Source organism: Arachis hypogaea, chromosome 20, assembly GCF_003086295.3.
Source record: "Arachis hypogaea cultivar Tifrunner chromosome 20, arahy.Tifrunner.gnm2.J5K5, whole genome shotgun sequence".
NCBI classification, from domain to species: domain Eukaryota; kingdom Viridiplantae; phylum Streptophyta; class Magnoliopsida; order Fabales; family Fabaceae; genus Arachis; species Arachis hypogaea.
Window position 1 is genome coordinate 96,882,786 of NC_092055.1, and position 70,585 is coordinate 96,953,370.

The 70,585-nt window shown below is 38.5% G+C and overlaps 2 protein-coding genes and 1 non-coding gene across 3 annotated transcripts; 1 reads left to right on the plus strand and 2 right to left on the minus strand.

Moving 5' to 3' along the window:
• Nucleotides 1-16,286: 16,286 nt before the first annotated feature.
• On the minus strand, nucleotides 16,287-17,853 carry LOC112786033 (vacuolar protein sorting-associated protein 41 homolog). Its single transcript, XM_025829457.1, has 6 exons — nucleotides 17,692-17,853; nucleotides 17,431-17,586; nucleotides 17,290-17,352; nucleotides 17,060-17,125; nucleotides 16,515-16,717; nucleotides 16,287-16,290 (listed from the first exon to the last, which is right to left on the minus strand). Exons 1-6 carry the CDS (start codon nucleotides 17,851-17,853, stop codon nucleotides 16,287-16,289), a joined length of 654 nt encoding a protein of 217 aa, XP_025685242.1.
• A 16,031-nt stretch (nucleotides 17,854-33,884) lies between these two features.
• LOC140183119 (uncharacterized) lies at nucleotides 33,885-36,047 on the plus strand. Its single transcript, XM_072231136.1, has 2 exons — nucleotides 33,885-35,061; nucleotides 35,728-36,047. The coding sequence occupies exons 1-2, from the start codon at nucleotides 33,885-33,887 to the stop codon at nucleotides 36,045-36,047; spliced, it is 1,497 nt and encodes a 498-aa protein (XP_072087237.1).
• Nucleotides 36,048-60,278: 24,231 nt separating this feature from the next.
• LOC112786967 (small nucleolar RNA R71) lies at nucleotides 60,279-60,386 on the minus strand. The gene has a single exon (XR_003194407.1). It is a non-coding gene; the product is annotated as a small nucleolar RNA R71 (small nucleolar RNA).
• Between the last annotated feature and the right edge of the window lie 10,199 nt (nucleotides 60,387-70,585).

The following is a 70,585-nucleotide window of genomic DNA, read 5'->3' on the forward strand; positions in this document are numbered from 1 at the left end:
TTTAATTTCCTGCAATTCTCAAATCAAATTCTGCTTAGCTCGACTAGAACATTCCTCCAATTAAAGTTGCTTGACCAATCAATCCCTGTGGGATTCGACCTCACTCTATTGTGAGTTTTTACTTGACGACAATTCGGTATACTTGCCGAGGGAAATCTGTTGAGAGACAAGTTTCCGTGCATCAACAAACCTTAATAGAACGTTGATGTGGACAACTGGATACCATGCTGGACTCTATAAAACAACACCATTTTGATTTTGGCATTCAAATAGCCTAAAACAACATTAAATGGTGTTTATTGAAATGTTTTCTCCCAAACCAAGTGATACAGCGTCATTTTTTGGCTATTTGAGTGTCAAAATTAAAACAATGTTGCTTTACAAGTTCCAACGTGGCTTTTGTTGTCCATGTCAGTGTTCCACTAATATTTATATGCTGAAAATTGTCACAAAGACTAGTGTGAGTCATATTTGTAAATTTGAGAACTAAATAAAAGCAATTGAAACTTCAAAAGCTAAATATTTTTGTGCTTCACTCCTTTCAATTTGTTAATTATTATTTGAAAAATTTAATTTTTAACCATTTTCTAATAAAACACAGTGGTACTTTAAGGCATTATTTGGTTGATGTTTGTATATGCCAAAACAGAGATACGGTAGAACATGTTCTTTGTTTGGTATGTGAGACATAAAAATAAGAGAGACAGAGTTACACAGAGATACCCATAAAAAACACGTGCTGTGTGTCTCTCTAATTAGCTGAGACAATAATTTTTAATTTGAGACACTGAAATTTTTACAATTTTATCCTTTTAATATTTTTATAATTCCATTCATACTCTTAGCATCTTTAACCTAATTTCCTTTTCTTCAACCATTATTCATTTCCTCTGTCTATAACCTCCATAGTCCACACTATTGTTGCCCGACTTTGGACTTTGACGGCATCGCCTCCATCCTCTCTCTAAAAATGTTGTTTGTCTTCTCCTTGGGGCTATCATAGTAAATAAGAAGTTCTCTCTGCCTCACCCTTCGGTCAGTATCAACATAGCAGCGACTGTCATAACGATGGAGATGCTATCTTCTTTCATTGTCCTCTCTCACTCTCCTATTCGCAATTTGTTCTTCCTCTTTCTGGCGATGAGAGTGATGAATCCATATTTGATGATAAATTTTGTATTAATTTGAGCAGATTCCATCATATAAACCCACATTTATTCATCTAAATAGCATGCTTTTATGTTTTCTCTCTAGATTTTGTCTAATTGTGAAACCATGCTATTTTGTGCTTAATTTAATCAATTTTATTCCACTTTCATTCCATTCGATGACTTGATGGTTTTGATGAGTGATTTCAGGTATAATAGGTTGAAATGGCTTGATAAGAGTGGAAGAAAAGTATGGAATAGGGAGAAAATATGAAGAAATCAAAGGAGAGAAGCATTTCAGAGTGTGCCCACGCACACTTTCTGTGCCTACGCACAAGGGTCAAAATCAGCACCTATGCCCATGCACAACTCTGTGTGTACGCACAGAATGGAAATAAGCAAGTGTGCCCATGCACAACTTCTGTGCGTACACACAGGAGGAAATTCAGCAATTGTGCGTACGCACACACCTGAGCGGACGCACAAGTGCCTGCGCGTGACTTCATTAAAAAATCACGTGGCTCGCGATTTGAGGGGCTTTTTGGCCCATTTTTGAAGGATTTGGAGCATATATGAAGGGGGGAAGCAACACCAATTGGGACTATACACTTCCATACTTCATACAATACACTTAGTTAGTTTTTAGGGTAGTTTTTAGGTTAGTTTTCCTTTGGTTTTCTCTCAATTTTAATTAGGGTTTTGTAGAATTTTATAGCTTCAAGTTTTGATTTTGGATCCTAGCAATTTCATTATAATTATTTCTTTAATTTCTCTTTTATTACACTACTTGTTCTACACTTTCTTATATTTTAATTTCTCTTGTCAACATATACATAGTTTTGCAATTTTGAGTTTTGGTTAACGAATTTGAGGTTTGATGGTTCTTATATGTTTATTGGATTGCCATTGTTGATTTTGTTCTTTTGTGGTTCATAGTTTTCATCATTTTCCCAATTTTTCCATGTTTTGTGATTATGCCCTTTATGTGTTTGATGAAATGCCAATTTTAATTATGGGGTAAATTTCCATCCCTTGGCTTGGGGAAATGAAATTATGGAATACTAGATTCAAAATGTCTGACATTTAGTGATAATTCTTGGGTTGTTAATTGTTATTGTTTCCACTAACGCTAGCTTCTTACTAAGGTAATTAGTAAGTTATCTAGAATTTGTGGATTAATGACAATTATACTAACTTGACCTATCCTTCGATGTTAAGGGTTGACTTAGTGAGATTAATCCATCATAATTATCATAGTTGTGGTTATGGCAAGGAAGGAATTCCATAACTTATCCCAAGTCAAGGTTCCATTTACGTTTTGAACCACATTTCCATCAATTTTGAGCCTTACTTGTTCTTATTACATGCAATTTTGATCGTTCTTTTATTTCTTCATTGCTTGCTTTAATCATTGAAAACCCCTTTTGATTCTCACAACCAATTTTATGCACTCTTAGGCATTAGTTCCTATGGAAGATGACCCAAGGTTTGATTACTCTCGGTTAATTTGAATTAAAAAATTTAAACTTTGATGGTGGGAGTTGGTTGCCAGTTTGGTCTATACTTGCAACAGAAGTTATTTTAAGTGGAAAAATCCAAACCAGTGTAAAATCCCTATCTATCAAGTCGAGAGTACATGCCTTTTTATAATTTTTGTTTGATTATGCCCTACTTTCATTATGTGAATTAATATGATCCTTTAATTTATGCTATTATGTTGTTAATATTTGTTTGATTAGGGAGTACATGCCTATCTTGTACCATTGTAATTATTATGGTGTTATTACTTTATATGTTCTTTTATCATTATATCTTCTTGAATGATCCTTTTCTTATGTATGTCTAAATAACATTGTCTGTAAATTAAACTGAGGAAATGATTCTTTGGTAACGGAAGGTGACCCCCAAAGACAAGATAATCGAGATGATTCTTCGGTAAGGGAAGGTGATCGAATCGAGATGATCCTTCAGTAACGGAATGTGATCCACAAACTTTTGGAAAACTTCGGTAAGGGAAGGGCACTCCCATCAATTTTATATAATAATATATCTTTGTTGACATAACTATGAAGGAATGATCTTTCTATAAGGGAAGGTGATAAACCCCAATTTTATAGTTTATCATATGCTAATTTAGGGTAGTTTTATCAACTATTCACACACTTATTCCTTCAAATTGTCATTTTTTTTATTCCTTTGTAATTGAGCTTGAATAATAAAAGCATAATTTCTTATGCTTAAATAGGTAGATTTTATTTCACTATTTTAATCCATTGGTGCCTTGATGTGTGCGTTCAAGTATTTCAGGTTATACTGGTCAAAAAAGGTATGGAAAGAGAAAAGGGAGCATGCTAGGATGAGGAATCATGAAGAAAATTAGAGCTTCGGACTTCTGCTATCTCGCGTACACAAGCATTCTGGCTACATACGTGACCAAGTCATGCACCTTCACGTACGCAACCATTCTGGCTGCCTACGCGACCTTGTTCGAGCATTCTCGCGTACGCGAGCATTCTAGCCGCGTAATCGAGCTGATAAAAATGTGCCTCATTAATGGGAGCACGTGACTCACGATTTTAGGGGGTTTTGGACCCCTTTCCAAGTCCAATCTAGTGCCAACTAAAGAGAAGAGGATGGGGGATCAACTAATATAGGAGACACAACATTCACAATAGGGTGGGAGAGTTTTGACATAGTTTTATGTTTATGTTTTTCTAGAGGAAGAATCTCTCATTTCGCTCTAGGGTTTAGTTTATTTTGATCATCTTTTGTTTAAAATTCTGAATTGGAACTTGTTAATTCTACTCCTACTGTCGTAATTTTAATTTATTTAGTTATAATTCTCCTTAGTTCTTTTGCTAGAGTTATGTTCTTCTCTTCTCCTTAGTCTCTTTTATTCCTCGTTTTTGTGAACCTTGTCAAATTTGAATTCACTTTAATGCATTGATGTTTTATATGTTTTATGGTTGTAGTTGAGTTGATATTATTGAATGTTGTTAGTTGGTAGCATTAATTTCTAGTTGATTTTGTAATTTCCCTATGTTTCCAACTAGTGCCCACCAAGTGTTTGACAAAATATTTTCACTAGTTATGAAGTAGTTTTCTTTAATCTTGGCCTAGATGAATGTGATTGAGTGATCTTGAGTCGTTGGGTCTAACTGAATTGATGAATTGGGGACCCTTAAAGTTGGTTATGTTAATATGTGGATAGTGTGAATAGTTTATTTGCTCTAGTTAGTTTTTATTTTAGATCTTTTTGATGCATGAGCTTATGGTTTCTGTTCATACACTGGGTCGAGCTATGTGACCCGGGTTGACTGAAGACAAGAGCAACTGAACTCTTAAGGTTGGACTGCCACTGATCTCTCCTTAAAGAGTTCGGTCAAATCGCCATGGAGGCCCAAGTAAGCCCAAACGAAGGAACGCAGCCCATTCTAAAGGCGGCTAAGCCCTAAAAGATAAGATGACTTCACTCAAAAATAAGATAAGATAAGATAACTTATCTTATCTAGAAAGGTTAGCTCACACCACTATAAATACACTAGAGCACCCAAGTATAACTCATACTCTGATTCTACACAAAAAACTTGCCTAAAGCACGTGCTAACTTAAGCATTGGAGTCTCTTGCAGGTACCACCACCCACCGGTGATCAAGGATCAGCGGCACCACCAGATCCAACAAGTCGGACACGACAGCTCCAGCCACAACAACATATCTCATCCGAGATTGACATTCAGTTTCAGGTAACCCTCGGAACATTGGCGCCGTTGTCAGGGAACCTGGAAGTCATCCCATTGTCATGGTGGATAACCTTGACAACGATCACAACTCCAGTTTGGAAGAAAGAACCACGCTTAAAAATATGGATGCCACATCAAAAGATATGCCTCAGACTAAGGGAGACAAGCAATCTCCAAACACCAAAATCTTAGATGCCCTCCGTGAATAGCAGAATCGCCTCAAACAGCTCGAATAGGAGTCCGAACATCAGCGGGAAGCTGAGAGAGACCTCCGGAGGGAAACGAGACGTCACCGAGAGCTAGAGGACAAACTCACAAAGCTCGAGGCAAATCTGAAAACCAAAACTACTCATTCCAGTCATGAAGATAACTCCCACAAGGATCAAGATCCATTCACTCAAGAGATCATGAAAACTAAAGTCCCAAAGGACTTTAAAGCTCCTGACATGACCCCATATGTTGGTACATCTGATCCAAGTCATCATCTCAGCAATTTCAGAAGTAGGATGTATCTCACAGACGCCTCAGATGCAATTTGATGCAAAGCTTTCCTAACTACCCTATCAAAAACAGTAATAAAGTGGTTCGACAGTTTACCTCCGAGATCAATCACAAGTTTCGACGACCTAGCCAAAAAGTTCCTCGCCAGGTTCTCCATCCAGAAGGACAAGACCAAACATGCCCTAAGCTTATTAGGAATTAAACAAGGAGATCAGGAAAGCCTCCGCAGCTACATGGAAAGGTTCAACAAAGCATGTCTCGATATACCAAGCCCCCCAACAGAAGCAGCCATCATGGGGCTCATTAACGGCCTGAGAGAGGGACCTTTTAGCCACTCAATATCCAAAAAACATCCAACGTCCCCGAACGAGATACAAGAATGGGCAGAAAAGTATATCAATATGGAGGAGAATTCTTGATTAGGAGAAACATCAAAATCCGGATTCTCCTACCCACCTCGAGATTAGGATAAAGAGTCTAGAAAAAAGGAGGATCAGCCTGCTGAGAAACCCCGAAAGTACCACAACTACACTCCGCTCAAAGTGTCACTTGTGGATGTGTACAGAGAGATATACAACACTGAAAAGATCCCGCCCCCTCGAATGATTAAACGTAAAAGAGGAGGAGGAGGAAATCAGACAGAGTATTGTGAATATCACCGAATCTATGGATATTCTACCAACGACTGCTTTGATCTAAAGAATGTCATTGAAAAACTTGCAAGAGAAGGGAGACTAGATCGGTTTTTAGATAATAAAATAGATGAGCCAAGAAAAAAAAGAAGGGATGAAGAGGTCGGACGAGTCGAACACCCACCTCACACTCCTGAAAGACATGTTCATATGATAAATGGGGATTCGCTGGAGGTGGGATCTCTAAGTCGTCACGCAAGAGACACCTCAAAGAGGTGTACCATGTTGGAGGAGGAGACAGGTCGGTAGACCTCCCCAATATCACCTTCACCCTAGAAGACTCCGTCGGCATCATCCTAGGGCATGATGACCCCATGGTCATTACCATAATACTGGCCAACGCCAACCTCCACAGGACACTAATTGACCAGGGAAGTTCCGTGGACATCTTGTTCAAATCCGCCTTCGACAAGCTCGGCCTACAAGAAAAAGAGCTCAGAGTGTATCCGAAAAGCTTGTTCGGATTGGGAGACACCCCAATTCAACCACTAGGATATATCTCCCTGCATACAACCTGTGGGAAAGGAAATTGGTCTAGGACGTTGAGTATAGACTATATTGTAGCCGACGTGAGCTCGGCCTACAACGCACTAATAGGTCAGACAACGTTAAACCAGCTCGCTGCCGTGGTCTCCACTCCACACCTATGCATGAAGTTCCCCACTGCGGAAGGGATTGCTACCATAAAAAGAGACCAGAAACTTGCATGACGTTGTTACAACGAAAGTCTGAACCTTAAAGGAGACCCCAGAGGGAAAGAAACCAACACTATAGAACTCAGGGGAATCCGAGCCCGCAAAGAACTCCGTCTTTAGCCAGAAGGTGAGACTCAAGACGTTCAAACTGGAGACGATCCAAGCAAAACAACAAATATAGGAGCAAATCTGAGAGAAGACTTAAAGGAACTGCTAATAAAGCTCCTAATTGACAATTCTGACCTCTTTGAATGGAAGGTCGCTGACATGCCTGGTATCGATCCCGGACTAATGTGCCACAAGTTAACCGTATACCCAGGGTCTCGACCAGTACAGCAAAAGCGTAGGAAGCTCGGTCCGGAAAGGTCGCAGGCTATAGAGGAGCAGGTACAGGCCTTGTTGGAGGTAGGGTTCATAAGGGAAGTAAAATACCCAGTATGGCTAGTCAATTTGGTGTTGGTCAAAAAGTCAAATGGGAAGTGGCGGATGTGCACTGATTACACCGACCTCAACAAAGCCTGCCCAAAGGATCCCTACCCACTCCCGAACATCGACACACTAGTCGACGATTCGTCAGGCTATCAATACCTCTCCTTCATGGACGCTTACTCAGGATACAACCAAATTCTAATGTATCAACACGACCAAGAGAAGACATCGTTCCTAACCCCAAAGGCAAACTATTGCTATATAGTTATGCCCTTCGGACTCAAGAACGCAGGGGCTACCTACCAAAGACTGATGAACAAAGTCTTCGCCGATCACATTGGAAAGCCAATGGAAGTTTATGTAGACGACATGCTGGTAAAAACGCAAAGTGAGGAATCGTTGTTACCCGACCTCGCTAAAGTGTTCGACACCATAAGAGAGCATGGCATGCGACTTAACCCCACAAAGTGCACCTTTGCAGCAGAAGCTGGTAAATTCCTAGGCTTCATGCTCACTCAAAGAGGAATCGAAGCAAATCCAGATAAGTGCCAGGCTATACTTCACATGAAAAGTCCGACCTGTGTCAAAGAGGTCCAGCAGCTTAATGGAAGACTAGTAGCTCTGTCTAGATTCCTAGCTGGATCAGCCTTAAGATCTCTCCCCTTCTATGCAAAATTAAGGAAGGGAAAGAGGTTCGAGTGGGCTCCAGAATGCGAACAAGCCTTCCAAGATTTCAAAAAATTTCTGGGGCAACCACCTGTCCTTACTCGACCTCGGGAAGGTGAAGAGCTCATACTATACCTCGCCGTAGGGAGACGGGCAATAGCCTCAGCGTTGCCCAGAGAGGACAAAAATGGGCAACAACCCATCTACTTGATCAGTAAGGCTCTACAAGGGGCTGAACTAAACTATCAAAAGATAGAAAAGTTTGCCTACGCTCTCATATTCACTTCTCGATGACTCTGACCATACTTTCAAGCTCACACCATCAGAGTACGGACCAACCAACCCAAAAGGTGATCTTACAGAAAACAGACTTAGCTGGAAGAATCCTACAATAGGCAGTGGAGTTGTTCGAATTCGACATCAAGTATGAAGCCCGGACAGCTATTAAACCCCAATACCTGGCCGACTTCATCGCAGAGTATACTGACACCATGGGCACCCCCCACAAAGCGGAGCCTTTATGTAGATGGCTCCTCAAACAAAGCCGGGAGTGGCGCAGGCGTTATTTTAGAGAGCGATCAGGGAACCCAAATCGAGCTATCCTTAAAGTTCGAATTTCCGGCCTCAAATAATCAAGCTGAATATGAAGCGGTACTAGTCGGTTTGAGGCTGGCTAGGGAAGTTGGAGCTCAAAGACTTACCATCTTTAGTGACTCCCAAGTAGTCACTTCGCAGATAGAAGGGAGCTATCAAGCTAAGTATCTGATGATCGAGTTTTGCTCGATGGTTTAGAATGTCTTTTCTAGAAATAAGAACTTCGTTGTAAGCATAGTTCTAAACCAACAAACAATTCCCACAACAAAAAATTGAGTTGTCACAAGTAACAAACCTCAAATGAAAATTAACCGGAGTATTTGGACTCTGGGTCGTCTCACAAGGAATTGCAATGAAGTGTATTCTTATTGGCTAAAAAGGGGTAAGGGTATGGAGATGGTGTATAGTGAGGTGGTTCTTGAGAGTAATTGTGTTTGAATAGTGGTGGTTCCATGTATGGTTCATATGGTTCACAAGATGGTTAGTATGGTGGATATGGGTTACGATCATATGGAGGTGTTTGGTGGTATGGGGCTTGTTTGTTGACAATCACAATAAGGGTCACCACATCCATTAGATTGATATGCATTAGGATGAGAGTTATACCCATAAGAATCCGGAGGTTGTTGTTGCCAAGAAGGTTGATCAATCCCTTGAGGCTCCTCCCATCTTTGATTGTTCCATCCTTGATGCACATCCTCATTGTAGCTCCCATTTCCTACAACATAATTGTAACCAAACTCATAGCCAAAGGGATGAGAATTCATAGTAACAAATAAAAACAAAAACTAACAAAAATAAGCAACAAAGTCCTAAAGCTAACAAAAACTAACAAATAAGCAAAAGGCAAACATATTCACAATATTCACAATAGCCAATAATGTAACACCATTGCAACTCCCCGGCAACGGCACCATTAATTTGATAGCAAAAATTTGTTGTCGGTCTAGAATTTCTATTATAAAAATAAGGACTTCGTTGTAAGCATAGCTCCAAACCAACAAACAATTCTCACATCAAATTAAATTGTGGTTTTGTCACATGTACAAACCCCAAATAAGAATTAACCGAAGTATTTAGACTCCGGGTCGTCTCAGAAGGAATTGCAATGAAGTGTTTAATTATTGGCTATGAAGATACAAGGGGGTTTTTGGTTGATAAGAGGGGGCAACAAAATAAATGACAAGAAAAGTAAATCAAACAAGTAACTAAAGAAAGCAAGTAATAAAGAGAGACATTCACGGCAAGTGTTGAGATCATAGGCTTTCTATCCTAGTCATGCAATGATTAATTCATCTTATTTAGTCAACTCCAACAAATACGGAGAAAGTCAAACAAGACTAATCAATCATACCACAATAATAACAAGAATTTATCTTATTACGTCATCTCCAACATTGGAAGAAGGTATCATATTATCTTCCATGAGAGAAAGTCTAATAAGACTAGCTAATCTCAATCCAAAAGTCCTAATCAATTTACTAATTAAATTAGCAAAAGATTAGCGTCAATGGAAACAATATTAGCTAACAACTCTAGATCACCAACATAAGTTGGGTTTTCATGACTCAAGATTGCCCAATTACTCTTTCCAAGCCAAGAATGCTCAAAATCTACTCTAAAGCCCAACCAAGCATTTTGTCAAACACTTGGTGGGTACAAAGGGAAAGCATGGTAAATGTGCAAGAATAATAAAATCTACCAACTACCAATTGCAAGAAAAGTAAATCAACAACTCAAATCATCAATAAAAGAACATCAAACATTAAATTTCATTAATGAAAGGATCCAAATCCAACAAAGGGATCATGAACATAAAAAAAGAGACATAAAAGTAAAATTGACAAGAGAACTAAGAAGAATAGATTAGTAGTAAAAGGAGAAACTAAATTAAAACAAGAATTAAAAGTTGGATTTAAGAAAATTAAACCTAAACTACCCTAAAATCTAGAGAGAGGAGAGAGCCTCTCTCTTTAGAATTCTATCCTAAAACATGATGAAAAACTAAACTATGACTACTTGGTTCATTCCCCCCTTCAATCCTTAGATTCAATAGCATCAGAAATGGGTTGGATTGGGCCCAAAATGAGCTATAAAATTGCTGGGGGCGATTTCTCTTTAGTGGGCCACGGACAGCATCGGCACACACGAGTACATGGCGCGTGCGCGCCCCTGAACGCAAAGTAACATATGGAAAATTTTATATCATTTTGAAGCCCGGGATGTTAGCTTTCCAACGCAACCGAAACCGCCTCATTTGGACCTCTGTAGCTCAAGTTATGGTCAATTGAGTGCGAAGAGGTCGGGCTTGATAGCGTTACGGTTCCTTCATTTCTTCATGAGTTCTCCCACTTTGTATGCTTTTCTCCTCACTTCTTCCATCCAATACTTGCCTTATGAACCTGAAATCACTCAACAAACATGTCAAGGCATCGAATGGAATTAAAGTGGATTAAATTTAGCTATTTTAAGGCTTAAAAAGCATGTTTTCACATTTAAGCACAAATCAAGGGAGAATTACAAAACCATGCTATTTCATTGAATAAATGTGAGAAAAGGTGATAAAATCTCCCAAATTAAGCACAAGATAAACCACAAAATCGGGGTTTATCAGTATCCCACTATGAAAAAGTACCTTGACAAAACCAAAGAACAGCTCGGACAATTTAAGGGATATGATGTCCGGCATATACCCCGAAAGCAGAATGCCCGGGCTGATGCACTCTCAAAACTAGCCAGCACCAAACCAGGGGGCAACAATAGAAACCTCATCCAAGAAACTCTCTGAAATCCATAAACCTTGGAGGAAGAGAAGATCCTAGCCATCTCAGGACAGGATCAAGGATGGATGACTCCCATAATTAACTACCTCAAGACAGAAACACTCCAAGCTGACAAAAAGGAGGCAAAGAGGCTAGTACGAGAAGCTCAATACTCCACCATAATACAAGATGTCCTGTATAAGAGAGGAATCTCCACACCCCTCCTAAAATCCTTCCCGACCTCCTCTACAAAGGAAGTTCTCGAAGAAGTCCATAGTGGCGCGTGTGGCAATCACCTTGGAGCACGAGCCCTTGCTAAAAAGGTACTCCGAGCTTGTTTCTACTGTCCGACCTTACAAAGGAAAGCAACAGAGTTTGTCAAGACATGTCCACCCTACCAGAAGCACGCGAACTTCTATATAGCTCCACCCGAGGAGCTCATCTGCGTTACTTCACCCTGGCCATTCACAAAATGGGGGCTTGACCTCCTTGGACCCTTCTCCTAGGGGTCCGGACAAGTCAAGTTCCTCATCGTAGGCATAGACTACTTCACAAAGTGGATTGAGGCAGATCCATTAGCTAGTGCCACAGCCCAAAGAAGTCAAAAATTTTTATACAGAAATATTATCACAAGATTTGGGGTCCCATGCTCCATCACCATAGATAATGGTACTCAATTCACTGACACAGGCTTTAGGAATCTGGTAGTTGATCTAAAAATCAAGCACCAGTTCACCTCTGTAGAGCACCCACAAGCCAATGGACAAGCAGAAGCCGCCAACAAAGTCATACTGGCCGGGTTGAAATGGAGGTTACAGGATGCCAAGGGAGCTTGGGCTGAAGAGCTCCCGCAAGTCCTATGGGAATATCGGACAACACCACACTCAACTACTGGGGAATCGCCATTCCGACTTGCTTACGGAATGGAGGCAATGATCCCTGTAGAGATAGAATAAGGATCTCCTAGAATGATCCTCTATAATGAATATACTAACTCCAAGGCTCAAAGGGAAGAGCTCGACCTACTTCCAGAAGTTCGAAAAAGAGTCTGGATTAAAGAGGAATCCCTAAAGCGTCAAATGGCTTTGAGATATAATCAGAAGGTAGTCCAGCGAAGCCTTACCACCAATGTTCTCATCTTAATCTGAAATGATATCAGAGCAGGTCAGTCAGGAGAAGGGAAGCTAGCAGCTAACTGGAAAGGACCATACCGAGTAACAGAAGTACTGGGAAAAGGTTACTACAAGGTGTCCGACCTCGAGGGACGAGAGCTACCCAGGTCATGGCACGCCTGTAATCTAAGAAGGTACTATAGTTAGAAAACAACAAAAGATCTTGGGTCAAGGTGCACTCTTTTTCCTGAAAAGGTTTGTTAATGAGGCGCCAGGCCAAGATCTAGATGGGTAAGCACTCATATGTATACACTCTTATTCATATTTCTATCTTTTATTATCATTTGGATAAATTTTTCAGATTCCCTAAAAAGTTTCTTACCAAGACGCATTAATCTAAGCTCATAAAATGTAAAAATTCATTGTCCGATTATGAAGAGGTCGGCAAGGTGAAAACCAAATTCATCATCCGATTACGAAGAGGTCGGCAAGGTGAAAACCAAATTCATCGTCCGATTACAAAGAAGTCGGTAAGGTGAAAGCGATAGAAGCAGATTAATGCAAGAAGTTATAAAAAGTTACCCATAAAAAGCGACCTGACGAGGTCTGACTAAAAACGGATTACTAAAAATAACTTAAGAAGGCCCGACAGAGAAGTCGGACCAAAGAAAGGATCACTAAAAAGGGACAAAGACACCTCCAAAAGGTCCGAGCTGCTTTGCTATAAAGGTACAAGTCTTGCAAAAAAGACACTACCTAGAAAGCAAAAGCACAAGTCGAAGACGGCGCTAAAAAGTCATCCAAACAAACTATAAAGAAAAGGTTCCTAATCGGAACACTACCTAAAATGTTGTTGGAATGTGACTAAAAAGCCCGGATAACGAAGTCCTACAGGTCAACGTCAGCCAAGAAAATGCGCAAACCACGATCTCAAAGAACAAGCCAGAAGGTTGAGAAACAACTTAAGGCTCAAAAGGGGAACAGCTCCGCTCAAACAAAGGAACAGGGGCTACAAGGAAGTCGATGACTAAAAAGGTTCTATAAGAACACTAAAACGTCATCGGACAAGTCAGCCCGAACACCGAAGGATTACCTCGCCCAAACAGAAAGCAAGGCATGATCCAAAAAGGCCAAAAATCCACACTGCAAAAGAGGTCAGACAGGAAAAATACCAAACTTCTATAAAAATCCACAAGAGTTGCAAAGTGATGATGAACATATCAGCAAAAGCATATCTATAATAAAGCATTTAAAGACTCAAAAAGCCACTACTGAAAAGCAGCCTCAGAGTTTAAAGTATTCTGTTTTGCAAAATAAGGTTGCTAAGAAAAGCAACCAAAAGTGTCAGAGAAAGTCAACCAAAGACTTACACAAAAAGTTCAAAAGTCCAAAAATCGGTCTATAATACAAGCACAAAAAAGTTACAAAGGATCTAAATTCTCTCCAATAGTAGCATCCTTGGCTGAAGGAGGAGGAGCGGTCGCGAGCGGGACGGCATCAACAGTTCTATCAGGTCGATTTAGGATCTGTACATCGGGATCCGAATCTGGCTGGTCGGCTTCAGAAGGGGCGGAAGAGGCTGAGGTAGCTGCGACCTTTCCTGGTGGCACAAAAGGAGGGCCTTCATCCTCATCATCAGGGGCAGGCACTATCTTTCCGTCCTCCACCACATTGTCCAAGCTAAAAAGAGTCAGGTTGAGCTCGAGAGCAAGAACTCGGACTTGGGCTTTCAAGTTCTCATATGCATCAGTCACACCACCCACCAGATGATCTTGGAGCTCAGCATAGTCAGCCTGGGTAGACTCAAGCCTCTCCTTAAACTCCAGCAGCTCGGTAGTCCGGGACTTCTCCTTCTCCAAATCCAGCTCCAGCTTAGCCACCCTAGCATCAAGTTCATCTTTCAAGCCCTTAATCCTGTCAAACTCAGCCTTGGCTTCTTCCATAAAAGCTTTAGTGGCACGAACAGGGGATTCCTTGATAACCCGGGAAAGGGCCGCCCCAACATTCGCCACTCGGATACTACTACTCACAACAAAATCAAGATGATGAAGAATTTACACATCATCCAGAGGAATACTATCGTATAGAGCAATTAGTTCAGTAGCAAAACCCACACCATCAAAGTCCTTGGCATTCATATCATAAGAAATAGCAGTTTTTTGGCGTTTTGGGGGAGAACCAGCTATAGTGGCAGCACCAGAAGATGGCCGAACTGGGTTAGAAGGAATCGTCCAGACTTGAGGATTCGAAATGATCTTCCTTGGCCCGGAAGCATCAGAAGTCGGCTGCTGCACCTGAGAAGACCCTTCCCCTGAAGCCTTTACCGACACGTTCTGTACAGCTGTCGCCTTTTTAGCCCTATGAAAGGCCTTCATGGAATTAGTGGACTTCACCATTTCTGAAAAAGGGAACCAGTGAAACAACATCACAAATCTATAAGAGATAAATCAGCAAATAAACAGAAGAAAGCTATTACAAAATGAAGTCGAACACTACCCAGTTCGGCACGAAGGAGGAAAAGATCTCCTAGAAACCTCTTCGTGTCTAGATGAGGAGGCTCTCCCCAGTTCTCATCTAAAACACCAACAACAGCTTGTTCTAACTCACTCAAGCTCTCCCAAGAGCTGGATCCTTTTGCCATGATAAAGGAAAGGTAGGTTCATAATTTTCATCTAAAAAGAAGGGCCGAGCTCCCTCAACAGCTCGGACCTTAAAGTAATAGTTCTTGAAGTCGCGAAAGGACTCATCACACATAGAAAAAACTTTCTTCCCTTGAGTTGCTCGGAAAGAAATCCAAGAGGCTTTCTTCTTAGCTACCCCAGGCTTTGTCAATACAAAAATAAAAAGAAAGAGAGTTTGGGTAGGTCGGACACCCAATTCCTGACACAACAGTTAGAAAATTTTTATGAAACCCCATGAGTTTGGATGGAGTTGAGAAGGGGCTACATTGCAAAACCACAACAGGTCGGTCTCGAAAGTGGTAAAAGGGATGGCGATATTCAACTGACTAAAAAAGTAGTCATTATGCATATGAAAATGGTCGTTCCCCCTGAGTCAAGGGAGGAAAACTAACCCTCTCCTCAGGGTCAGGTGAACGAATAAACACTACAAGAAAAACACCCATTCAGGTACACTTGAAAAGTGTAGCCAAAAGTGAAAAAAAATGAAAAGTGTAGCCAAAAGTGAAAAAAAATGATGCCTTAGGCTACGGCTACGCTTTTTGGGCTACGGCTATGCTTTTTGGGGTGATTCCTATTCGGCCGTTGCCTATTCTCAAAGGCTACGCTTTTCTGCACCAAGGGCTACGCTTTTGCCGTTTGGGAATAGGCTACGCTTTTCAAGTGATGCTGTCCAGGACCAAAGGCTACGTTTTTCAGCTTTCATTCTTCCAGAATAGGCTACGCTTTTCAAAGCTACTGCATCACTTGTAAAGCATAGCCACGTTGTATACCATAACTACTTTTTATAAGCGTAGCCTTAGGTCCCTCTTTTTTTTTATATACTATAGCTACTGTATATAAGTGTAGCCTTAGGTCTCGTTTTTTTTTTTTTCGCATACTATAGCTACTGTATATAAGTGTAGCCTTAGGCCTCGTTTTTTTTTTTTTTTTGTATACTATAGCTATTGTACATATAAATGTAGCCTTAGATCTTTTTTTCTGTATATATATATATATATATCTAATAATTATTAATACAACATAATAGTTAATATGATTACATGTATAAATGAGTTGAATATTACAAAATAAAAATAAATACATAATTATACTAAATAATTTCTTTATATAATAAAAATTGTCTCTAACCAAAATATATTTATAACATTGATCCAAAAGTACTAGAATGAAGTTAACTGTAAAAATTTATACAACTCAAGAGTATAATGCTGACTGCTATGTAGAAAAGGTAGCAGCATCTTTGGATCATAATCTGCATAGAGTTCTACCTATGCACATAAGACCAAAAAAACCAGATTATTGAATGTCATAAACAGTAACTTTTAATTGCATTCAGCAAATACAAACCATTATTCATGTTAAGCAGCACAATTGAAGCACATAATGAAGTAGCTGGATTATCACAAAGAAATGCATTACAAAAGCAGGGCATGGCTAGAGTCTGTTAAAACCTAAAAGGTTGCAAACACAAACTTTCAGCAATAAGGTTCACCTTAGCTCCCAAACAAAAGGAAGCCTGCAATGCGGATTTACTTCAAATAGTGAATGGAGATACAAATGTAAAAAGTATCTGCAGTCACACTTAACATCAGCATTTAGAAGTTGCTTCACAACTTCTTGTGGACTTATTAAGTCCCTATGCTGGATCAATAAAGGAACTGCACGCTTGCAATCCAACATCATCAATTGGACAACCTGAACAAGAAGCAAATGTAAACAAGTAACAGTCCATTTATCAGTTAATGAGAACAAAAACAAGATATAACATGAAAATATGTCCATCTTCAAGAAGAAGATCAATCTACTTTTTTAACCCTATAAATGTCTGAGAAATGTTCAATCTCAATCCACAACTATTGAAAACATGTTTGCTCAAGATTCTAATATATTACACTGAAGCTTGTAAATGAAACTCATCGGATGCTGCAATAGAATGCCAACAAAGATGAGAAATATGATTTTGAACATCAGAAAATACCACAAAATCATATAAAAACATGAAATTTGAAGATCAATTGCTACAAAGTATAATTTTACCTTTTCATGGATTGAATCTTGTAGGTTATATTTATCAATGAAATCAAAGAGTTCTGGTTTCATAAGCTGAAAATTTCAAATAAAAGAAAAAGAAAAAAGAAAAGGGAAGTGAATTAACAGTCAAAACAAAATAGATTAAAGACTATTTATCCTACTATCAAAGCATTTGAATGATATTTAATTAATTTAATAGCTACCTGAATACTGGAAAAATTAATCAAAAAATGTACATCAGCATAAAATGAAAATGCTTTATCATATTGCCCAGCAATAACATACAACTCTGCCAATGCCTAACAAAGAACAAGTACAAGTTAATGTCCAAAATGGTAAAAAAATTCAAAGAATAAAAATATAATAATCAGGCTAACCTCCTTGAGCGAATCGGTCATGGATGAAGTATTGAGCTGAGGTTTGATGGCTGAAATTACAGGTAATGCAGAATAAATTACAGATGGCCATGATTTCACAGTGGACAAGAGATCCTTATGATAAGATGAATTTGTAGCCAATGCCACAAGGGCAACCTGTAGAACCAAAATCAAAATCAAAGTTTTTGGTCCCACATCAGTTCAAAATACATACCACGTAAGCACATCAGTTTTGAAAGCGACTGCTTTGTTTTAGCCTACCTCATAAGCAGTATCACGTAGTCTAGGGTTTTCTGTTGGCATGTAAGGAACCAAATCAGGGAGTTGACGGAGGTGGGCAAAATGAAATACCCATCTGTCGAATACATTCCATCGGTAACTTAATAACAAATCACAAACTGCAAAAAAAACTACTAATGCCATGCAGTACCTCTCCCATGCTGAAGCTGATCCTCACAGCAACTTGGGACATAGAGAAGCTGCTTCACCATATTTTTGTTCCACAATCAAATGATCTAGGTACCTCGATCCTACCTGCAAAGATAGTAGTAAAAATGAAAATATAAGTCTTAATTAGCTAAAAATGAGCAAATTCTGTAGAAGGTAACAATTCATTGACCAAGACATGTAATACATGACATATGGTATGGCTTTTCTATAGAAACAAATATTAAAATGAGATGAAAAATAGAACACCAATCAAGCTTCAATATTAAAGAAATCAATTTTATACATGCAATGTTAATTAACTAAATGGGCAGATATAGAGATTGCATTTCATTTTCTTTTGAGCTTTCATCTTGAGTGTATAATATTATGTAGTGTTATTGGGAGCAAAATAAATTATGTAAAGTAAAAGATTTACTGAGAAACAGAACATTTGAAGAACCTTTAGATACATGCAATCAACATAAACAAGTGCCTTCAGCAGCATATATATGTATGTCCTTATTCCAGTTATGTTCTATGTTATTCTACATTTTTACACATCCAACTTTAATTATTATAAAAAGACTTGAAAAATCTCTACCTCATCAAGTAGTTCACTGCGTCCCTGACCAGATTCAACTGCAGCCAAAGCTTTTTCATGCCACCCATGCTGAAGAAGCCAATCAATATGATCTTCCATATCCCTGATTATTAAAATGTATCAACTTCTATCCAAATTTTAATTTACTATTTTTTACTCTGTATAGAATCTTATAGCACAAACTTCACATTTTAAACATAATATAAAGTATTTCAGAGAAGTTTGACCCAGGACAAACTTAGTTTGCTTTGACTTGAATGTTCAACAGTTCAAGTCCTTTGAGGGTAGTGATGAATGAAGTAATTTGCTCACAGTGCTAATGCCAATAACAGCTTACATTGAGTGAGGTGACAGAATCATCTAATCATTTTAATTTCTATGCAGAAGAACTATTCAATGCTTTTTTCTATACAGAAGCAATCTTGATTCATAGAATTATTCGTGACAGAAATATATTAAGGAATCTCGATTTTCTTGTCTTACCGGAGGTAATTAAGGAAGCAATAAAGAATCATAACCAATTAGTTCCATGTGATGGCAGCGACTGCATTTCATTTTTCTATTACCCAAACAAATATGGTTTAAAACAACAAGCAACCTCTACTCAATTTAGATTTTAGTAAACAATAATTGAATCACTTGAACTAAACCAAACTTTAGATTTCACTGATAACAGGAAATTAGTGTACCAAACCCCCAAATTAAAAACCCTAAATCGGAACCCTAAACCTCCAATTTCAGAACCAAATGAAAATCAATGCATACCTTCTAGACGATGGTGAGCACAGAGAGAACGATGATGCTAAGCACGCAGCGACGGTCGGCACAGAGACAACAAGGGTGAGATGCAACGGTGAGAGCAGAGACAACTAGGTTGAGCGGCGACAGTGAGGGCAGAAACGACGATGGTGACCAATGATGGTGAGAGCAGAGACTACGAAGGGATGGGGACTTGGAGTACAGTAGTAGATGAACGGTCTGGGCAGCGCGCTACGATCAGTGCAAGAGGGCGACTTGGAGCGACAGTCAGTGGTTAGTGGTGAGTGGTGTGTGGTGGTGAGTGGTGAGTGGGGGTCAGTGGTGACTGGGGTTTTCGATTTGCGATGCAGGAAGGTTTTCTTCGCGCGGTGAGTGGTAACGACGAGCTGAGGGTGATGACGAGCTGAGGGTTTTCTTTCTTCTAAAAGGGTGATCCACAAGCTGAGTGTGAGCTGAGGGTTTTCTTTGTGAAAGGTGAAATGGTTTTCTTCTCTTGGAGGGAAAATTTTCACTAAGTGTGAGCTGAGTGTGCGTCCTTATTACGCCAGAAAAAAGTTAAGAGGGAAAAAATTTAAAGTGTTAAGTTTTTATTTCTAGATACATTAGGCATCACTTTTAAAATGTACCCAAAACTTAATAAATAGGCTACCCTTTAAAAGCATTTCCTTTGATACGAAAAGTGAATCTATAGGTATCAATCTACGGCTACGCTTTATAAGTGATTTCTATAATACCTAAGGCTACACCTTTTAAATGATGCCACAATTGTGTATTCTTTTCTCTTATAAAAAGGCAACACGGAGAAAAGCGTATATTCATAAAATAGGCTACACTTTTCAAATGTAGTTTAAAAAAAGTGTGGCTGAATGGGTATTTTTCTTGTAGTGAAAATTCCTGCTAATTTAGAATTTTTATAAAAATATAATCGCGTTGGTAGTATAGTTTCTAAACCAACAGAGAATTCTTTCGTACAAAAATTTGGTTGTCACAAGTAACAAAACCCAATAAAAATAATAAACCAAAGTATTTAAACCTCGGGTCGTTTCTCAGGGAATTGCAGGGCAGTATGATTTATTATTGATTATGGAAAATGCGTATTTTTGGGTTTTTGAAATGTGGAACAAATAATTTAAATGGCAAGAAAAATAAATAAATTAATAATTAGAAAATCTCTTGGCAAGGTATAAGAACTCGAAATCATATCCGAGTTATCCTTATCAGGTGTGATGAAAATTGGATTCTGCTCCCACTTAGTTAACCCTTACTAAATAAAAGTAAGTCAAATGGACAAATTAACTTGATTCCTCAGTTCTAGTCAACTCCTAAAGAAAAACTAGCTTTAGAAGGGTCCAAATTAATCCGCAATTCACAAATCTCAATCAAACGCTGAGTCTGATAACTCAAGTGTTACCAATTACTTAACCAAAGCCAAAAAAGGAAAATAAATCTAAATTAAATTGAAAGCATCATAAATAGAATAAAATAATCATTAATCTAAAATACCTCAAATTGCATTAAATTGAAATTTAAATCTAACATGAAGAGTTCATAAACCAAATTGGCAACATAAAGTAATCAACAAAGGGAAAGAAATAAATCAAAATACTAGAATAAATCAAAGTAGAAGAGAAACTAAATTAAAGGAACATTGAACCTGGCATTGAAGTAATAACCATAAAATAAAAGGAATCCTAATCCTAAAACCTAAGAGAGAGGAGAGAGCCTCTCTCTCTAAAAGCTACATCTAAAACCTAAAATTGAATAATGAATGTTGTATATTGTTGGCTTCTGCGACTTGTTGTTCGATTCCCCCATTCTCTGGCTTATATTTTGTGTTTCTGGACTTGGAATTGGGCCGAAAAAGGGTCCTGAAATCGCTGGGGTAGTTTTCTGCAGATTTCTGTACGTGGCGTCTGTCACGCGAGCGCGTGGGTCACGCGTTCGCGTGGTCTGGAGTTTTTCCTTGTCACGCGTACGCGTTGGTCACGCGTACGCGTTATTTGTGTTCTGCTCAAGGAACGCGTCTGCATCAGTCACGCGTTCGCGTTGATGCCATTTCGCGCTAGGCACGCGTCCGCGTCATCCATGTGTACGCGTCGCTGCCTTTTCTTCAAAACTCCATTTTTGAGCTTTCCTTCTATTTTTGTATATTTTCTTTCTGTCCTCTAAGCCATTCCTGCCCTATGAGGCCTAAAAATACTTAACACACAAATCACGGCATCGAATGGTAATAAAGGCTAATTAAAATTAATACTTTTAAAGCATAGGAAACATGTTTTCACACTTATCACATAATAAGGAAGGAAAAGTAAAACCATGCAATTCATATGAATAAGTGATTGAAGAATTGATAAAAACATTCAATTGGAGCATAAGATGAATTATAAAATAGGGGTTTATCAACCTCCCCACCCTTAAACAATAGCATGTCCTCATGCTAAATCTAAGAGAAAGGGTAAAGTTAGAATGGTGGAATCTTATGCAATGTAATTTATTCTAAATGCAAGCTACCTAAATAAATCATGCAATTCTAATTACTATCCACTTGTATATATAGAGCTTTCATGTGGTTAGTTTGATTCATAATTATTCAAGAAATCATATATGCATAGCCAAACCTAAATCATGTTAAAGCACTTTCACAGTACAATTGAGTTGGGTTAAGATATTTCACAAACTTGCAAGACAATTAAATAATTAAATCCGGATATATGGAGATGAGCTATTGAACCCTCACTAGATTTGTGTTTACTCTCTATTCACTCAGCGTTTGAGGTTAATCACTCTATTCTTTTCTATTCATGCTTTCTAAAACTTTGTTCTTCATCTAACCAATCAACAAATATACAATGTATACATACAAACATCATGAGGTCTTTTCAAGGTTGTAATGGGGCCAAGGTAAAGGTAAGGATATATATATAAGGCTAAGTGAGCTATAAGTTGAATCCTTAATTAGTCTAAGATCTCACCTAATATATACATTCTCTATAAAAATTTAAAATTATCCTGGTTTGCCCAATTTTTTTCCACTTTTGTGTCACATACTCATGTACCAAGTTTATTTTGTTTGTACCTCCATGTGCATTGATTCTTTTATTAAACTTATCATTGGGGCAAATCTGTCCCCTTAAAAAAAATTTTTTTTGAAACATAAACATAACATTTTCAATGCACATAGTATTTTCATTTATTTTGGTTTCATTTGAGTATGCTCCCAAAATTCTGATTATTTTATTAATTTAATCCTTTCCTATCAACCCATGTTCCCATGTTTCCCCACACTTAGTGTGTATCCAAATTTCTATCTTAAGCTAACCAAGGATTCAACTTGGGATTTTTAATTTGTTTTTCTGCTTAAGGCTAGTAATGTGGTTATAGAACAAAGGGGATTAAAAGGTTCAAGGGGGCTAACAAAGGTGATGTAGGAAGTTGGCTTATTAGGGATAAGTGAGGAAAAATTCAAATTATGGCCTCAATCATATGCGGGTATGTATTTACATTCTATATTGGACATATAGATTGAAACAAGGTAAAGATTACAAGCATAGAAAAGAAGTGCGAAACACACAGGAATGAAATTTATGGTTGAATATGACCATACAGTTAAGCTAAAAAACTCACGAGTTATGTTTCTTTGGCTCAAAAATCATATATCAGTTATGTATGTCATGCAAGTAGAAATTAAGAGTTCCTATTATTCTTAATGTGAATCTTAGGATGGCTCTAAAAAAATTTAGTGATCTTCCTTGAAGAAATGTTGTTAACTAACTCACATTTGTTGCTATATATATACAGTGTGTGAATTATTGTGATTATGTTACACTAAAGTCTCTAGTTTACTCTTTTTTTTCTTTCCAATTAATCCAAATTATCGTATGCTAAAAAGGGTAAACTAAACTAATTAATCCATGTATTCTATATCACAACTTAATAAGCTAAAAGTGCAACTAAACTAGATATCTAAGATAAATATATAAACCCAACTACCCAAGGTGCAAAATGCAGAAATACAGTAAAAATACAGAAATATGTGCAAGTACTGGAAGATAAATAAGATAAGATGAAATAAAAATAAAAATAAAAATAAAAATATAGAAAAATAAGCAAAATAGGATAAAAAGAGAGTCTGAAAAGTGGTTCACCAAAATAAAGTTCGCCAGAGATGGCGACCTCCCCACACTTAAATAATAGCATCGTCCTCGATGCTCACTCAAGTTGGGTGTGCAGAAGTGTTATCTATGGAAGGATGTGCAGTAGGTGTCTCTGTGGTGGTTTGAGGCTTGCAGTCTGTATGAATGTCGGAGGGTCTGCCTGCTGAAGTGGAGGCTCTGTCTGCAGAGGGATCTCTGGATCAGCCGGCTGTATATGATGGGGCTCCTCATGGTGTGGCGCAGCCTGCTCAGGTCCTGCCTGCTCAGCCTCTGCATATGCCTCCTCCTCATGATCGTCCGCCTCCTCCTCAGATGGCTCAGAAGGGGTGTCAGGCTCGGAGGGGATGTCGTGGTGGCCAGATCGGATCATTAACTTTAAGTGCTCATAGCGTCGCTTGCTGCGACGCTCAGATCTCTCATATCGCCGCTGGTTGCGGCACTCCATCTGGTCCAACCGGTCAAATAAGTGATGCACGAGGTGGTAGATGGGCTCTGAAGCAGGTGAGGGTGCAATAGTGGTGGCTGGTGCAGTAGGGCCTGAAGGGACAGCAGAAGATGTGGCTGCCTCAGCAGAGTCAGTGAGAAAAGGAGGTCGGTAACCCAAAGCCTGAAACTTCCTGCTGTGAGGGATGATCTTCTTGCAGTCTGCTGCGGTTGGCTTTTTATCAGCAATATCCCAGGGCACCTCAGCTCGGCGGCCCAGCTGAGTAATCAAGTATGGTAAAGGGAGGGTACCTCTGATATGGACCCTGACCATGTAATATCGGATAAAGCGGGGAAGATATAAGTCTTTTCCCTCGATCACACACCATATGAGGGTAATCATAGCAGCTGGCACCTCTGTCTCATGAGTGCTCGGCATCACATAGTTACTCAGAATCTGCTGCCAAAGCCGAGCCTCATTATTCAGGTAGATAATCTTTATTCCTTTTGGGGCCACTGTGGATTTGCTCATGACCCATGGGATAGTAGGATCAATAGCTATGGTCCTCTTGACTGCGTCCCAGTCAAATCTCATGAATCGCATATCCTTCTCAGCTTTTTGGTAACCATCTGGCTGATCTGACTTAAACTGAAGTTGGAGGATTTCTTCAATGGCTTCCTCAATAACCAGTATCTGCTTACCTCTGAGTTGGACTGCATCCAGGGATGTTTTGAAGTAGTTGAAATAGAATTCTCTGACCCAGGATGAGTTGACTTCAGTCAATTTTCTTTCCAAGAAGAACCAGCCTCTCTGTTTAATTTGATCTGAAGTGTATTGTTTGAGTTCTTCTAGAATTTTGAGGGTCCTTTCCAGGTATAGGTTCCAAGAAGTAGCAAAAACTAGATACTTTAGCTCACAGTATCTGTTGCTAAACTTGACAGGGTCTGTGGCAGGCAGTAGCTGATCGGCCTTTTCCTGCGGGATAAAGTTATTTTCCCGCCAGGAATCATCATGAAGGATATCCAATATAGAGGTAGAGGATTCTCCTCTTTTCCTTTTGCTAGTGGTTGCTTTACCCTTTCCTTTACTTTTAGGGTTAGATATCCTGAAAAGCATAAATTTCAGGATACAGTTTAAGAACTAAAGCAGGAAAATAGGTAAACAAATAGGAATATATCAATAGAAGCATAGATTGGCAAAAGAGGAATAAAGTGGAAATGTAAGCATGAATTGAGTTAATTTGATGTAAAATTTTCGATTGTATTCAAGTTAAAAGTTGTAGAAGAGAAATCACAATCCAAAATCTTTGATGTGCGGAATTGTTTTTTAATTAGGAATAACACTAAACATGCCTTGAAGTGGTTTTAAAGTGGTTAGTTGAAAACTAAAAGTTAGAAAGTTAAAAATGGTTAAGAGTTAAAAGTAAAATTAAAGTCAGTGGCATGGTGTTGTGGTTCCCAATAACTAAAATTGCACAAATTTGAAAACAAGTAACTCAAATTCAAGTAAAAATTGCAGATTATTGATGATTAATCATTGAAAAGAATGGAAAAATTAAAGTGAATTCATCAATAATTTTATTTAATCAAATAAGAAAATCAGAAAGAATAAAAAAACTGGCCCTGCATTCATGAATTGCTTTGGTTAAAACATTTAGTGCAAATTAGAAAGTTTCAAAACTAATTCATGAATGGTAGTAAAGTGAAATAATATGTTGAAAAAAATTGGGCAGCATTTTGTCTAAAAATTGGACATTCTCGAGTAATAATCAACAGCAAAAAGAGTTCATATGATAATAAGGAAATGCAGAAAAGAGTAACAAGTAGTAATTCACAGGAATTCAAAATAAACAACTCAATCTGCATCAAAGAAAAGTAAAGAGCAGCATATGAACAGCATTATCATCACAGCATATTCGAAATTGTAAAACAGATTAAACAATTAACAAGAACAGTGCAATTATCAGGCCTAAATCCACTAACTACATCCTAGCTACCTACCCACCTAAAATCCACTACGATCATGCATCTCTAACTATCCTAATTTGAACATAATTCGAAAAACTAACTAACTAATCAACAGGAAAAAAGATTCAGTGTTTGGCGAAACCTGGTGGGCAGAGGAACAGAATTAGGGCACAGAGAGATGGTGTTGGTGGTGGTAGTGACGCGACGGCACTGGAAAGCAGCACGGTGGCGGTTCGGTGGGGGCAGTGGTGGCTGTGTGGTGGGTGTGGGTTTAAGGGGGTTATTGGGAAGGAAAGGAGAAGAAGAGGTGAGGAGGGGAGGGTTGGGAGCGTGGTGGCCGGTGGTTCAGGGCGGCAACAGTGATGGCAGTTCGGCAATGGGGCGGGGGTGTCGCGGAGAGGGAAGAATGGAGGGGAGAAAGAGGGAAGAAGAGAAGGGGGTGGTTCCAGCGAGGGTGGCGCGGCAGTTCTGGTCGGCGATAGTGGGGCGGCTCAGTGAGAGGTGGTGGTGATATGGTGGTTGGGGGAAGGAGAAGAGAGAGTGCAGAGGGGGTTTTGGGGGTGGGTTTTGGTATGCGAAAGGGGTATGGTTTCACGTGGGTTGGGGTTAGGGTATTTGAATCCACGTGAATGCATGGGGCACGCGATCCCGTGTTTAGGGCAAAAAGGGAATGACGTGAACGCATCATTGACGTGATCGCGTGGTTGAGGGATCATAAAGGTGACGCGTACGCGTGGGACACGCATACGCGTCGCTCAGATTTGTTCTAAACGCACAATTCCAGCGTCGTTTTGGCGCAACTCTCTGTTTCCAATCAGGGGGCAATGATTTCCATGCGACGCGTACGCGTCGCCCACACTTTCGCGTGGTATGTGTGATGTGAAAGTGACGCGAACGCGTGGCCCAAATTGTGCCTAATGCACCACAGCCGCATGATTCCAGCCCAACTTTCTGGGCGTTGGATTTTGACGCCGATTTGCAATCGACGCCGACGCGTGGCCCATGCGCACATGTGGGGTGTTTTTTTTATGCAGGATGCAAAATGCAATGATAGTGTGGATGCTATGGATAATTCCAGGTTCAATGAAAATAGAATAAAATAAAACTCAAAAACAAACAAAACGAAATAAAATCAAAATTGAAAAGGAACGATAATACCATGGTGGGTTGTCTCCCACCTAGCACTTTTAGTTAAAGTCCTTAAGTTGGACAATTGATGAGCTTCCTGCTATGGTGGCTTGTGCTTGAATTCATCCAAAAATCTCCACCACTGTTTGGAATGCCAACAGCCTCCGAAGTCCCAAACTAGGCATGTAAAGCCCTTGAGCAAATTCAAACAGGTTTTCAGGCTCCTGGGGTGTTGAATATCAGAATAGATTCCAGGATCCCATGCTGAATATCAGAATAGATTCCAAGATTCCAAACCTTGCTTTTATATCCGCCTTTGTCTCTATCTATATTTTTTCAGCTGGGCAGTTTGGAAGTTGAATTCTCACCAAGATGACCAAATATCTTCCGAAACCCATTCAATCGAACTCGAAACCAATCCTTACACTTCAAAGTGAAGCATGGAACCTCATTGAATCTTGCATACCAGCCTTGAGCATGAACCATTTCCCTTTTACTCTTAAAGCTGCAAACAACTCTAAGTTGGCCATCTGTTTCAAGCAAACCATATTCAAGTGGAAAAGTAAAGATAAAGGCTAAGGATTTTACCCACTTGAAAGTTGTATTGGATGGTAATGGCCTTGGAAAAGGTGTTTCCAGTGGTTTTGGAAGCTCTACTCCCTTGTATTCTTCTGTGAATTCTTCCACTTCCTTGCAAACTTCTTCAACTGCATCCACGTTTTGATCAAAGTCTTCGATATCTTCCTCATCACTCAAGTCATAATTTGGAGGTTGAGAGAAGTCTACCTCCGCATCATTTTCGTATTCACTTGGGGAAGATTCTTCAATCTCAGAGAATTTACTTGCGGATGCAAGTTCATTACTAGGAGGACTTGAATTGTGATTATCATTGTCAAGGAAACTCGCTTCTTGAGTTGTTCCGTCCAGTTCTTCATAAGACACCTGCTTTGGGGGCTGTGCACTATCCTCCTTAGCATCAATTGCAAATTTCTCAATGGAATTTTCCACAATTCTGGATTCCCATGGAGGTTCAGCATCTCCTAAATCTTCAACCAATTCTTCTTCTTTGATAATTTCAACTTCCTCCACTTGTTCTAGTACAAAATCATGCTCCTTACTGCCCATTGGAGTTTCTAGTATCTCCTTCATGCTGCGTTCTTCGTTAGATTGCCCACATGAAGCCATGGGGGTTCCTTGAGTGTCTGAATGTCAAGAAGGTAATCGATTAATCGCTTGCTCCAGTTGGTGATGGGTTGCATGAAATTTTTCCACTATTTTCTTGAGTTGCTCCCTGGATTCTTGGGTTGATGGATATGGACATGGTGCATAAGGACGAGGTGGTTCTTGGGAGTAATTGGATTGGAATTGGGGTGGGTATGGGTTAGGGTCATACGGAGGTGAATGGTGGTAGGGGGCTTGTGAGTATGGTGATTCAAAGCTATGTTGAGGAGGTGGTTCATAGGCATATGATGGTGCTTGTTGGTAACTACGAGGGGGTCCACCATATCTATCATCTTGGTATGCACCTCGGAATGGCTCTTGACCATAGTAATTTGGTGGGTGTTGGTTGTCACAAAAGGGTCCACCATAACTATTGTCTCGACATGCATTGTTGAATAGTCGTCGTCCATGGTACGTTGGAAGGTGTTGTTGCCTAAAGGGTTGATCAGATCCTCGTGGCTCCATCCATCTTTGATTGTTTTGACGTTGATGCATGTTCCTATTATAGCTTCCATTCCTTTCAACAATATTAGAACCAAACTCAAAGCGACGGGGATGAGAATTCATAATAACTAATAAAAATTAAAAACGAATAAACAGGTAAAAGAAAATATTTACAATAACCAATAACAAGGCACACAGTTGCAATTCCCCGGCAACGGCGCCATTTTTTTAACGAAAAAAATTCCTGCTAATTTAGAATTTTTATAAAAATATAATCGCGTTGGTAGTATAGTTTCTAAACCAACAGAGAATCCTTTCGTACAAATTCGTACAAAAATTTGGTTGTCACAAGTAACAAAACCCAATAAAAATAATAAACCGATGTATTTAAACCTCGGGTCGTCTTCTCAAGGAATCGCAGGGCAGTATGATTTATTATTGGTTATGAAAAATGCGTATTTTTGGGTTTTTGAAATGTGGAACAAATAATTTAAATGGCAAGAAAAATAAATAAATTAATAATTAGAAAATCTCTTGGCAAGGTATAAGAACTGGAAATCCTATCCTAGTTATCCTTATCAGGTGTGATGAGAATTGGATTCTGCTCCCACTTAGTTAACCCTTGCTAAATAAAGGTAAGTCAAATGGACTAATTAACTTGATTCCTCAGTCCTAGTCAACTCCTATGGAAAGACTAGCTTTAGAGGGGTCCAAATTAATCCGCAATTCACAAATCTCAATCAAATGCTGAGTCTGATAACTCAAGTGTTACCAATTACTTAACCAAAGCCAAAAGGGGAAAATAAATCTTAAATTAAATTGAAAGCATCATAAATAGAATAAAACAATCATTAATCTGAAATACCTCAAATTGCATTCAATTGAAATTCAAATCTAACATGAAGAGTTCATAAACCAAATTGGCAACATAAAGTAATCAACAAAGGGAAAGAAATAAATCAAAATACTAGAATAAATAAAAGTAGAAGAGAAACTAAATTAAAAGAACATTAACCTGGCATTGAAGTAATAACCATAAAATAAAAGGAATCCTAATCCTAAAACCTAAGAGAGAGGAGAGAGCCTCTCTCTCTAAAAGCTACATCTAAAACCTAAAATTGAATAATGAATGTTGTATATTGTTGTCTTCTGCGAGTTGTTGTTTGATTCCCCATTCTCTGGCTTATATTCTGTGTTTCTGGATTTTGAATTGGGCCGAAAAAGGGTCAAGAAATCACTGGGGGCATTTTCTGCAGATTCTTGTACGTGGCGTCTGTCACGCGAGCGCGTGGGTCACGCGTTCTCGTGGTCTGGAGTTTTTCCTTGTCACGCGTACGCGTCGGTCACGCGTACGCATCATTTGTGTTCTGCTCAAGGCACGCGTCTGCGTCAGTCACGCGTTCGCGTCGATGCCATTTCGCGCTAGGCACGCGTCCGCGTCATCCATGCGTACGCGTCGCTGCCTTTTCTTCAAATCTCCATTTTTTGCTTTTCTTCCATTTTTGTATGTTTCCTTTCTGTCCTCTAAGTCATTCCTGCCCTATGAAGCCTGAAAATACTTAACACACAAATCACGGCATCGAATGGTAATAAAGGCTAATTAAAATTAATACTTTTAAAGCATAGGAAACATGTTTTCACACTTATCACATAATAAGAAAGGAAAAGTAAAACCATGCAATTCATATGAATAAGTGGGTGAAGAATTGATAAAAACATTCAATTTGAGCACAAGATGAATCATAAAATAGGGGTTTATCATCAGGCGACAACAACTCATAATTCTTCTCCTCGTCCCTATCACTACAAATCCTATGGAACCTCCTAAGTCTCACACAGTACTCGGGGTCAGCCATGGTAACACACATTAAGACTATGGAGTCCAGCCAGTCAGACATGCCGTCAACGATCTTAGTAGACATCTCAACAATATTTTTTTCAGGAAGACATAGGCCAACTATCCCTGCAGTAAGAAAAAGAAGAAATGGATTACTACCAAACAACTCGGGCAAATAAGGAAACAACTCGGACAATAAAAAGTAATCAGCAAGTGTCAAATATGGCAGTAAAAGGGAAACCCCCAGGACTCACGCTAAAGTCCAGGGGCACCCTTTGGAGGCAACAACAAGGCAAGAACCCAGAAAAGAGAAGTCGGCGCAAAAATTCATGCCCTAAGCCAGCCCTAAATACAAGGAGTTCAATCATCTTTTTAAGGGAAACATCTCTCCATACAAATAGCGAATGCCATCATCATCACAAACCACGCAAAAAATATCAAAGAAAGCTTAAACCTTTTTTCCATCAAAATTTCAACAAAAAGCTTTGTACAAGAAGAGGTCATGCAAGGGTAAAAAGAGACAGGAACAGCGACAAGCAAAAAAGCCTTACAAAAAACAAAACTACCAGAAGGCACACATTTTCATCAAACAAAGAGTGACAGGGAGAAAGTCACAATGACGATCAGACACAAAGATGCAATCTTTTTGCAAAATGAAGCAAGCTTCTCAAGAGTGAAACTCAAATCAAAATCAAAATACACAACAGCAAGAGCATGCATAAAAGAACGATCATCAAAGTATAAAAGAAGGAAGACCAACCTGCCGAGGAAAAGTCGATAAATGCTCAGAACAACGACACCAACAAGCGCTTACGAGCGAAGTAAAAGGGAAGCCTGGGGATGTGAAGACAAAAGAAGATGACGAGCGGAACGCCTTAGTAAATAACCAGCAAAGAGCGAAGAGAAAAGAAAAGAAAAACTGAAAAGGATCTTTTAAAATTCAAAATGAAATACAAAAGAGGGAAAAAAAGAAACGACAAAGGTAAATTTAATGAGTTTTTAAACCCTCGCACGTTCCCAAGGAAGTGCAACGCACGCTACAATCAAAAAACAAAGAGAGAAACGCTTCGCATTCAAGTAAAAACAAGCTTGCCAGAAGTTACACAAGAAATCAACCAAAAGCAAAATGCCCGAGCACGACTTCCTCAAAGGGGTCGAAATCTAAAAAGACACGACCTCAAGGGAAAGATCGAACTCGAGTAGGGGCACTGTTCATACCCTGGGTCGAGCTATATGACCCGGGTTGACTGAAGACAAGAGCAACAGACCTCTTAAGGTTGGACTGCCATCGACCTCTCCTTAAAGAGTTCGGCCAAATCGCCATGGAGGCCTAAGTAGGCCTAGACGAAGGAGCGCAGCCCATTCAAAAGGCGGCTAAGCCCTAAAAGATAAGATGACTTCACTCAAAGATAAGATAAGACAACTAACTTATATTATCTAGAAAGGTCAGCTCACACCACTATAAATACACTGGAGCACCCAGGTATAACTCATACTCTGATTCTACACAAAAAACCTGCCTAAAGCACGTGCTAACTTAAGCATCGGAGTCTCTTGCAGGTACCACCACCCACCGGTGATCAAGGATCAGCGGCACCACCAGATCCAACAAGTCGGACACGACGGCTCCAGCCACAACAACAGATCTCATCCGAGATCGACCTTCAGTTTCAGGTAACCCTCGGAACAGTTTCCAAGTTGAATGACTTGGTCACAACCGGATCCTAGTCTAGCCAAATTAGATCCTAAACTTGAAAGTACTTTACTTCATATTCGGCAAGCTTGACGTCGGTTGGATTACACGGCTAGTGCATCTGCCTCTCTTGAAGAACCTTCCGAAACACTAGACCAATCGAAGAGTGATCTGGAATCCACATTCAACGAAGGGACTTCTTACTCCTCTGTTGGAACTACTGATATATCCTTGAATACTATAGGTGATATTCACAAGGCGGAGCCTTGAAGGATCACCTTGCATGAGCAAGGAGCATCGGATCTTATCCTTCAACCTTTGCAAACACGGTATCCCAATCTCAATCCAAATTTTGAATTGAAGAATAGCTTCATCAACTTGTTGCCTAAGTACCATGGGTTACCTGGCCAAGATCCTATTAGACACTTGAGGGATTTCCAAGTGGCTTGCTCTACGGCTAGGAGGCATGGTGCCGATGAAATTGCGATTATGGTCTTTGCCTTCCCCATCTCTATTGAGTGGCAAGTAAAGAAGTGGTTTTATTCTCAGACTGATGAAGTAGTAACTGAATGGGATTCATTGAGAAGAGAATTCTTGGATAAATTCTTCCCTCCAGAAAAGACTGATTACACCAGGAAAGAAATTTTTGGTATTATGCAAAGGGACCAAGAGATCCTTTCTGAGTACTAGACAAGATGCAAGAGGTTGTTGGAGTCTTGTTCACATCATGGATTAGATACTCATTTGCTCATTAGCTATTTCACTGAAGGTCTTTATGCACCAGATAGGAGATTTCTTAATGCATCTAGTGGAGGTTCTCTTTCTAAGAATAAGACGGCAGAGGAAGCATGGAGCTTGATCAATGATGTCGCCGAAGCTACCCAACATGCATGGGTGAGGAACAATCCTCGCAAGAGTTTGACGGAAGCATTTTCTACCGATTCGGCCTTGACTAAAGTGCTTAGGGAGATGACCAACCTTCTTAAGGAAATTCATCAAGGACAAAAAGCATCTTCAAATTGAGGGACCTCCAAGAGTGTGTGGTGTGTGCTCTTGGACTTCACACTACACCGACCAATGTCCTCAAGTCTAAAAGGACTACACTCTTGTTGTAACCAACAATTACAGAAACCATTCTTCCTACCACCCTCAAAGTCAAGGTAATTACTCTCATGGAAATACTTATAATCAAGGGTGGAGGGATAACTCTCAAGGAAACAACCGCAATCAAATGTGGAATCAAGGCAACCCTTTTTCTCAATACCAAAACAATTACCAACATTCTTCTCAACCACCGTTCCACAACAATTCCTATCAAGGCAACCAAAATCACCACAATCAACCATACCAACACTCACAACACAACCAAACCAACTACCCCACCAAAGACAACAAGCCCCTACCAATCAACCTTCTTCCTCTTCCACAACCCAAAATAAGGATGCTTTTCGTTCAATCTACCAAGAATAAGAGAGGCTTTGGGCTATGATAGAGAAAAATGAAAAGAACACTAGGAATCAATTTGGGAGTCTCAACACCCAAATGTCCTCTATAGCTGAGATGCTCTTTAGATTGTCCTTACCTCCTCCAACCAACAATGTCAAAAGGTGGCCAAAAGGTGGCCTTAATGCCATCACCCTAAGGTTCGGGACTATATTGGAGAAAGTGACTCCTAAGACCATGGAGGATATCCACGAGGAGGAAGTGGTTGTTGAAGCCCAAAATAAGGATTATGAGGAAGAAACAAAGTAAGAGGAAGATGAAATAGGCACCAACGAACCTAAGAGGAAGGCTGTGATGGATGAGTCCATCCCCATTCCCTTTCCTTCTATGGAAAAGAAAGCTAAGAAGGCTCCGAAATTTGACCTCAATATGTTGCAAGTCTTCAAGAAGGTTGAGGTAACCATTGCACTTCTTGATATCATTCAACATATTCCTAAATATGCTAAGTTCTTGAAAGATTTGTGCACACATAAGGATAGGATTGGTGAACTTGAAACTTTGTCTTTGGGTAGTTCTATTTACTCATTGATGAACTCCATTTTGGAGAAATGTAGTGACCTTGGGCCGTGTTTGGTGTCTTGTTGGATTAGTGGTGTTGCCTTTTATAATTGCATGTGTGATTTAGGCGCATGTGTGAGCATCATGCCGCTCTCTGTGTTTGCAAGATTGAACTTATCACCTTTGAAGAGGTTGGTCGCTAAATTTACTTTAGCCGACAAAAGTGTTATCACCGCAGTTGGAATAGCGGATGATGTACTTGTGACAATCAAGGATTTAGTGTTTTCGGTTGATTTTTACATCCTTGAAATTCTTCCGACGGAAAGTGGAAATTCTTTATCCGTATTGCTTGGTAGACCTTTCCTAAAAACCCCTAAATTCAAATTGGATGCCTTCACCGGCACATACTCTTTTGAGGTAGGTGACAAAACCATCAAATTCAACTTGGAGGAAGCAATGAAACATCTATCAAAGATGCACTCCATTCTCCAGTGTGATATCATTGATGAAGTAGTGGCAGAAGTTCAAAAAGAAGGCTATAGAAATGTTTATTTTCCCGTGATTCAAGGGAAGGATAAACATGAGAAAGCCGATGAGGATGAGCTCGCTGATCATGGTGAAAAGGAGCCACAACTTAAAGTGAGCACTGAATTGAAGCCTTTGCCCTCTCACTTGAAATATGCATTTCTTGAGGACAATCAAAGATTTTTGGTAATCATTGCTAGTGAGCTCTCAACCCAAGAGGAAGAGAAGCTCCTTGAGGTCCTACAGAGGCATAGGAAGGCAATTGGTTGGAGCCTATCCGACATTGTGGGAATTGACACACGTACTTGCATGCACCGCATCTTCCTTGAAGATGGAATTCGGCCAGTAAGACAACCACAGAGAAGGCTCAATCCCACCATTCTTGATGTTGTAAAGAAGGAAATCACAAGGTTTCTTGATGCGGACATCATTTATCCGATTTCCGATAGTGAGTAGGTGAGTCCGGTTCAAGTTGTCTCAAAGAAGTCAGGAATCACCACTATCAAGAAAGAAGATGGTGAGATGGTCACAACAAGGGTACAAAATTCTTGGCGGGTTTGCATTGACTATAAGAAGCTAAATGCCGCAACAAAGAAGGACCACTATCCCTTTCCATTCATTGACAAAATGTTGGACCGCTTGTCCGATAAATCTCTTTATTGCTTCTTTGATAGGTTCACTGGCTACTTTCAAATACACATTACTCCTGAGGATCAGGAAAAGACCACTTTCACTTTTTCTTTTGGCACCTTTGCTTACAAAAGGATGCCATTTGGTTTTTATGCAATGCACTTGCTACTTTTTAGCGTTGCATGACTAGTGTCTTTTCCGATCTCATGGAAAGTTGTTTGGAAGTATTTATGGATGATTTCAATATATAAGGAACTTCCTTTGATTGTTGTTTAGATAACTTAGCTAGGGTCTTAGAACGCTGTGTTAACACTAACGTTGTCCTTAATTTTGAAAAGTGTCACTTTATGGTAAGAAAAGACATAGTGTTAGGACATGTTATTTATGATAAAGGTATTTCAGTTGACCCAGCTAAAGTTGATATTATTGCTAGTCTGCCTTACCCCTCTTCTGTGAGAAGTCTGCTCTTTTCTGGGACATGCAGGTTTTTACAGGCACTTCATTAAAGATTTTAGCAAGATAGCCTTGCCTCTCTCCGATTTGCTACAGAGAGATGTCGAGTTTGAGTTTACTGATGCTTGTAAAGAGGTGTTTGAAAAGCTAAAGGAAGCCCTTACCATAGCCCCCATTGTAAGAGGACCTGATTGGACACAACCTTTTGAGATTATATACGATGCCTCTAATCATGCTGTGGGTGCCGCGCTTGCACAGCGCAAGGGTAAACTTCCTTACATTGTTGCTTATTCTTCTTTAACAGTAGATGCAGTGCAATCTATTCATACCACTACTGAGAAGAGCTCCTAGCAGTTGTTCATGCATTAGAAAAATTTAGATCATATTTGCTCGGCTCAACGATAGTGGTGTATACGGATCATGCGGCCTTGAAATACTTGCTAACGAAAAATGAATCTAAACCTAGGCTCATCCATTGGATCTTGCTCTTGCAAGAATTTGATGTTGAGATTAAAGATCGAAGTGGGTCTCAAAACTTGGTTGTGGACCATTTAAGCCGCCTTGAAAACATTAAATATGACCCATTCCCGATTGATGATTCATTTCTGTTAGATGGTTTGCATGCTATCTCTACTAGCATTCCTTGCTTTGCGCCTATGGCAAATTACTTGGTTGCCAAAATCTTTCCTCCTAATTTTTCAAAACAACAAAGAGACAAGTTGAGGAGTGATTCCAAATATTATATTTGGGATGACCCTCACTTATGGAGACGTAGGGCGGACCAAGTGATTTGTAGGTGTGTTCCGGAGTCAGAATTCCAATCTATTCTTGAATTTTGTCATTCATCCGAGTGTGATGGTCACTTTGGCCCCCAACAGACTGCTAAAAAGGTGTTAGATTGTGAATTCTGGTGGACGACACTATTTAGAGATGCATACCAATATTGTCTCTTATGTTACCAATGTCAGAAATCAGGAAATGGATCCCAAAAAGATGAAATGCCCCAACAACCCATGCTTTTTTGTGAAATTTTTTATGTATGGGGCATAGATTTTATGGGATCATTTCCTAATTCTTGTTGGTATCTTTGCATTCTATTGGCGGTGGATTATGTATCGAAGTGGGTGGAAGCGATTCATACCCGCTTTGATGACACTAACATTGTGGTCTCTTTCATAATAAACAATATTGTGTGCCGTTATGGGTCGCCACGAGCCATCGTGAGCGACCAAGGTACTCACTTTTGCAATAGGAAGATGGAAGCATTACTTAAACGGTATGGTGTAGTACACAAGGGTGCAACTGCTTACCACTCTCAAACTAATGGCCAAGCAGAGGTATCCAACCGAGAGATAAAAATGATTTTGGAAAAGGTGGTAAACCCACAAAGAAAATATTGGAGTTCTCGGTTGGGTGACGCCTTGTGGGCATATAGGACTGTATACAAGACTCCGTTATGGATGAGCCCCTTTTGGATTGTCTATGGGAAGACGTGTCACCTCCCGGTTGAAATTGAAGATAAGGCATATTGGGCGGTCAAGCAATGTAACATGGACTTCACCAAGGCAAGCATAGCAAGGAAGTTGCAATTAGAATAACTTGAATGTCTTAGGATGGAGGCCTATGAGAATGGAAGTATCTATAAGGAGAAGACTAAGGCATTTGACGATCACCATATCCGCCAGAAAGATTTCCAAGCGGGTGATGAAGTTTTTCTATACAATTCAAGACTTAGGTTCATGCCGGGCAAGATTCGCTCAAGGTGGGATGGCCCTTTAAAAGTGAAAGAAGTAAAGCCCTACAGAGTGGTTGAGCTTTTCCATCCTCAAAGTGGAGCAACATTCAAAGTGAATGGCCAGAGAGTAAAGAAGTATCATGGTTATAAGGCACCAAAGGAATTGGAGGTGTTCCTTCTTAAGGAAGCACCCGGAGGTGAAGAATCTTGAGCTCATGACTATCCAACTTAAAGACGTTAAAGAAAAGTGCTAGGTGGAAAACACCCTACTATGCTATGATCTTTGAATTCTTCCTTTGAATTTATCTAGTTTGTTAGTTTTAGGTGTTTTTTGAAAGTTTGGACTCTTAAGATGTGAATATTGTAGCCTTAGGTAGTTGTTTCAAGCAAATTTCAACTTAGTGTTCAGCTTTCCTCACGTACTCGAATTTCTCTTCGCGTACGCAAACTCTGTTTACAGCCTTGGTCGTGTATGTAGCCACTGCTTGCGTACGTGACGAACCCAAATAGTTAGCTTTGGCTGCATCGCGTGTCACTCTTTGCATATGCAGCCTTGAGGAATTACGAATCCTTGTGTGCGTAACCCTGACTAGTGTACGCGAGTCACCCAAACAGTGTGCCTTGGTTGCGTTGCATGTTTTTCTTCGCGTACGCAACCTCCCTTAGCATGTCTTGTTCACGTATGCCAACATTATCTCGTGTACGTGAGTTGCTGAGGCAGTGAGCTTCGGCTGCGTCGCGTGCCACTCTTCATGCTCGCAGCCTCCCAATTCTTGCTAAGTTGTGTGCGCAACCCCTCTTTTGCGTACGCGAGATGGATAGGAGGTAGCACTTGGCCACGTCGCGCGCAACCCCTTGCGCACGTGAACATATAAAAAACAAATATATTTCGAAATGGAATTTTAATCAAAAGTGTGGGGAGGTTCGAGCCCTAATCCCCGTCGCACATAACATCTCTCTTCTTCTTCTTCACCCTTCATCTTCCTCAACCTCTTTCTCCTTCCAACACTGCCATCGTCGGTCACCATCGCCACCGGTGTGTCTTCTTCTTCTTTTTTTCTATTATTCTCTTTTCTTCTCCTTCTTCTTCTACCCTTCCATTTTCTCTTTCTCTCCCCTGTTCGTAGCTACAATCCAACCGCAACCTCTCTCAGCAACTCCATTGCCACCATAGTACCGCCACTTAACCAGCATCACCAACCACTCAGCCACCATCTTTTTTTTCCTGTCTCTGCTTCCCAGGTTTTTATCTTTCCCCTATTTTATTTCGTTTGGTTTATTAATGTTTGCAGTTAATTTTGCTTAATTTAGTTTAGTTAGTTCATGCATGCTTAGTTGATTAGGTGGTTAGAGAATCTGGCGTGAATAGTGGATTTAGGTTTACCTTGCTACTTGGAAATATTGCTGGTTTCATTGATTTGCCCATGTGCTTATTTGATTTGTTTGATGCTAGTGCATAATTCTGATTGCTGCTATATCCTTGCTGAGTGTGCTGAGTTCCTATTTCAATTTGCACTTCATTATTGGATTTAATTATACTTATTTGTTTGAACTCATGTAGCTTCTGGAATGGCTATTGAACTCAATGAATAGAATGCTGCCTGAGTCCATTACCTTTGTTCATTATTACTGTTTTGGTGCTGTATTTTAGGCCATTACTTGCTCCTTGTTATTTTGCTTAATTGGTTAAGCTTAACTGCTTCTTTTGTGCTGTATGTTGGCTTACTTGTTTATTTCATATGAATTCACATGTGGTTTTTGTGTGTTTAGTGTCAATATATTCATATGAAACTTGAATTAATTGATTAAAATATGGGAACGTAGCAATTTACTACCGTAATGCTGCCAAATTTTCTCAACAATATGGGCATCATTTTACCTCTTATTAGTTCATTGAGTTGGTGAATTTCTTGACTTGTTCTAAATGTCATCAAACTCAATTAACCAACTAAGCAGCTGATGTCTCTTTAATGATTGCCATTTCTTGCTAGAAGAGGTTTGAATTCCTCATAATAATGACGTGACGTTCACTTTTGTGCTGTTTTCTTTTGTCCTTCATTGTGACAATTCTGTTGAACTGAATCCCATATGCCAACTTTTGCTCTGATCTGTTTTGGTGATTGATGCATGCTTCTTAGATTGAGCCTTTTATTTCAATATGAATTACATGAATGGCCACATGTATATTCAATTTTTAACTTAAGGCCTGCAATTTGATTTTCATGTCAATATGCATATATTTCTCCCAATATGTTTTTAATATACATGTATGTTGTCATGATTGCACAACCTAAGTCAATCAGCATTGTTCTGTTCTATTTTGTGTAGGCTTTATACTACCTACTTCATTATTAATTGTTTAGCTGTGAAAGCTTATAGTATACGAATGTGAATTGTTTCTTCTAGATTTTTCATAACTCACACACTGTTGCCTGTGAGCTATTACTTTTGATACATTTCTTATAAACTGTGTTTGCTCTGTTTCAGAATGATAACAACTGGAAAAGGCAAGCAACCAGAAAAAGGAACGTGGACAGCTGGAAAATGGAAGCAACCGGTTCAAGGAAGTGATGTTCTTCTCTCGGATCCCAATATGGGAGTTCTAGCAAATATACCAAAAGGTTCCCAAACCTATATTCTGAGAAGCAATACGTCACTTTCTTCAAGAAGAAAAAACTCTACTTTGAAAGAGTCATCAAGTGGGATAAAATTCCATCGACTTGCGCCGAATGGTGAACGACAACATTGAAAGTCGGGGATGGAATTTTATTGACATGGAGTTGAAAAAGTACAGTCAGGACTGGGCAATCGAATTCTTTGCCAACTTCTACACTCCTACTTTAAAGACTGTGTTTATGAGAGGCAAGCAAGTTCCAATCACTGAGGCTGCCATTGCTGAGATCATTCAAATCCCTCCAAAACTAAAACAGAAGTGTGCCTATGCTAAAGCAATTGAAGATAAATCATGCAAATGATTGGATTGGGATAAAATACTGAAAAAGATCGTTGTTCCTGATAGTGAATGGAAGTTAGGCACTGACAACAGGCCTGTGGGTATCGCAGTTAAGCAGCTGGTCCATAAAGCTTGGATGTGGCAGTAGATCTTAGGAAATTATGTTATGCCGAGCTCACATGAGACTTCTATTCCAGTTGAATTGGCTATTCTGATTTGGACTGTTTTAGAAGGTAAGTCAGTCTTCCTACCACAGATCGTCTGAGAGTCTATGTATAGAGTGTATTATGTTGGGAGGAAGAAGGCGACATTTCCCTACCTTATTGCTAAGATGGCCAGGAAAGAAGGAGTGGAATGGGAGGAAGAAGATTATGTCCCTGAGATTTCCGGTAAGGAGAAAAAGATTCCTTTTGGGAAGTGGCTCAAGGACGAAATGGAAAGTGGTAAGAAACAGAAGCATGAGAGCACAACAGCTGAGGGACAGACTTCTTCAACAATAGCACAGCCTTCTACAGCAGCACCACAGCCCCCTACCTCGATGCCAGCAGCATCAACATCCTGGAGTGTTTAGAGTGATTGGAGCGCCACATAGATAGGAGCTACAAGAATACAAAGCAGCAGAATAGGGATTGGGACCCGATGAAAGATGAAATGGAAACAGCTGAGGAACAATCAAAAGTAGAGGATGCAACTCAAGGTGAGGGTGTTGAGGTATCTCCGCCAACTGAGCACGAGGCTAAAGCTGGAGCCATTGGTGTTGAGGTATCTCCAGCCACCGGCCCAGCCACCAGATGATCAGCCAGCATCCTCACCTCAGGGAGCACAGGGCGTTGAGGTCTATCCGCCAGTTCATATGACCATTGATCACCAACCTTCCCCCTCTCACGAAGCTTCCACCTGAGCACCGAGGACGATGCTACATTTTAAGTGTCGGGAGGTTGTCCATCTTGAGCAAGTATATTTTGGGTGAAATTTCATTTTTGAACACTAATAGTTTAGTTTTTAGTTTTATGCTTTTTGTTGCTTTGTATATATTTTATACCTTTTGAAACATTTTTACTTAGTTTTACTTTTTATTTAGTTTATTGCACATTTTAATTTTGCTTGTATATAACCTAGCACTATTGTAGTAATGCATGTTTTTAGTCTTCCTTTTTAACTTTTTAGTTATGATTGTGATTTGGGATGATGTGATGATCGCACCTAAGTTTGATTTCCTATATACTTGCTATTTTGGTTTGATTGAAACTAGGAGTTAATCTTAGGATTTTTGACCTTTTCCATCCAATCATATTATTTACATATATAGAATAAATATTAGTCAATTTAATGAAATTTTCAAGAAGCTTACCTTTTATATAGAGTATAAAAATTCAAATTGATTTGAGTTGAAATTTTTTTTTTTGCATCAAAACTTGCATGATTTTTTCATTGTGGAATATGGTTTTTGAGTTAAAGAACATACAACTTGTGAGTCTTGAGCCTTATTGCATGCGATTGCGTTATACAATCACTAGTTTATTTCTTGTGTATTTTCCTCTCTATGATTGTGATCTTTAATTTGTTCAATTCTTTATGTCCATTATTTCATGTGTACATGATTTTATATGATTGATGCCCTCTTTTCAATTAACCCACTTACCCAAATAGCCAACTTTCTTCTCTACCTTTGCTAACCAATTTGAGCCTTAATGATCCCTTTTGATTCTTAATTTAGCACATTACCAACCTTAAGTGAAAAACCATTATTTATGCACCTAATTTGGATCTTTGATTGATTTAAGTTGGTGAAGTTGTGTAATAGATAAAATGTGGGAAGTTAAGCATATTGGTAGATAGAACTGGTTTTTGATTTCTCATAGTAAAACTCTTGGAATTGGGTATAAGTCATGCTTTCCTAGGATTGACTCATATTCATTAGCTCTTGATCTATATATATTTATATATATTCTTAAAAAAAATTATAACAATAACACAAAAAGGGGACAAAGAACCCTAACAAAGAAATTAATAATAGTAGTGCATATGAAAACTTAAATTAGAAGGAATGCATGATAGTATAAGAAGAGGAAAGGATAAAGGGGTGAATTGTTTTGACATTGTATGTTTTGTATATGAGTTTTGTGAGAGCTTAAGTCAATCAAAAGGTTCAAATCTTAGCTCATCTGGCCATATACATTCCCACCTTAACCCTAACCCCGTTACAACCCTTAGAAAGACCTCATGATGAGTGTATGCATGCATGAAATAATTGTTGATTGTTAGATGAAGAACAAATTTTAGAAAGCCTTATTAGAGGAGAGACGAGTTGCCCCTTTATACACTTTAGCAATTAGAGTGCATATACACGTCTAGTGAGAGTTCAATTACTCAATTCCATATTTTCACCTATGATTATTGCTTATCTTGCAAGTTTGGTTAAATTCTTTTATATGACTCAATTTAATTATGAATGTGATTTGGTTATGATTGTCTTAGACCTTGATTGTATATAGAAGCTTTCTTGAAAAATGATTTATTTGGAATAGTTACATACATATAGATAGATTGCATATAGATAGTTGCATTGAATAAAAGGTTGATTTTCCGTTCTCACTTCTCTTTAACTTCAAGTGTGGTTTATCTAATGCTAATTTAGGTAGTTTTATCAACTATTCACACACTTATTCCTTGAATTGTCATGTTTTTGTGATTCCTTTATAATTGAGATTGAATGATAAAAAAAGTATGCTTTTTTATGCTTAAATAGGTTGATTTTATTTCACTATTTCATTCCATTGGAGCTTTGATGTGTGTGTTCAAGTATTTTAGGTTATACAAGTCAAAAATGGTATGGAAAGTGAAAAGAGAGCATTCTAGGATGAAGAATCATGAAGAAAATTGGAGCTTCCGACTTCTGTTATCTCGCGTACGCAAGCATTCTGGCTGCATATGCAACCAAGTGATGCACCTTCGTGTACGCAAGCATTCTGGCTGCGTACGCGACCTTGTTCGAGCGTTCTCGCGTACGTGAGCATTCTGGCCGCGTACGTGAGCTGATAAAAATGTGCCTCATTAATGAGAGTACGTGACTCGCGATTTTAGGGGGTTTTGGACCCCTTTCCAAGCCCAATCTGGTGCCAACTGAAGAGAAGAGGATGGGGGATCAACCAATATAGGAGACACAACATTCACAACAGGGTGGGAGAGTTTTGACATAGTTTTATGTTTATGTTTTTCTAGAGGAAGAAACTCTCACTTCTCTATAGGGTTTAGTTTATTTTGATCATCTCTTGTTTGAATTTCTGAATTGGAACTTGTTAATTCTACTTCTATTGTCTTAATTTTAATTTCTTTAGTTATAATACTCCTTAGTTCTTTTGCTAGTGTTATGTTCTTCTCTTCTCCTTAGTCTCTTTTATTCCTCATTTTTGTGAACCTTGTCAAATTTGAATTCACTTTAATGCATTGATGTTTTCTATGTTTTATGATTGTAGTTGAGTTGATATTATTGAATGTTGTTAGTTGGTAGCATTAATTTCTAGTTGATTTTGTAATTTCCCTACGTTTTCAACTAGTGCCCACCAAGTGTTTGACAAAATATTTTCACTAGTTATGGAGTAGTTTTCTTTACTCTTGGCCTAGGTGAATAAGATTGAGTGACCTTGAGTCATTGGGTCTAATTGAATTGATGAATTGGGGCCCCTTGTTGATCAAATTGATATCCATTAACACTAACCTACTACTAAGTTAATTAGTAGCTAGGTTGGAACTTATGGTTGATATTGATTAAACCTATTTGACTTACTTCAAGAATAGAGGTAGACTTAATGGGTTTGGTTCCTCTTAATTGTCAATATATGCTTGTTAGACATGGGTAGTGATCTCAACTCTCACATCTAGCCAAGAGTTCCCTCACACTTAATTAAAACACCAAAAACCTCAATTTCTTAATTCTTGCTTTACTTGCTTTTAGTAGTTTAATTAGTTCTAAACTAGAATTAGATTCATAGCTTATCTTGTTAAATTGGGATTCACTTAGATATTGCTTACATGTTTAGACTTAGTTTCTTGCCATTTTAAGTTTCTTGCATGTTAAGTTTATTAGTTTAATTTCTTGCTTATGCTTTTCAACCCCAAAATTCAAACTAGCTTCAATTCACACATTTGCGCATTCTCTTGAGGACGATCCGAGAGTAATACTCTCGGATATTTTTATTGGGTTGAACTTGTGATAACCAAATTAAACTTTGATTGAGGAGTTTGTTGTCAGTTTAGAATTATACTTGCAACAAAATTTTCATTCATAAATTCTAGACCGATGATTACTCCACATCAGAAGGTGAACCCCAAAGACTTTTACGTTTTACAAGAAAAGTTCATAATACATGCCATACCATATAACTTTTAAAATCCCATAAATGGCTAGGGATAGATATGGAGGTGTTACATAGCACTCCTACTGACATCTTTTAAGTTCTCACCCCTCTTTCTTTCCCATATTTCTCCAGAGGAGCATGGCACAACGCGTATGATCCATCAAAGCATGCTTGGGTAGTTACAACCACTACTACCGTGCTCTAAACCATCTACTTAGGTCGAGATTTCGTAGGAGGAGACCCCTAACTGCCTATCATAACCTTCCTAGATACGAATACTTCAGCACCTAAGAAACGGTCACCCGAGGTGGTCTACCTCGAATCAGATTCTAGGACAGAGGAAGAGGAGTACAGCAGCCCTAGCTAGGAGAAAGACCCAATGGAGGAGTGGTGACAAGTCATCTTATGCTATTTTTACAAGCATTTTTCATTAGTTTCATTAGGTTTTATGCACTTTCTTGCACCATAAGTAAGTAATTGGAGTGGATTTTCATGATTATTTTGAATCAATCAAACATCATTTATTTTACACAAAATCACAGGTTTTATGCTAGAATTAATTGATTTTATAAATGATGCAAGATTTTGTGATTTTGGTGAGACGTTGATGTATTTGGGAACACTTTGAAGTTTGAACACGCTTTGGACCTTAGGCCACGCTTTGAAAAGCATGACCCATGACATTAAAGCGTGGCATACTGATGACATGTCATCATGTCATGTTTTTCTATGCTTTTTCATACAAGAAATTAATGATTAATGCTTAAATGTTGGGTATTTTTGTGCTTAAATAGTATATTTTCTTGATCTTTTGATTTTATAAATTTTGTAGGAAATAAGTGGAAAAAGAAGCAAAAAAAGCACAAAATAAGCTAAAAAGAAAAAAAAGAGGAATTTTGGGCATGCTTTGAAGATTGAGCACACTTTAGAACCTTAGGCCACGCTTTTAGTATCTGTTTGATTAGGGAGTACATGCCTATCTTGTACCATTGACATCATTATGGTATTATTACTTTACATGTTCTTTATGATTATATCTTCCAGAAAGATTCTTTTCTTTTGTATGTCTAAATAACATTCTCTGTAAATTGAACTAAGAAAATGATCCTTTGATAAGGGAAGGTAACCCCAAAGGCAAGATAATCGAGATGATCCTTCGGTAAGGGAAGGAGATCGAATCGAGATGATCCTTCAGTAAAGGAAGGTGATCGACAAACTTTTGGGAATCTTCGGTAAGGGAAGGGGACTCCCATCAATTTTATATAGTAATATATCTTTGTTGACATAACTCCCTTCTTGTGTATGTCTAAAAAACCTTGATTATAAATTGAACTGATGGAATGATCCTTTGGTACGGGAAGGTAACCCCAAAGACAAGATATCGATATGATCCTTCGATAAGGGAAGGTGATCACCAAAACGTTTGGGATAAGAACCTTCGGTAAGGGAAGGAGACTCCCACCTTTTATACTGGATTAAGCTAAATACCTTCCATAAAAGCTATAAGTTAAGAAAGTAAAAGTAGAAAGGAAAGTTTGATTGTGATTATTATTTTTAAGGTTATTTTCTTAAATTATGATTATGTTGATCTTTCGTAAGTATTATCCTTTCTATTTGACTTGCCTATATTAATGTTACATGCTTTCCTTTTATGCATATTATGTTTTACATTTTATAAGAAAAGTTCATAATACATGCCATGCCATATAATTTTTAAAACTCCATAAGTGGGATGGGGATAGATATGTAGGTGTTACATAGCACTCCTACTTCTCTTTTAAATTCTCAACCCTCTTTCTTTCCCAGACTATCTCCAGAGCAGCATGGCACAGCGGGTAGAGAAGATGCAGTGGCCCCGAGGGTGACTTCTAAGTATGATCCCTCAAAGCACGCATGGGTAGTTACAACTACTACTACCGTGCTGAAAACCATCTACTTAGGTCCAGATTTTGTAGCAGGAGACCCCCAACTGCCTGTCATAACTTTCCTTAATACGAATACTTTAGCACCCAAGAAATGGTCACCCAAGATGGTCTCCCTCGAATCGGATTCTAAGACAGAGGAAAAAGAGTCCAACAACCCTACCCAGGAGAAGAACTCAATGGAGGAGGACCTAGAGGAGAAGTTAACCTTTCGCGGAGTCCAAAGGTGGAATACGTGTTCTGTTCTCCCACTTCATCATCTTAGTTCACCCCCACACAGTAGAACAGGATGTTCACCTTGCAAAAAAGTGTTGAAAGAGGATTGCTGGTACCCCAATTCATGGGAGGCTGAAAGATCCTGACAAAAGATAAGGTATGATATAAGGATGAGGGTTTCTTCGACGAGATTAGTTCAGATGCGTCAGGTCTTTTGTCATAGTTATTTTTAGGAATTTTAAAGTTATATTTATATAACGGTATATGTATATACCATAGTGAATTCATAATCATTTTCATTCTATGTTTATTTTATTAGAGTGGAGTAAAAAAAGCCAATTTAGATCTGGTTGTTATTTTATTTGTCAAACTTGCTTGTGTGTATGCAATTCCATCTTTTAGATCGTTTATCGATTTTCCCTAAAACTTCATGCATATTTCCATTCTTTCTTTCATAACGATTGAGTTAATTTTCTTTCCAAGAGAGTGACACCCTATCTAAATGTCTTCAAAGATACGATTTAGCTTAGGGTGTTACATTATTGGTATCAGAGCAAAGTCGATCCTAAAACCCTAATATAGGGTGTATGTCTAATAAGATTTTTTCCTATGGCTATCCACAAACAGGACAATTATGGCAAGTCGTGGATACCCACGTGGCTCAAGCTCAAGCTCCTCAAATCTAGCAAGATACATGAAGGATATGTTAAGGGCGATGAAAGAGCAAAGCAAAGCCACCACTCTGATGGTCCAACAACTATCTAATGCAAATGGGAATTCCGAATTTCACCAATTATTATGTAGGACAAGCCTGTATAACCTTTGATGACTTCAAGAAAATTGGTAGCACCTGAGTTCTGTGGAGTCCTCGACCCTGAGGTGGCAGAATAATGTGTGACGAAAATAGAAAAAGTGTTTACAATTTTTCCATGCACCAAGGTGGAAAAAGTAAGTTATGCTACCTTCATGCTCAAAGCTAATGCCAAATTCTGGTAGGATGGAGCATAACGATTGTTGGAAGATGCTGGAATAGATATCAGCTGAGCCACCTTTAAAGAAGATTTCTATAAGAAGTACTTTCCCCTCTCTATTCGGGAGTCTAAGGAGATGGAGTTTCTGCAGCTGAGACAAGATAGGATGAGTATTACGGAATACACGGAGAAATTCGAGAGAGTTTGCAAGTTTTCCACCATGTAAAAGGCTAATCCAGATGAAAAGTGAAAATGGATGAAGTATCAAAATTTGATTTTTTGAAATTTAAAAATCAGTTAGGAGATAGACTTAGAATTTTAAATTACAGATAGGAATCTAACAACCACCCTTCTTTTGAATTTAAAAATACCCCAATCACACCTACTACCAAAAGTATATAAAAAGGGGTACACCGATAGGTAGAAGATCACCCCTCTCAAACATCAAACCTCTCCCTTCTCTTCCTACAAAAATATTCTATGTACAAACCCAAGAGTTTACCTCATAGTCAATAAAGAAGCATCAGAAAAAAAGTAGGGAATTATGTTTTTGTTACTTTTATGTTTGACATGCGTTATGCTCCACTTTATTATTATTTACCATCTATGTTGTTCTTATCATGTTATCATGGTTGTGTGTCTTATGGCATCGTTCTCCTTTTTCTTTCCTTTACACACATACATCATGTTTGTCATCAAAGTTTCTCCTATACACAAACTTATTATTGTTTAAACTTTTTTTTATCAAGAATACATGCGTAGTTTCTGTATTTCATGATGAATGTTATTCATATAATTGTTACTACTATCTTACAAGCCTTTCAAGCTAAGAGTACATGTCTTTTTATAAACTTTGTTCAATTATTTAATCTGCCCTATTTTCATTGTGTGCATTAAAAGTATGATACTTTAATTTATGTCATTATGTTATTCATATCCCTTTGATTCGAGAGTACATGCCTCTTTATAAACTTTGTTTGATTATTTATTCTGCCCTAATTTCATTATGCATTAATATTATCCTTTAATTTATGCCATTTTGTTATTCATATCCCTTTGAGTCAAGAGTACATGCCTTTTTATAAATTTTGTTTAATTATGCCCTACTTTCATTATGTGCATTAACGTGATCCTTTAATTTATGCCATTATGTTTTTAATATCTATTTGATTAGGGAGTACATGCCTATCTTGTACCATTGTCATCATCATGGTATTATTACTTTACATGTTCTTATATCATAATATCTTCTTGAATGATCTTTTTCTTATGTATGTCTAAATAACATTGTCTGTAAATTGAACTGAGGCAATGATCTTTCGGTAAAGGAAGGTGACCCCAAAGACAAGATAATCGAGATGATCCTTCAGTAAGGGAAGGTGATTGAATCGAGATGATCCTTCAGTAAGGGAAAGTGATCGACAAACTTTTGGGAACCTTCGGTAAGGGAAGGAGACTCCCATCAATTTTATATAATAATATATCTTTGTTGACATAACTCCCTTCATGCGAATGCCTAACTAACCTTGATTGTAAATTGAACTGAGAGAATGATCCTTCGGTACGAGAAGGTGATGAACGAACTTTTGTATGGTCTAGAATTCCACCAATGAATTTTCGTTGTAAAGTATGGTTTCTAAACCAAACAATAGTCCTTTCATACAAAAATTTGTTTGTCACAAGTACAAACCCCTAAACTTTATAAACCGAAGTATTTAAACCTTAGGTCGTTCTCCTTAGGAATTGCAACAAAGTGCCTTGTTATTGGTTATGGGGTATGTTTTGGGGTTTTTGGATATGAAACATGAAAAGTAAATGAAAATGAAATTAAACTAACAACTAGAAAGGCCTTGGCAAGGGTTGGTAGTCAAGGATCTCTATCCTAATCACTAACCACAACATGAGAATTGGCAAGGATCAACCCCACTAAATCATCCTCTAACCAATAGTAAAGGAAAGTCAAGTGAGCTATGTCAATACAAGTCCATAAGTCCTAGTTCTCCACTAAATCAATTAATGAGATCTAGAGTTAATGGCTCCCAATCGTCAATCACTTGGACATTAGTAACTCAAGAGTTCCTAAGTTACCTTCCTAAGCTAAGAGCACTAAAATCTACTCTAAAATCCAACCAAGCATTTTATCAAACACTTGGAAGGCATAAAAGGAAAACATAGTAAATTACAAGGAATGTAAATCTACACTACTCAATTGCAAGGAATCAAACAACAACAAAACCAAATCAACAAAAAAGGAACATGAATCATAAATTGCATTGAATTGAAAATAGAACAAAAATGCATTAACATAAAAGTAGAAAATTACATGAATTAAATGCAAAACTAGAAAAGAGAAAGGTAGAAGAAGAAGTATTGTAAAAGGAAGAGTAAATCAAAGCATGAATTAAACCTAGATCTAAGATGGAATTGCCCTAAGAATCCTAATTCTAGAGAGAAGAGGGAGCTTCTCTCTCTAGAAACTAAACTACATGATGTTAAGCTATAAACAATTGCTCTCCCTTTGCCCAAGCTTGAATTCTGTATGAAATAGTATTAGAAATGAGTTGGGTTGGGCCCAAAGTGCTTCAGAAATCGCCGGGGGCGATTTTACTTTAGTGGGCCACGAGCAGCATCAGTGCGCACGCATACATGGCGCTTGAGCGCCCCTGAACGCGAAGTAACATATAGCAAATTTTACATCATTTCAAAGCTCCGGATGTTAGCTTTCCAACGCAATAAGAACCGCCTCATTTGGACCTCTGTAGCTCGAGTTATGATCAATTGAGTGCGAAGAGGTCGGACTTGACAGCTTTACGGTTCGTTCATTTCTTCATGAGTTCTCCCACTTCGCATGCTTTTCTCCTCACTTCTTCCATCCAATACTTGTCCTATGAACCTGAAGTCACTCAACAAACACATCAAGGCATCGAATGGAATTAAAGTGAATTGAATTTATCTATTTTAAGGCCTAAAAAGCATGTTTTCATATTTAAGCACAAATCAAGGGAGAATTGCAAAACCATGCTATTTTATTGAATAAATGTGGGAAAATGTGATAAAATCTCCCAAATTAAGCACAAGATAAACCACAAAATTGGGGTTTATCAGAAGGTGACCCCAAAGACAAGATATCGATATCATCCTTCAATAAGGGAAGGTGATCGATCGAGATGATCCTTCGGTAAGGGAAGGTGATCCCAAAAACGTTTGGGATAAGAACCTTCGGTAAGAGAAGGGGACTCCCACCTTTTATACCGGTTTAAGTTGAATACCTTCCATAAAAACTACAAGTTAAGAAAGTAAAAGTATAAAGGAAAGTTTGATTGTGATTATTATTTTTAAGGTTATTTTCTTAAGTTACGATTATGTTGATTTTTCATAACTATTATCCTTTCTATTTGACTTGCCTATATCAACGTTACATGCTTTCCTTTTACGCATATTATGTTTTACGTTTTACAAGAAAAGTTCATAATACATGACATGCCATATAATTTTTAAAATCCCAAAAGTGGGCTGGGGATAGATATGGAGGTGTTAAATAGCACTCCTACTGAGATCTTTTAAGTTCTTATCCCTGTTTCTTTCCCAGACTATCTCCAAAGGAGCATGGCACAGTGGGTAGAGAAGACGCAATTCCCCCGAGGATGACTTCTGAGTATGATACCTCAAAGCACGCATGGGTAGTTATGAGCACTACTACCGTCCTCCAAACCATCTACTTAGGTCGAGATTTCGTAGGAGGAGACCCCCAACTGCCTGTCATAACCTTCCTTGATACGAATACTTCAACACCCAAGAAACGATCACCGAGGTGATCAACCTCGAATCGGATTCTGAGACAGAGGAAGAGGAGTCCAACAGCCCTATCCAGGAGAAGGACCCAATGGAGGAGGACCCAGAGGAGAAGTTGATCTTTTGCGGGTCCCCAAAGGTAGAATACGTGCCTGATGAGCGGATAATTTATACACTTTTTGGCATTGTTTTTAGGTAGTTTTTAGTATAATCTAGTTAGTTTTTACTATATTTTTATTATTTTTTATGCAAAATTCACATTTCTGGACTTTACTATGAGTTTTGTATTTTTCTGTGATTTTAGGTATTTTCTGACTGAAATTGAGGGACTTGAGCAAAAATCTGATTCAGAGGCTGAAAAAGGACTGCAGATGCTGCTGGATTCTGACCTCCCTGCACTCGAAGTGGATTTTCTGGAGCTACAGAAACTCAATTGGTGCGCTCTCAATTTCGTTGGAAAGTAGACATCCAGGGCTTTCCAGAAATATATAATAGTCCATACTTTGCCCAAGTTTTGACGATGCAAACTGGCGTTCAAATGCCAACTTCCTGCCCTAATCTGAAGTTAAACGCCAGAAACAGGTTACAAACCAGAGTTAAACGCCACAAACAGGCTACAACCTGGCGTTTAACTCCAAGAGAAGTCTCTACACGTGTAAAGCTCAATGCTCGGCCCAAGTAAACACCAAGTGGGCCCCGAAAGTGGATTTCTACATCATTTATTCATTTTTGTAAACCCTAGTTACTAGTTTAGTATAAAAACTACTTTTAGTGATTTATTTCACATCTTTTGATCATTTTGGAGACTATCTTTGTATCACTTTTGATCTCTTGATCACGTTTAGGGGGCTGGCCATTCGGCCATGCCTGGACCTTCATCACTTATGTATTTTCAACAGTGGAGTTTCTACACCCCATAGATTAAGGTGTGGAGCTCTGCTGTTCTTCATGAGTTAATGCAAAGTATTATTGTTTTTCTATTCAATTCAAGCTTATTCTTATTCCAAGATATTCACTCGCACTTCAGCCTGATGAATGTGATGATCTGTGACACTCATCATCATTCTCACCTATGAACGCGTGCCTGACAACCACTTCCGTTCTATCTGCAATAGCTTGAGTGTGTATCTCTTAGCCTCTTGGTTCACGATCAGAGTCTTCGTGGTATAGGCTAGAATTATTGGCAGCCATTCCTGAGATCCGGAAAGTCTAAACCTTGTCTACAATATTCCGAGTAGGATCTGGGAAGGGATGACTGTGACGAGTTTCAAACTCGCGAGTGTTGGGTGTAGTGACAGACGCAAAAGGATCAATAGATCCTATTCCAACATGATCGAGAACCGACAGATGATTAGCCGTCCGGTGACAGCGCATTTGGATCATTTTTACTGAGAGGACGGACGGTAGCCATTGACAACGGTGATCCCCCAACATAAAGCTTGCCATGGAAAGGAGTATGAATGATTGAATGAAGGCAGTAGAAAAGCAAAGATTCAGAAGGAGTAAAGCATCTCCATACGCTTATCTGAAATTCTCACCAGTGAATTACATAAGTACTTCTATCTTATTTTATATTTTATTTATATTTTAATTATCAAAACTTCATAATCATTTGAATCCCCTGAGTCATAATTTACAAGGATGACCATAGCTTGCTTCAAGCCGACAATCTCCGTGGGATCGACCCTTACTCATGTAAGGTTTATTACTTGGACGACCCTGTGCACTTGCTGGTTAGTTATGCGGAGTTGTGAAAAAGAATTCAGATTATGAACGTGCGTACCAAGTTTTTGGCGCCGTTTTATAGATCACAATTTCGTGCAACAAATTTTTGGCGCCATTGCCGGGGATTGTTCGAGTTTGGACAACTGACGGTTCATCTTGTTGCTCAGATTAGGTAATTTTATTTTAATTTTAAGCTTTTTGTTTTTATTATTTTTAATTTCGAAAAAAAAATTCAAAAAAATAAATTATTCTATGTTCTTCAGAACTTTTAAGAATGACTTCTAGAGTTTCATGAGATATGTTGAATCCTGGCTGGCTATTAAGCCATGTCTAATCTTTTGGACCGAGGTTTCAACTATCCTTAGAAGAGCTTCTTTGTCTTTCTCAGCAAATTAGCTGTTGTATGTAATGATCTGCTAAAGCTTGGCTAGCCATTGGCCATGTCTAGTGTTTTGGACCGGAGCTTTCACAGAAAGCTTGGCTGGCTAGTAAGCCATGTCTAATTCCTGGACTGGAGCTTTAGACTAACATTGCATGATTCCTGGAATTCTCATTAAAAATTTTGAAGTCCTTATTTTTCTTTTTCCAAATAATTTTCGAAAAATACAAAAAAAAGTTAATAAAATCATAAAACCAAAAAATAATTTTGTGTTTCTTGTTTGAGTCTAGTGCCAAATTGTAAGTTTTGTGTCAATTGCATCCTTTTAATTTCCTGAAAATTTTTGAAAACTCAGGCATGGTGTTCTTCAAGATCTTCAAGTTGTTCTTGATGATCTTCTTTGTTTGATCTTTACATTTTCATGTTTTGTGTCTTTTCTTATTTTTCATATGTATTTTCAATTTGTTAGTATCTAAAGTTTGAAAATTTCTAAGTTTGGTGTCTTGCATGTTTTTCTTTTCTTAAAAATTTTCAAAAATAAGTTTTGTTGTTCATCTTGACATTCAAAGTGTTCTTGGTGTTCATCTTGACATTCAAAGTGTTCTTGCATGCATTAGTTGTTTTGATTTATAATTTTTATGTTTTGTTTCAATTTGGTGTTTTTCTCTCTCTTTACTAAAAATCCAAAAATCAAAAATATATCTTTCCTTATTTTACTCATCAATTTCAATTTCAAAATTCTATCTTTTCAAATATTTTTCAAAAATCAAATCTTTTTCATTTATTTTTTACATATTTTTCGAAATTTTTTTTATTGATTTTCAAAATCTTTTTTCTTATTCTTACTTCATATTTCGAAAATCTCACTAACATTTAATATTTTGATTCAAAAATTTCTAACTTGTTACTTTCCTATTAAGAAAGGTTCAATCTTTAAACTCTAGAATCATATCTTTTTAGTTTTTTGTTAATCAAGTAATTAACTTTAATTTCAAAAATCAAATCTTTTTAATTTCCTTTTCAAATCTTTTTCAAAATGATTTTCAATCGTATCTTTTTCAAAAATCAGTTTCAAAATCTTTTCTAACTTCTTATCTTTTCAAATTTCATTTTCAAATCTTTTTCAATTAACTACTTGACTTTTTGGTTTGATTTTAAAAGTTTTCTATTTCAATCATATCTTTTTCAAAACCACCTAACTAATTTTCTGTCTCTAATTTTCGAAAATTCTTACCCACTTTCTCAAAATTCTGTTTAATTAACTAATTGTTTCAAATTTTAATTTCAATTTTATTTCTCTTTTTAATTTTCAAATTCTAACTAATAATTAAAATAAAAACAAAAATATTTTCCTTTTATTCTTTTTAAAATTTGAAATTCTCTCTCTCTCATCTCTTTCTATTTATTTATTTATCTACTAACACTCCTCTTCCACTCAAAATTCGAACCCCCTCTTCTTCACTGTGTTCGAATTTTTCTCTTTTCCTTCTTCTATTCTTCTCTTTTTCTACTCACATAAAGGAATCTCTATACTGTGACATAGAGGATTCCTATTCTTTTATGTTCTCTTCTTTTTCATATGAGCAGGAACAAGGACAAAGACATTCTTATTGAAGTTGATCTTGAACCTGAAAGGACTCTTAAGAGGAAACTAAGAGAAGCTAAAGCACAACCCTCTGAAGAGGACCTGACATAAATTTTCGAAAAAGAAGGAGACATGGTCGAACCAAATAACAACAATGCCAACAATACAAGGAAGATGCTTGGTGACTTCATTGCACCTTCTTCTGACTTCTGTGGAAGAAGCATCTTAATTTCTGCTATTGGAGCAAACAACTTTGAGCTTAAGCCTCAATTAGTTTCTCTGATGCAGCAAAATTGCAAGTTTCATGGACTTTCATTGGAAGATCCTCATCAGTTCTTAGTTGAATTCTTGCAAATCTATGACACTGTCAAGACCAATGGAGTTGATCCCGAGTTCTATAGGCTTATGCCTTTCCCTTTTGCTGTAAGAGACAGAGCTAGAATATGGTTGGATTCACAACCTAAGGAAAGCTTGAACTCTTGGGAAAAGCTGGTCAGTACTTTCCTGGCCAAATTCTTTCCACCTCAAAAGATGAGCAAGCTTAGAGTGGAAATCCAAACCTTCAGACAGAAGGAAGGTAAGTCCCTCTATGAAGCTTGGGAAAGATATAAGCAATTGATCAAAAGGTGTCCTACTGACATGCTTCCAGAATGGAGCATCATATGTATATTCTATGATGGTCTGTCTGAATTGTCAAAAATGTCATTGGACCATTCTGCAGGAGGATTTCTTCATCTGAAAACCCCGGCAGAAGCTCAGGAACTCATTGAAATGGTTGCAAATAACCAGTTCATGTACACCTCTGAGAGGAATTGATTAGCGGATAATTTATACGCTTTTTGGCATTGTTTTTAGTATGTTTTTAGTAGGATCTTGTTACTTTTAGGGATGTTTTCATTAGTTTTTATGTTAAATTCACATTTCTAGACTTTACTATGAGTTTGTGTATTTTTCTATGATTTCAGGTATTTTCTGGATGAAATTGAGGGACTTGAGCCAAAATCAGATTCAGAGGTTGAAGAAGGACTGCTGATGCTGTTGGATTCTGACCTCCCTGCACTCAAAGTGGATTTTCTGGAGCTACAGAACTCAACATGGCGCGCTTCCAATTGCATTGGAAAGTAGACATCCAGGGCTTTCCAGCAATATATAATAGTTCATACTTTGGCCGAGTTTAGATGACGTAAAAGGGCGTTGAACGCCAGTTCTACGCTGCTGTCTGGAGTTAAACGCCAGAAACACGTCACAAGCCAGAGTTGAACGCCAGAAATATGTTACAAACTGGCGTTCAACTCCAAGATTGACCTCTACACGTGTAACATTCAAGCTCAGCCGAAGAACACACCAAGTGGGCCCCGAAAGTGGATTTATGCATCAATTACTTACTTCTGTAAACCCTAGTAACTAGTTTAGTATAAATAGGACTTTTTACTATTGTATTAGAAATCTTTGATCAGTTTTATGCTATCTTAGACTTTCATGGGGGCTGGCCATTCGGCCATGCCTGGACCATTATCACTTATGTATTTTCATACGGTAAAGTTTCTGCACTCCTTAGATTAAGGTGTGGAGCTCTGCTGTTCCTCAAAGATTAATGCAAAGTACTACTGTTTTTCTATTCAATTCAACTTATTCCGCTTCTAAGATATTCATTCGCGCTTCAACCTGAATGTGATGAACGTGACAATCATCATCATTCCTCCACGAACGCGTGCTTGACAACCACTTCCATTCCACCTTAGATTGAATGAGTATCTCTTGGATCTCTTAATCAGAATCTTCGTGGTATAAGCTAGATTGATGGCGGCATTCATGAGAGTCTGGAAAGTCTAAACCTTGTCTGTGGTATTCTGAGTAGGACTCTGGGATTGAATGACTGTGACGAACTTCAAACTCGCGAGTGCTGGGCGTAGTGACAGACGCAAAAGGAGGGTGAATCCTATTCCAGTATGATCGAGAACCTCAGATGATTAGCCGTGCTGTGACAGAGCATTTGGACCATTTTCACAAGAGGATGGGATGCAGCCATTGACAAGGGTGATGCCTCCAGACGATTAGCCATGCAGTGACAGCGCATCGGACCATTTTCCAGAGAGGATAAAAAGTAGCCATTGACAACGGTGATGTCCTTACATAAAGCCAGCCATGGAAAGGAGTAGGATTGATTGGATGAAGACAGCAGGAAAGCAGAGGTTCAGAGGAACGAAAACATCTCTATGCGCTTATCTGAAATTCTCACCAATGATTTACATAAGTATTTCTATCCTTATTTTATTATATAATTTTCGAAAACTCCATAACTATTTTATATCCGCCTGACTGAGATCTACAAGGTGACCAGAGCTTGCTTCATACCAACAATCTCCGTGGGATCGACCCTTACTCACGTAAGGTTTATTACTTGGACGACCCAGTGCACTTGCTGGTTAGTTGTATCGAAGTTGTGAATAAAAAACAATTTATTAAGACGTGCGTACAGAGTTTTTGGCACCGTTGCCTGAGATTACAATTTCGTGCACCAAGTTTTTGGCGCCGTTGCCGGGGATTGTTCGAGTTTGGACAACTGACGGTTCATCTTGTTGCTCAGATTAGGTAATTTTCTTTTTGTTTTCTTTTCAAAAATTTTTCAAAATTCTTTCAAAAATTTCTCATCTGTTTTCGAAAAAAAAAATAAATAAAAATCCTTTTCAAAAATATTTAATTTATGTTCTTCAGAATTTTTAAGAATGAATTCTAGTGTTTCATGAAGCATGTGAAGCCTGGCTGGCTGTAAAGCCATGTCTAAATTCTTTTGGACTGAGGCTTCCAACCATCAGCATGGAAGCAAGTTAATTGGAATGTCAGCCGTGTCATATCTGAGTTACATACTAAAGCTTGGCTGGCTATTAAGCCATGCCTAACCCTCAGATTGGAGCTTTAGAATAAGAATACAAGATTTCTAGAATTCATATTAAAAATTTTGGAATCCTTATTTTTCTTTTTTTTTTACACTGATTTTCGAAAAATATAAAATAAAAATACAAAAAAATTAGAAAATCATAAAAATCTAAAATATTTTGTGTTTCTTGTTTGAGTCTTGAGTCAATTTTTAAGTTTGGTGTCAATTGCATGTTCATCCTGCACTTTTCGAAAAAAAATATGCATTCATAGTGTTCTTCATGATCTTCAAGTTGTTCTTGGTAAGTCTTCTTGTTTGATCTTGATGTTTTCTTGTTTTGTGTCTTTTCTTGTTTTACATGTGCATTTTTGCATTCATAAAGTCGAAACATGAAAGATTTCTAAGTCTGGTGTCTTACATGTTTTCTTTGCATATAAAAATTTTCAAAAATAAGTTCTTGATGTTCATCTTGACATTCAAAGTGTTCTTGGTGTTCATCTTAACATTCATAGCATTCTTGCATGCATTCATTGTTTTAATCTAAAAATTTTCATGCATTGCATCATTTTCACGTTTTTCCCTCTCATCATAAAAATTCAAAAATAAAAAAAAATATCTTTCCCTTTTTCACTCATAAATTTTGAAAATTTGAGTTGACTTTTTCAAAAAATTTTAAAATTCAATTGTTTCTTATGAGTCAAATCAAATTTTCAATTTAAAAATCTTATTTTTTTCAAAATCTTTTTCAAAATCATATCTTTTTCACTCTTCTTATTTATTTTTGAAAATTTTTAAAATATTTTTCAAAAATATTTTTCTTAATTTTATCACATAATTTTCGAAAATATCATCATCAATTAATGTTTTGATTCAAAAATTTCAAGTTTGTTACTTGCTTGTTAAGAAAGATTCAAACTTTAAGTTCTAGAATCATATCTTGTGATTTCTTGTGAATCAAGTCATTAATTGTGATTTTAAAAATTAAATCTTTCTCAAAACTAATTTCAATCATATCTTTTCAAAAATATCTCTTTATCTTATCTTTTTCAAAATTTGATTTTAAAATATCCTTTCTAACTTCTTATCTTCTTATCTTTTCAAAATTGATTTTCAAATTTGTTTCAACTAACTAACTAACTTTTTGTTTGTTGCTTATCTTTTTCAAAACTACCTAACTAACTCTCTCTCTCTCTCTAATTTTCAAAAATATCTTTCCTCTTTTTCAAAATTTCTTTTTAATTAACTAATTATTCTAATTTTTTATCTTAATTTTCGAAAATTACTCACCTTTTTCAAACACTATTTTCGAAAATCACTAACTCTTTTTCAAAAATTATTTTCGAAAATCCTCTTTCTCTCTCATCTCCTTCTATTTATTTATTCATCTACTAACACTTCATCTCACCAAAAATCCGAACCCTCTCTTTCTGAGTTCAGATTTCCTATTCTTTTTTTTCTTCTACTCACACAGGGACCTCTATACTATGGTAAAAAGGATCCCTATTTTTATTGTTTTTCTGTCCCTCTTTTTCATATGAGCAGGAGCAAGGACAAGAATATTCTTGTTGAAGCAGATCCAGAACTTGAAAGGACTCTGAAGAGGAAACTAAGAGAAGCTAAATTACAACAATCCAGCAAGCACCTTTCAGAAATTTTCAAACAGGAAGAGGAGATGGCAGCTGAAAATAATAATAATGCAAGGAGGATGCTTGGTGACTTTACTGCACCTAATTCCAATTTACATGGAAGAAGCATCTCCATCCCTACCATTGGAGCAAACAATTTTGAGCTGAAACCTCAATTAGTTTCTCTGATGCAGCAAAACTGCAAGTTTCATGGACTTCCATCTGAAGATCCTTTTCAGTTCTTAACTGAATTCTTGCAGATCTGTGATACTGTTAAGACTAATGGAGTAGATCCTGAAGTCTACAGGCTCATGCTTTTCCCTTTTGCTGTAAGAGACAGAGCTAGAATATGGTTGGACTCTCAACCTAAGGATAGCCTGAACTCTTGGGATAAGCTGGTCAAGGCTTTCTTAGCCATGTTCTTTCCCTCTCAAAAGCTGAGTAAGCTTAGAGTGGATGTTCAAACCTTTAGATAGAAAGAAGGTGAATCCCTCTATGAAGCTTGGGAGAGATACAAAGAACTGACCAAAAAGTGTCCTTCTGACATGCTTTCAGAATGGACCATCCTGGATATATTCTATGATGGTCTATCTGAATTGGCTAAGATGTCATCGGATACTTCTGCAGGTAGATCCATTCACCTAAAGAAAACGCCTGCAGAAGCTCAAGAACTCATTGACATGGTTGCCAATAACCAGTTCATGTACACTTCTGAGAGGAATCCTGTGAGTAATGGGACGCTTATGAAGAAGGGAGTTCTTGAAATTGATACTCTGAATGCTATATTAGCTCAGAATAAAATATTAACTCAGCAAGTCAATATGATTTCTCAGAGTCTGAATGGAATGCAAGCTGCATCCAACAGTACTCAAGAGGCATCTTCTGAAGAAGAAGCTTATGATCCTGAGAACCCTGCAATAGCAGAGGTGAATTACATGGGTGAACCATATGGAAACACCTATAATCCCTCATGGAGAAATCACCCAAATCTCTCATGGAAGGATCAACAAAAGCCTCAACAAGGCTTTAATAATGGTGGAAGAAATAGGTTTAACAATAGTAAACCTTTTCCATCATCCACTCAGCAACAGACAGAGAACTCTGAACAAAATACCTCTAATTTAGCAAACTTAGTCTCTGATCTATCTAAGGTCACTGTAAGTTTCATGAATGAAACAAGGTCCTCCATTAGAAATTTGGAGGCACAAGTGGGCCGGCTGAGTAAAAGGATCACTGAAATCCCTCCTAGTACTCTCCCAAGCAATACAGAAGAAAATCCAAAAGGAGAGTGCAAGGCCATTGATATAACCATCATGACCGAATCCAAGGAAGAAGGGGAGGACGTAAATCCCAGTGAGGAAGACCTCCTGGGATGTCCAGTGATCAATAAGGAGTTTCCCTCTGAAGAACCAAAGGAATCTGAGGCTCATCTAGAGATCATAGAGATTTTATTGAACCTCCTTATGCCATTCATGAGCTCTGATGAGTATTCCTCTTCTGAAGAGAATGAGGATGTTACTGAAGAGCAAGTTGCCAAGTACCTTGGTACAATCATGAAGCTGATGCCAATTTATTTGGTAATGAGACTTGGGGAGATGAACCTCCCCTGTTCACCAATGAACTGAGTGATCTGGATCAATTGACATTGCTTCAAAAGAAACAGGATCTTGGAAAGTTCCTAATACCTTGTACAATAGGCACCATGATCTTTGAAAAGGCTCTGTATGACCTTGGTTCAGGGATAAACCTCATGCCCCTCTCTGTAATAAAGAAACTGGGAATCTTTGGGGTGCAAGCTACTAAAATCTCATTAGAGATGGCAGACAATTCAAGAAAACAGGCTTATGGACAAGTAGAGGACATGTTAGTAAAGGTTGGAGGCCTTTACATCCCTGCTGATTTCATAATCCTAGATACTGGGAAGGATGAGGATGAATCCATCATCCTTGGAAGACCCTTCCTAGCCACAGCAAGAGCTGTGATTGATGTTGACAGAGGTGAACTAGTCCTTCAATTGAATGAGGACTCCCTTGTGTTTAAAACTCGAGGTCATCCTTCTGTAAACATGGAGAGGAAGCATAAAAAGCTTCTCTCAAAACAGAGTCAACCAGAGCCCCCACAGTCAAACTCTAAGTTTGGTGTTGGGAGGCCACAACCAAACTCTAAGTTTGGTGTTGAACTCCCATATCCAAACTCTAAGTTTGGTGTTGGGAAGTCTCAATAATGCTCTGAACATCTGTGAGGCTCCATGAGAGCCCACTGTCAAGCTATTGACATTAAAGAAGCGCTTGTTGTGAGGCAACCCAATTTTTATTTATCTAATTTTATTGTTCTTTCATGTTTTATTAGGTTCATGTTCATGTGGAGTCACAAAATAAATATAAAACTTGAAAACATAATAAAAAACAGCAGAAAAAAAATCACACCCTGGAGGAGGATCTCACTGGCGTTTAAACGCCAGTAAGAAGCATCTGGCTGGCGTTTAACGCCAGAACAGAGCATGGTTCTGGTGCTGAACGCCCAAAACGGGCAGCATCTGGGCGTTTAAATGCTAGAATTGCACCCTGGAGAAGAGCTGGCACTGAACGCCCAGAACAAGCATGGTTCTGGCGTTCAACGCCAGAAATGGGCAACAAATGGGCGTTCAACGCCCAGAACAAGCACCAATCTGGCGTTGAACGCCCAGAGTTGTGTGCAAGGGCATTTTGCATGCCCAATTTGGTGCAAGGTTGTAAATCCTTGAACACCTCAGGATCTGTGGACCCCACAGGATCACCTCAGGATCTATGGACCCCACAGGATCCCCATCTACCTCCACTCACTTCTTCTCACCCCTCTTTCACACAATCCCATAAACACTCTTCCCCAAAACTCTTCACCAATCACCTCAATCTCTCTTCCCTATCACCACTTCACCACTCACCTCCATCCACTCTTCCCCATAAACCTACCTCATAAACTCCACCTACCTTCAAAATTCAAAATCAATTTCCCACCCAAACCCACCCTATATGGCCGAACCTTACCCCCCTCCCTTCCCTATATATAGCCCTCCATTCTTCCTCATTTTCACACAACACAACCCTCTCTTCTCTTCTTGGCCGAATACACCCCTCCCCCTCTCCTCCATATTTTCATCTTCTTCTTCATCTATTCTTTCTTCTCTTGCTCGAGGGCGAGCAATATTCTAAGTTTGGTGTGGTAAAAGCATAAGCTTTTTGTTTTTCCATTACCATTGATGGCACCCAAGACCGGAGAATCCTCTAGAAAAGGGAAAGGGAAGACAAAAGCTCCTACCTCCGAGTCATGGGAGATGGAAAGATTCATCTCCAAAGCTCATCAAGACCACTTCTATGATGTTGTGGCCAAGAAGAAGGTGATCCCCGAGGTCCCTTTCAAGCTCAAGAAGAATGAGTATCCGGAGATACAACATGAAATCCAAAGAAGAGGTTGGGAAGTTCTAACAAACCCCATCCAACAAGTCGGCATCCTAATGGTTCAAGAGTTCTATGCCAATGCATGGATCACTAGGAACCATGATCAAAGTAAGAACTCAAATCCAAAGAATTATATTACAATGGTTTGGGGGAAATACTTAGATTTTAGTCCGGAGAATGTGAGATTGGCGTTTAACTTGCCTATGATGCAAGGAGATGCACGCCCCTACACTAGAAGGGTCAACTTTAATCAAAGGTTGGACCAAGTCCTCATGGAAATATGTGTGGAAGAAGCTCAATGGAAGATTGACTCCAAAGGCAAGCCGGTTCAATTAAGAAGACTGGACCTCAAGCCTGTAGCTAGAGGATGGTTGGAATTTATCCAACGCTCCATCATCCCCACTAGCAACCGATCTGAAGTTACTGTGGATCGGGCCATCATGATCCATAGCATCATGATTGGAGAGGAAGTAGAAGTTCATGAAGTCATCTCCCTTGAACTCTACAAAATAGCCGAAAAGCCCTCTCCTGGGGCAAGGCTAGCTTTCCCTCATCTTATTTGCCATCTATGTTACTCAGCTGGAGCTTTCATAGAAGGAGACATTCCCATTGAGGAAGAGAAGCCCATCACTAAGAAAATGATGGAGCAAGCAAGAGAGCCCATTCATGGATCTCAAGAGACGCATGAAGCTCATCACCATGAGATCCCGGAGATGCCTCAAATGCATTTTCCTCCACAAAACTATTGGGAGCAAATCAACACCTCCCTAGGAGAATTAAGTTCCAACATGGGACAATTAAAGGTGGAACATCAAGAGCACTCCATCATCCTTCATGAAATAAGAGAAGATCAAAAAGCAATGAGAGAGGAGCAACAAAGACAAGGAAGAGACATAGAAGAGCTCAAGGACATCATTGGTTCCTCAAGATGGAAACGCCACCATCACTAAGGTGGACTCATTCCTTGTTCTAATTTTCTATTTTTCGTTTTCTTAATGTTAAGTGCTTATCCATGTTTGTGTCTTATTACATGATCATTAGTAGTTAGTAACTATGTCTTAAAGTTATGAATGTCCTATGAATCAATCACCTCTCTTAAATGAAAAATATTTTAATTCAAAAGAACAAGAAGTACATGAGTTTTGAATTTATCCTTGAACTTAGTTTAATTATATTGATGTGGTGACAATGCTTCTGATGCACGGAAAACTTGTCTCACAATAAATTTCCTTCGGCAAGTGTACCGAATTTGTCGTCAAGTAAAAACTCACAATAGAGTGAGGTCGAATCCCACAGAGATTAACAGATTAAGCAATCAATGGTTAATTGATTATCCTAGTTAGACGAATCAGATTTGAGAGTGATAAGTAACAAGGAAATGTAAATGGCAGAAAAGTAAAGAAAGCAATAAAGTGCAGAAAAGTAAAATGGCAAGAAAAGTAAATTTAAAAATTAAAAATAAAATAAACATTGGGATCAAGAGATATTGCAATCCTCCAGATCAAGTTCATTCTCATCTCTTCCTCAATCAATGCACTCATTGATCTCCTTGGCAATCTTAATTGATCGAATTACAATTCCTTGTAATTCAATCTCTCAAATCTTGATCAATAGCCAATTCCTTGGTCAATTTCTCATGAGAAGAGATGAAGTATGGTCACTGATTATACCACATGCATTTCCCAAATCAAGTGTTGAGAGGATTATAGTCACATATCCATCCAAACCCAATTTGGTCCAGCATGAGAAAGCATTTCTAGCATGATCTCTTCATTCCTCTTCCAAGGTTCAGAAGAGATCCAAGTATGAATAGTTTCTTTTCCAAGATAACTACCCAATTGGATGAAGATCGAAAGCTTTCAAGTAAAATCAAGAGAAAAGATAGAAGAAGAAGAATAAGAACTACAATTGATCCATTGAATCGCAATAGAGCTTTCTAACCCAATGTAAAGAGTTAGTTGATCATTGCTCTACAAAAATAGAAAAGAAAGAAAGTGCAGAAAAGTAAAGATGAAGATTCAAACTGAAATTGAAAAATCAACATAAATGAAAATTACAACTAAAAGAAAGAGAAGGAAAAGTATGTGAGGGGAGGGAGTCCGAAGACCCCTCTTCAATCCCTCATTCCAGAATTTCCGTCCCCCCTTTTCCCCGATGTTTTCAATGTAAAGACTAAGGCCTTTATATAGGCTCTCCTAGATTACAAAATAAAATTAAAAGCAAATTACAATTAAATAAAAATTCCTATTCTAGATGCTTCTTGTGGTCTTGATTGGTTGACAATTGTGGGCTTGCTTGCTTGAGCTTTGAAGTGGACTTGAGAGAGAAGTGAGTCAAGTTGAGGTCCAGGTGCTAAAGTTGGTGCAAAAGTTAGCCACACTAATGCTACAAGTGTGGCGTTAGTGCTAAAGTTATTGTGGCTAACATTGCACTTGTTGTCCAGTTGGTGTTTTTGGGGCTTAAAAGATGCCTCTTGTTTGTGCTCCAATTTCATGCCCACTATAGAGTTTTATATATCGTTGGAAAGCTCTGAATGTCAGCTTTCTAACGCAACTAGAATCACCTCAATTGGACCTCTGTAGCTCAAGTTATGCTCCTTTGAAGTGGACATGGTCGCTGGCATAGTTGCTAGCGTTAATGAAAAACTTGAGTGCCAATAACGCTAGCGATCATGGCTTCATTATTGCCAGTTTCTGAAGCTCAAAATTAGTGTCCATCCCATACTATTATATATAGTTGGAAATCCCTAGATGTCTACTTTCCAATGCCTTTGGAAGCGCATCATTTGGAGCTCTATAACTCGAGTTACACTTCTTGGAAGGTGAAGAGGTCAGTTGGCCTTAATACAGGTTGATACCATGTTCATCATTGCATTTTCGGGGCAGGTTTTCTCCCTCAAATTTAGCATCAACCATGTAGTGCCATATATGCTTGGAAAGCTCTGGAATCCTACTTTCCAATGCCACTGGAATCACCTCATTTGGAGTTTTGTGGCTCAAGTTATGCATGCTTGAAGAAGGCATGGTCAAGCTGCCAGGTGCCACGTTAACTTCCACGTTAACTAAGTTAACGTGGGAGTTAACGTGGCTCATAGTGGCTTGTGTGGCTCATTCCAACGTTAGTGACAACGTTGAGTGTCACTAACGTTGGCCATCACCTTCTTCTCTCACGTTAGCCTCCACGTTAACTAAGTTAACGTGGAAGTTAACGTGGCTCCTTGGGGTTGTGTGGTTGCTTCCAACGTTAGTGACAATGTTGGGTGTCACTAACATTGTCGACACTCTTGCCTCTTCACGTTAGCTTCCACGTTAACCAAGTTAAGGTGGGAATTAACGTGGCATTGTGCACTTAGGCCAACGTTAGTGACAATGTTGAATGTCACTAACGTTTGCTTCCTTTCCCCCTTTTAACGTTAGAGGCCACGTTAACTAAGTTAACGTGGAGTCTAACGTGGCCACTTGTGAGCATTGGCCAACGTTAGTGATAATATTAAGTGTCACTAACGTTGGCTCAAATTCCCTTCTTCACATTAGAGTTCACGTTAACTTAGTTAACGTGACTCTTAACGTGGGTAATGATGGCTTCGAGAGCGTCATTGGCAGTCATTTTTCTCACTAACGTTGTGGCTTTCCTTCCTTCCACGTTAGTGCCCACATTAGTGTAACTAACGTAGCCACTAACGTGGCTCTTCTCTTCTTCTTTTGGCCTGAAATCAATCAAACAAAGTGCATCAAAGTCTTGCTCTTAATCATGGGATCATGCATCATCTAATTTATCATATAATTCATGCAAAATTCTCATGAAATCATGTAAAGTGCACAATGTATGCTTGAATCAAGATGTAAGTGAATATCTACCCAAAACTAGCTTATTTCCTAAGAAAATGCATGAAACTACCTTAAAAACAGTAAAGAAAAGGTCAGTGAAACTGGCCAAAATGCCCTGGCATCACAACACCAAACTTAAAGCTTGCTTGTCCCTAAGCAAGTACTGGAACAAGAGAATGATGAATGGAATGCCAAGAGAAATGAGTAATTCTTGTGGAAGTCATGTCCCTGGTTTTATGGTGGTTTCATGCATAGCAACTTAGGCTCATTCCTGGCTTTCAGACCTTTATCATGTCCTAGAATACTCACTTGTTATTGCATCCCATGAGACTTTTATTCATTGATCATTTTGTTGTTATTTGAGGGCTTATTTTTGTTCTTAAGCTAAGTGCTTTGTAAGGGGGCAACTCTTTAAAATAAGCTTTCAGTCAACACTCCCGAACCAGTTGGTTCAAGGTGCTAGGTGTTGAAGCACCCCTAAGGACTTACTTGCTCAAGTCTCTCCCCCATACATACACACCACACGCACATAGTTTATTTATTTTCTTGTCTTGAGACCTTGGTGTCCAGCACCTCTTTGGGTTACTAAATGCTCTTATTGAGGGTTACTCTTGATAGTGGACTTTCAGCTGATAATCCTGAGTTAGTTAACCCAAGTTACCAAGTGATAAGGCACCCCTAAGAGCTTATTCATCCAAGTAGATCCCTCACACAGGAGCACCACAGACACATGCCTCAAGATTAAAACCATTGGTGCCTAGCCTTATTGCTTACTCTTTTTCTTTTATTTTTCAACCTTTGATTGTTCTTTCCCTTTTTCTTATTAGGATCTTCTTATTTAGCTAGTCTCATGGGGTGTGTCTCAAGCATAGTATTCATGACAGATAGTTGTCCTCTCACCTTGTGGTTGAACCAACTTAGGTAACTTATGACTATACCATAAACTCATGAACTTACTCCATAGTATGAACTCCTCTCTGGTCTTTAAAAACACTCATTCTCTTTTCATTTGATTTAAAGGGGACAAGCATACTAGTAAGCAAAGTAAGGATGCAGTAATGACATTCAGACTAGAAAACACAGCCTTAATCAATAAAAAGTTTAAAAGACAGAATTGATATGCTTATTCACAAGGAGAAAGGACACATACATACAAAGAACATAGAAGACAATCATGCAAATTAAAGTGCAGGAAATAAGTAAGAGGATAAAGGAACTTTACCACCTTGTATTTTATCTTCATTGTTGTTGCCCTTTTTCTCCTATTCTTCCCCTTCCCATACCAGACATAGAATGATTGCTTATACTCAAGCAACAATTAAAACAATGGTGACGGGGTTTATGATGGATCATGAATGTCTTAAAATAAAGTGTGAGTATGCATGTGTTTCAGCAAGCAAGATTATGGATCACAATAAAAGCACAAGAAGTAAAACAGAGACAATGTGATTGCATTAATAAGTGGTGTTGGCATGGTACTTTGCATGAAAGTTAAGTGGCAACACCAAATTTAGTGTGCCACTGTCAATTTAGAATGTTGCAAGTACCCAGTGAAGATTGAAAATCAAATTGTTGCATGGCAACACCAAACTTAGAGTGCAATCATATGCCAAATTATTGAAAGTAAACTAAGCAAAGCAAGAAAATGTTACCTACGGTTGGGTTGCCTCCCAACAAGCGCTCTTTTACTGTCATTAGCTTGACATGTTGTTCATGACTTTCTTCCTCTTCTTCCAGTTTGTTAAGAGAAATGACCTCAAGAGGAAAGAGGAGCCAGTTAATGCCCCTTGTTTTGAGTGCCTCTCCCCAGCAAGCCTTCTTCTGTTGTTAGCTTGAGTAAACTTGCTTGTTGAGGTAGGGGTGGGATGGCTTTTGGTTGACCTTTTCTTCTTCATGAATATTGTCCTTCTTTTCTTGGTCACCATCCTTTTGTTAGTGTTCATGTTGATTGCCTTTATCACCTTGATTTCAGGATTTGGGTATTGTATGTTGGGTGGAGCATCCTCTTCATCAAGAACTTCTTGAATTGGTGGTTCAATGAACTCACCCTCTATGCAACTCTCTGTTTCCTTGGAGTGTGGACTCCCTTGATTAACTTTCTCCCTTTCTTCTACATGATGTTGCATTGAATCTTTTGGGAGTGATTTTGCATGTTCCTTTGTCACCACTAGTAACCTCTGTGGGTATGGAGCCTTAGGCTTATATACTCTCATAACCTCCTCCTTCTTCATAGAGATCTCACTTGGTATGGGTGCCTTTTTTTCTTGTTCTTCTGATTCCTCCCTTGGGTTTGCCATGGTATCACTGAGAGAATTGTGGGTAGTGATTTGCTTTGATAGATATCCAACTTGTGCCTCAAGCTTCTTAATGGCAACCCACCAGTTCTGCATAATGGTTTTTACTTCCTCTTGGAAAGTCCTTGTGTCCTTAGACTCTTCCAAGAGTATTGCCAGTAGGTTCTCTATCCTTGATAGCTTATCCTCGAGGGAGGGTGTGCAACTGGGGTGAAATTTAGAGGTTGAGGGTGGCTACTTTGTGAATGGAATTGGTTGTTTTGTGATTTTATGTTCTGAGAGTGGTATGACTTTTGTGGGTAATGGGTTGAGTTTTGTGGATGGTGAAATGAATTGTATGGATTTGGATAGACTTTTGTGCTGAGGCATACTCAAATGATGAAGAATTTAGGCATGTAAAACTTGGAGGTGAGATTGTATAATTGAGAGGTGATGGCTCTTGATGACTGGGGTATGAATGAATGAAATCTCCTTGATTTTGATCTTCCCAGCCACAACTTGAGTAGTGATCAATTTCACCAAAATATGGACCATTTTGTGGCTCTGGAAAGTACCCCATTTCATGTTCTTGATACTCCCACCCACCATGAGCATAGTAAAGTGAATCATTATGTGGTGGTGGAGAGTTTCCCATGAAATTTGATTGACTAAAATATGATGGATGCTCCTTTCTTTCCTACAGAAAGCTCTGTCTCAAACAATAATCACCAAAAGAAATTGGAATCTCCATTGTCACAGATGAGGAAATTCCCAGTGAGACAATATCACAAACAGTTAGTTGGCAAAAGAAAATAAAGAAACAAAAGAAAACAAAGACAAAAGAAAAGTGTCTAATCTAGTAAATTAATCAACCGGTAGTTTGTTAATCACGAATAATCCCCGGCAACGGCGCCATAAACTTGATGCACGGAAAACGTGTCTCACAACAAATTTCCTTCGGCAAGTGTACCGAATTTGTCGTCAAGTAAAAACTCACAATAGAGTGAGGTCGAATCCCACAGAGATTAACGGATTAAGCAATCAATGGTTAATTGATTATCCTAGTTAGACGAATCAGATTTGAGAGTGATAAGTAACAAGGAAATGTAAATGGCAGAAAAGTAAAGAAAGCAATAAAGTGCAGAAAAGTAAAATGGCAAGAAAAGTAAATTTAAGAATTAAAAATAAAATGAACATCGGATCAAGAGATATC

Excerpts from the sequence above, each read along its gene's own strand:
- LOC112786033 (XM_025829457.1), bottom strand. The coding sequence starts at position 17,853 with ATGGCATTAGTAGTTTTTTTTGCAGTTTGTGATTTGTTATTAAGTTAC. Across the intron at positions 17,587-17,691 it reads TACGTGATACTGCTTATGAG|GTTGCCCTTGTGGCATTGGC; the intron begins GTAGGCTAAAAC and ends TTGGTTCTACAG. Across the intron at positions 17,353-17,430 it reads TGACCGATTCGCTCAAGGAG|GCATTGGCAGAGTTGTATGT; the intron begins GTTAGCCTGATT and ends GTTCTTTGTTAG.
- LOC140183119 (XM_072231136.1), top strand. The coding sequence starts at position 33,885 with ATGGATGAGTCCATCCCCATTCCCTTTCCTTCTATGGAAAAGAAAGCT. Across the intron at positions 35,062-35,727 it reads CATTTATCCGATTTCCGATA|GTTTTTACAGGCACTTCATT; the intron begins GTGAGTAGGTGA and ends TGGGACATGCAG.